General features: G+C 42.7%; 1 protein-coding gene and 1 long non-coding RNA gene across 12 annotated transcripts; one reads left to right on the forward strand and one right to left on the reverse strand.

Moving 5' to 3' along the window:
• Positions 1-9,141: 9,141 nt before the first annotated feature.
• On the reverse strand, positions 9,142-32,451 carry LOC112223185 (transcription elongation factor A (SII), 3). 11 transcript variants are annotated; one of them, XM_024386223.2, is made up of 22 exons: positions 32,124-32,451; positions 28,148-28,210; positions 27,775-27,880; positions 27,559-27,667; positions 26,969-27,445; positions 26,743-26,886; positions 23,523-23,609; positions 23,144-23,233; positions 22,924-22,947; positions 21,868-21,999; positions 21,600-21,668; positions 16,549-16,605; positions 16,068-16,223; positions 13,927-13,995; positions 12,388-12,450; positions 12,159-12,233; positions 11,884-12,044; positions 11,629-11,685; positions 11,273-11,427; positions 9,659-9,805; positions 9,340-9,411; positions 9,142-9,226 (listed from the first exon to the last, which is right to left on the reverse strand). In XM_024386223.2, the coding sequence occupies exons 1-22, from the start codon at positions 32,190-32,192 to the stop codon at positions 9,218-9,220; spliced, it is 2,391 nt and encodes a 796-aa protein (XP_024241991.1). In that variant the 5' UTR covers positions 32,193-32,451; the 3' UTR covers positions 9,142-9,217. The 11 variants fall into 11 exon arrangements, with proteins under 11 accessions (XP_024241991.1, XP_024241993.1, XP_024241992.1 ...); XM_024386225.2 differs by lacking the exon at positions 16,549-16,605 and having other exon boundaries at positions 32,124-32,449; XM_024386224.2 differs by lacking the exon at positions 22,924-22,947 and having other exon boundaries at positions 32,124-32,448.
• Positions 32,452-33,145: 694 nt separating this feature from the next.
• LOC121840570 lies at positions 33,146-35,788 on the forward strand. Its single transcript, XR_006079693.1, has 2 exons — positions 33,146-35,241; positions 35,435-35,788. It is a non-coding gene; the product is annotated as an uncharacterized LOC121840570 (long non-coding RNA).
• The last annotated feature ends 18,342 nt before the right edge of the window (positions 35,789-54,130 follow it).

Consider the following 54,130-nt stretch of genomic DNA (forward strand, 5'->3'; position numbering starts at 1 on the left):
AACGGAAGGTGAGGCTTCTACCCAACCAAGCTCTCCAGCTCGTGCCCCTAATCCTACCCCTGTCAGAGCCAATACTTACTCACGGGTGGGTCGGCTGTGCAAGCCACCGGACAGGCTTACTCTGTAAGCAAGGGACTGTTAACTTGCCCTCGGTTAATTAAAATCTATATTTGTTCTTAAATAATTAAATTTAAATTAAAAAAGGAAGATGTAATGCTTTTTCTATTGTTATGACCTGACTGTTAAGAATTTAATGTTATGCCTTTATGTTTGCGCTTTCTATTGAAAAGGATGATGTTACGGAGTCTAGTTGATAGGCAATCGACTAGCCGGACTGTTCCCCGGACTCCAGTTGTAGCCATTCGTACAAGGCACTAACAAGGCTATTGAACCTGACATTGGTGTCTGTCGTTATTCCTTTATCTAACATATCATACTGAAACACAGGGGTTCCGCTCGACAACATTCCGCTGAAAAGGCAGTGCGCGAAATTCAAAAATATTTGTTAGAAATATGTAACTTTCACACATTAACAAGTCCAATAAAGCAAATGAAAGATAAACATCTTGTTAATCTAGCCATCGTGTCCGATTTCAAAAATGCTTTACAGTGAAAGCACAACATATGATTATGTTAGGTCATAGCCAAGTCAAAAAAACACAGCCATTCTTCCAGCCAAAGATAGGAGTCACAAAAAGCAGAAATATAGATAAAATTAATCACTAACCTTTGATCTTTATTCGATGACACTCATAGGACATCATGTTACACAATACATGTATGTATGTTTTGTTCGATAATGTGCATATTTATATCCAGAAATCTCAGTTTACATTGGCGCGTTACGTGCAGTAATGTTTTCATTCCAAAACATCCAGTGATTTTGCAGAAATACTCATAATAAACATTGATAAAAGATACAACTGTTATTCACAGAATTAAAGATAGACTTCTCCTTAATGCAACCGCTGTGTCAGATTTCAAAAAGATTTTACGGAAAAATCATAATCTGAGAACGGTGCTCAGAACCCAAAACAGCCAGAGGAATATCCGCCGTTTTGGAGTCAACAAAGTTAGAAATAACACCATAAATATTCACTTACCTTTGATCTTCATCAGAAGGCACTCCCAGGAATCCCAGTTTGACAATAAATGACTGATTTGTTCCATAAAGTCCATTTATTTCCAAATAGCCACTTGTTGTTAGCGTGTTCAGCGCAGTAATCCATCTTCATGAGGCGCAGGCACTTCGTCCAGACAAAAACTCGAAAAGTTCCGTTACAGTCCTTTACAAACATGTCAAACGATGTATGGAATCAATCTTTAGGTTGTTTTTAACATAAAACATCAATAATGTTCCAACCGGAGAATTCTGAAGAAAAGTACTGTCTGAAGAAAAGTACTGGAACGAGAGGTAACTCAGTTGGGAGCGCACGTCATGAGACCAAGGCACTCTGACAGACCACTGACTCAGAGGTCTCATGAGCCCATCCTTTATAGTAGAATCCTCATTCAAGTTTCTAACAGTGGTGGGCCGTCAGGGCCAGCAAGGCCTTCTCTGCTGGCCTAAACATCATCAGAATATAATTTTTTAAAAATATATATTTTCCCACAAATATGTATTAAATTATTCCCCAGAGTAAGGACTTACACTCTTCATTTCATAGCGTTCCTCTTGGTTGCACTGCTTCCAGCCCCAGGTTGAGATTTGGAGGGCTGGTCTTTATGTTAGATCTTTTATCCAATCATATTCAGCCATCATGTGTTGCCACGGGTCTAAAATCTGCCCTCAGGCCTTCAGAATCAACAGTGCGGGCGCTTGTAGCTTAAAGTGAATGGAAATTAAAATTTAGTGTCAACCAATCAGCTTTAGAGTTGGCTAATGTACGCCTGCTGGCTGGCTCCAGTGTTACACAGGAGCCAGCTAGCAGGTGTAGTGCGTGCACGTCTTTTGATTGGATTACCAATATTGAGAGGCAGGTCCCAGAACTAGGAAACTGAAATTGATCAACGAATTAATTAGCGTACTACTAAGCTGTTTTTTCAACCCACAATGGCGGAAGGAGAAGATATCGATTTGGTCGAGGATATAATTATAACGCCATTCTCAAGACAGACTTTTCAAGAAAAGTTAGACATTGTCAGGAGAGGTAGACGCCGACGCTACAAAGCCTGTCACAGGCGGGAAAGGGGTTTGTTCGCAACTTTCAACTATGAATGACTCACAGGCTCCGAGAAGCACTGCAAACTGTACTGCTGGGAATGCCTATTATTTGCAAGTGATCGATTTGGTGTTTGGAGCCACACTGGCTTTGCAAACCTGAGTTGTCTAACCAAGGCAGCAACGAGACACCAAAGTACGGCTGGGCACTTACAAACAATGGTGCTTTTGAAAACTTTTGGGGACACCCGAGTGGATCTACAGCTCAACGAACAAGCGCGCAGGGCAACGAAGCTGCACAATGAAAAGGTATTGTACTCTTCCCCTGCAATTCTCTGAATAAAAATTTAAATTTCAAGGTAACGCAACGCCTGGTTATACTGCGTTTCTGTCTAAATGTATAGTGTCTAGAGCCATGGCATCATAATGATGGTGATAAGAGGTGGATTAATTCGGGTGGGACTGTGTAGGACTTCACTGAAGGCCCAGGCCCCAGAACCACGGCACGCTACTGGTTTCTAAAGACGGTTGACATCTAGTGGCAGCCGTAGGAAGTGCAACTTTATCCCATATCTCAATGTGTATTCATTCGGTAGGCCAAGCTTTGAAAAACTACAAACCTCAGATTTTTTTGCTAGCAGAATGGAAGGAATTGGGAGTTTATTCTCCCAAGCCAGCCCGCCCTTTGGCCCCTTTTTCACTGCCGCCTCTTCACGCAAATCTCAGGGATCTGGGCTTGTTCCCGGGAGAGCTGTCGGGCTCGTCAGACTCGTTAAAGGGAAAAAAGGGTTCTACCATTCCGTGGTGAGTAATCGCAGTCCTGATGTCCAGAAGTTATTTTCGGTCACAAGAGACGGTAGCTGCAACATTACGTACAAAATAAGTTTGAATAAAAAAGTTACAATGAAAAATAATTTAAACACAATTGGTTGGGGACACGTGAAACATCAGCCGCCTTCTCCGGCGCCATCTTTGATATTAACGTCTTTAACTTTTAATATTTAATAAGTCGCACAAAACTCACAAAAATTCACAAAATCTGCTGAAAGTTCTTGTACATACTTGCACAAACCGAGTGTGAGATTGTATTGATTCAGAGGGTGAATGGGCATGACAAAATATTTAAGTGCCGGTGTGTGTCAAGAACTGCAACGCTGCTGGGTCTTTCATGCTCAACAGTTTCCCATGTGTATCAAGAATGGTCGATGACGCTCTGGTCGATGATTGGATAACATGAAAACAGCCTAACCAGCTCTGCCTGCAACAATTTCATTACTCTTTTTTTGCAGACGTTTACTGACACCGGCCATGGGTACACGTCACGGAACGTTAGCTAACGAGCCAGCCAGCTAACATTAGCTAGTTAAACAATAATGAACAGTGCCAACAATGCCAGTGCTGACCATAGGAAAGAAAAATCCAAGATGAGATCTTCTTTATAACCTCTGTCCATCTCCTAAACAAAAAAGAGCACTAGTCAATACTAAAGTGAGATGTTGTGCATTTTCTAATACATCTCAATTTTCACTCCTGGGAAGTAGACATGGATCTCTCACAGTGATCACTGTATGAGTTCTCCGAACTCTCACACGTCTCTTTTCTCAGTCTTAGCTACTAGATAAATGAGTAGTACAAGATCTTAAATGAGTCTCAATTTAATACGTACAATTAGATGCTCTTTCTCATATGTCTTACATTTATCCCATACAGATCTCAGTGGTATTTACACATTATCTTGGACCTCTCACTATGAACTATATATGAGAGTAATTATTACAGGTCTGATCAATTCGTGCAAATGTAATCACAGAGATATCTCTACATTATCTCAGTGTTGCAGAAGTGTAAAATCATCACAATAGTGGAGCAGATATTATTTATTTCTATTAATTCATCATTCAATATACATTCATACTGTTCCAACACAAGTAATTTGTTGCGTATACCTAGCTTTTCTCAAGTGTGTTTGGGAAATTAGCTGCAAACACAATACCGGGCATGGATGTCAAGTCACGGAAAACAACTTTGCCCAAAACATGCTCAAGGGCAATTACAACTGTTGACAGGGGTTTCCAATAGGGGCACAACATGAAAGCAAGTACCATGTGTTATATCTTGCGGCAAAGAATAACCTGCACTTTCAAATTTGTAATAACGTGCCCCTTTGTCACCTGATTCCTCAGAGGCAAATAAGAATTCAATCTGTCCATAGTACATTAGAAGGCAAAAAAAACAGTAAAAGTGTTCCTTTTTCCAATAATGCTTTGATGTGAGACGAGTTCTCTTAACTTGTGCCCTGTGAAATGCCTTCAATGAATGTGGCGACCAACCTGTTTTTTTTCTATTGCAGAGAGGTGCCTTGCCTCCAGTTAAAGTTTTTTTTTTTTTACCTTGGCAAGTCAGTTAAGAACAAATTCTTATTTTCAATGACAGCCTAGGAACAGTGGGTTAACTACCTTGTTCAGGGGCAGAATGGCATATTTTACCTTGTCAGCTCGGGGATTCGATCTTGCAACCTTTTGGTTACTAGTCCAACACTCTAATCCCGAGGCTACCTGCCACCCATATTTAGCTATCATACTCTAATTCCACTGATTTCAAAACTTGATTCTCCAGAAAGTGGAGAACAACACTTATGCGGCTTCACTACACAATACATTATTTTTTTAAAAGCCGTGTTCGACAGGATTACCAACACAGACTGATGAGCTCAAATAGCCAGAAGATCTATATGGCAGACCAATCTGAACTCATCTCTCGGCATGTCCAGCCCACTCATTATCTCAGCCAATCATGGCTAGTGGTTGCTCACTTTTTCTGTGGCTTAACCAACAAGGCTCGTAATTTAACAATTTTATTCGTATTACAGATGGCATACTAGTTTGTTATTAAGGCACATGAAAGTTCACGTTTGAGAAAGCATTTCTGCCAAATAAAACACATTTTGATTTTTAAAAATGTGACTTGCCTGGTTTCCTGAATCAGGTCACATGCTCTCAATGCAATTTGATAGGAGTGACGCCATATCCAAAGTGGCTTCCCTTGACACTTTTTTGGTGAGCCAGGATCATTCGCTGTTGAGCACACTCAGTTTAGCTCAACGCTGATTGGCAATTATTTTATACTTTTTTTTTTTATCAAGGGAGGCCAAATGCTTGCTGACTTCCTTTGCTTTCAATGCTACATGTGGCAACAATGTCATACTCTTTTGGACCAGACTGCATCAGATAGATGGCGTACACATATAGAGACACAGGGGCACCGTTTCACTCGAATGCTTTCTCCGGTGAGATACAGTACATTCAGCCTCTTGTGAATTGAAGGAAAATTATGAAACACAGAGAGACGAAAGATAAAATAATAGTTTTTTTTCTTGGTAAATGTTTTGTGGAAACCTGGCTTCCCTTGGCACCCATGAATAGACACCACTGAGGCTATGTAAGAGGTTATAGACCTGCAGTCAGAGTCCAGATTTCAGTTTCCATTTAACATATCGGAACAGCAGGCTACAGTTCCCATGACGTGCCATAGGTCTATTTGAAGTCCCCATCTTGTGACTGTCAAATATGTATAGCGCCTCACAATCATCACACATAACACTGCTATCCGTCTTTTACCACTTCACCAAATATTTCCAAAACATTACTTTTCTGGCCCTCTTTATTTTCCACTCTCTGTACACACCCTGTATTACATGCCTGTATTTTGTTTGCCCACACTGGAGGGGTAAACTCGTCTGAGCTTACCCCTCTACCCCTCAGTGATGTCCAGTCCCTAATACACACTCATCGACTTGGTTAGTTCCCACACAGACACTGTTAAACACAACTGAGACTTTTGAAAATCATGAATTGATGTAATTTGGAAAAAATTTGAGCAACAATGATTTTAAATTGGGATTAAACCCTTAGACTTCATACTACCAATTCCATTTTCTGTATCTTCCTGTCCTCTATAGATTGTGAGAGAGCAATTTGAGAAATTGAGAGTGAAAACTTGACAAAGACATGTAACTATTGTTGGTGGACAATTTGATGCTTTCAAATATGTTTCTTAGCTCATGGTTCTATATTATTTTATTCATTTTGATTTTTGATTTGTGGCAATGATATTCTGCTTGACCTTAGTCACACTTGAAAGCTCTCAAGTTTGGCCTGTCCGCCTGCGGGACACATCCTCTGCTCTCTCCGCAAGCTCTCTGTCCATTCTTAGCCTGTAATTTTGGTAATTTGTGTGGTATTAAAGATTCTGCTAATATGTAAAATGTGTATAACATGCCATTTTTTTTGATAGATTCATGCAATGTTTTTACTATAAAGGAGATCTTTCCACCCCTACTCTTGTCCATGGTGGTTTGCGAACCCACAACCTTCTGGCCTGCAGCCCTGTGAGCTATCAAAATTTCTGCAATGCCAAGGTTAAACCACAAAGAAAAGTTTCTAAAACTGCATATCTAAAGCTCTGTTCTGTCCAAGAAGTGAGGCTAAATGGTAGACATGTTCTCTGCTATCCACTTTATACTTTATTATTTTTGTTATAGGGGAGGGTCACTTGTTTTTTTAAAGTGTTAAGTAAAATATATTTTGCTGAAGGGCTATCAATTTTAATTTCTGAGGTTCCTTTTTCTCCATGTAACCCTCATTATACAGTACCAGTCAATAGTTTGGACACACTTACTGATTCAAGGATTTTTTCTTTATTTTTTTACTATATTCTACATTGTAGAATAATAGTGAAGACATCAAAACTATGAAATAACACTTATGGAATCATGTAGTAACCAAAAAATTGTAAACAAATCAAAATATGTTAGATTCCTTAAAGTAGCCACTCTGCCTTGATGACCGCTTTGCACGCTCTTGGCATTCTCTCAACCAGCTTGACATGGAATGCTTTTCCAACAGTCTTGAAGGAGTTCCCACATATGCTGAGCACTTGTTGGCTGCTTTTCCTTCGCTCTGCGGTCCAACTAATCACAAACCATCTCAATTGAGTTGAGGTCGGGTGATTGTGGAGGCCAGGTCATCTGATGCAGCACTCAATCATTCCCCTTCTTGGTCAAATAGCCCTTACACAACCTGAAGGTGTGTTGGGTCATTGTCCTGTTGAAAAAATGATCGTTCCACTAAGCGCAAACCAGATGTGATGGGGCATCACTGCAGAATGCTGTGGTAGCCATACTGTTTAAGTGTGCCTTAATCTAAATAAATCTCAGACAGTGTCACCAGCAAAGCACCCCCACACCATCCCACCTCCATGCTTCACAGTGGGAAACACACATGCAGAGATCCGTTCACCTACTCTGCGTCTCGAACCAAAAATCGAAAGAATTGACTCATCAGACCAAAAGACAGATTTCCACCAGTCTAATGTCCATTGCTTGTGTTTCTTGGCCCAAGCAAGTCTCTTCTTCTCATTGGTGTCCTTTAGTAGTCGTTTCTTTGCCGCAATTCAACCACAAAGGCGAGATTAAGGCAGTCTCCTCTGAACAGTTGATGTTGATACGTGTCTGTTACTTGAACTCTGAAGCATTTTTTGGGCTGCAATCTGAGGTGCAGTTAACTCTAATGAACTTATCCTCTGCAGCAGAGGTAACTCTGGGGTCTTCCTTTCCTGTGGCGGTCCTCATGAGAGCCAGGTTCATCATAGCGCTTGATGGTTTTTGCGACTACACTTGAAGAAACTTTCAAAAGTTCTTGATTTCCGTATTGACTGACCTTCTTGTCACAACACAACTGACTGGCTCAAACACATTAAGACGGAAAGAAATTCAACAAATTAACAAGGCACGGCTGTTAATTAAAATGCATTCCAGGTGACTACCTCATGAAGCTGGTTGAGAGAATGCCAAGTGTGCAAAGCTGTCATCAAGGCAAAGGGTGGCTACTAAACGTTTAGATTTTTTTGGTTTACTGCATGATTCCATGTGTTATTTCATAGATTTGATGTCTTCATTTTCTACAATGTAGAAAATAGCAAAAGTAAAGAAAAACCCTTGAATGAGTAGGTGTGTACAAACTTTTGACTGGTACTGTAAATAACATTCACTCCCTAAATGATATGTCAAGTGGGTGCTGTTATTTTTCTTCCTTGCCATCTTGTGGCTACTCTTAGTGGTACAGTATATTGACATTCCATTTCACCTGTTTGATCAATTTGACAATTACATAATTTTTGATAAATTAGCATAATTTCAATACTGTTTACTCATTATGCTGCAAAGCAATATGTAGGCAAATATGTTATTACTATTCTATATATTATACTGTACTTATGAAAATAACCAACTCCACTTATTCATAAATATTTATAGACATTTTAGCTGCTCTTTTGAAATGTCAAATAGTTTTTTGGTCTTTAACTTATCTAGAAAAATGAATTATAGTCCAAACTGAAGCCCAAACGGTGACAATAAAGAAGTTGGGGCTTGAGATATTAACAATAAATATGTCTTAATTGAAATGGGTTGCATGATAAGCTTTCATACTGTATTTCTGATTTGTTCTGTGGTCTTTGCAGATTTAAATAGAATATACAAAAAAAATGTAAGATGCATTTTTGTTGTCTGAAATTCATAAAAGGCTGCTGAATCTCCTCAGCACCATTGAATTACCTGTGTTCAACCAGGACAGATTAAATGACACAGCCATCAATCTGGAGACTCTCAACCCCTGCCTCTTACACAAATGTTTTCAACTCCCATTAATTTATCATTATTATTTTTTAAATGTAAACTTTATTTAACCAGGCAAGTCAATTAAGAACAAATTCTTATTTACAACCCGGACGATGCTGGGCCAATTGTGCACCGCCCTAAGGGACTCCCAATCACAGCCGGATCTGATACAGCCTGGAATTGAACCAGTAACTGTAGTGACGCCTCTTGCAATGAGATTCAGTGCCTTAGACCGCTGCGCCACTCGGGAGTCCACCTTAAAAAGTCAATTATAAATCGTAAGTACCGGTATTCATTTTTGTAAAATTACTCATTGCTAAACATTATAACCCCTCATAGAAAAATGTGGTCTGCAACATCGTCATTGGAGCTGGGCCACATCAGCAGAACTGGAATAGAAAACAAATTAATATTAGTACATTTATAGATTATTTATGTCTGTGGACCATTGTTGTGCCTCAGAGACACCACTGTATGTGCACTGGTGAGGGAAATGTCTCACCTTCCAGCGGTTCCCGCACTCGTTACACAAAACAAAAGTAGTCATAGGCTCATCAGCGCTGCGGGTCTGCATCTACACACACCCCAAGAAATACAAAGTCAGCTTTCATAAAACAGCACAGGCTGTCTCCTTTGTATCTCACTGTGTAAAATGGAACTGGAACTGGTAGAGCGAACAAAATAAAACTGATATTGGGTCAGTATGTAGAGCATATGTATGTTTTCAGTGCAGTGAGCCGTGTGTATCTGTTTAAGTAAAATACAGTATATACTTGGTAATAAGCAGAATAGGATGTGTATGCAAAGTATGGTATGTTTACCTGGTTGTAGGTGCAGTTCTTTTTGCCGCACTTGCTGCACTGAAACAGGTCAGAAATGGTACCGCTGGTTTTGGACAGTTGGTGTTCCCTAATGGCCTCCTTAGTCAGATTGTTCCTCAGCTGCTTCAGCTCATCACTAGCCATCTCCTAGATAGATAGATACAGTTGAAGTCGGAAGTTTACATACACCTTAGTCAACTACATTTCAACTCAGTTTTTCACAATTCCTGACATTTAATCGAACTAAAAATTCCCTGTCTTTAGGTCAGTTAGGATCACCACTTTATTTTAAGAATGTGAAATGTCAATAATAGTAGAGAGAATGATTTATTTAATATTTTATTTCTTTCATCACATTCCCAGTGAGTCAGAAGTTTACATACACTGAATTAGTATTTGGTAGCATTGCCTTTAAATTGTTTAACTTGGGTCAAACGTTTCGGTTAGCCATCCACAAGCTTCCCACAATAAGTTGGGTGAATTTTGGCCCATTCCTCCTGACAGAGCTGGTGTAACTGAGTCAGGTTTGTAGGCCTCCTTGCTCGCACACACACTTTCAGTTCTGCCCCCAACTTTCTATGGGATAGAGGTTAAGGCTTTGTGATGGCCACTCCAATACCTTGACTTTGTTGTCCTTAAGCCATTTTGCCACAACTTTGGAAGTATGCTTGGGGTCATTGTCCATTTGGAAGACCCATTAACTTGACTGATGTCTTGAGATGTTGCTTCAATACGTCCACATAATTTACCTCCCTCATTTGTGAAGTGCACCAGTCCCTCCTGCAGCAAAGCACCCTCACAACATGCTGCCACACCCGTGCTTCATGGTTGGTATGGTGTTCTTCGGCTTGCAAGCCTCCCCCTTTTTCCTCCAAACATAACGATGGTCATTATGACCAAACAGTTCTTTGTTTCACCAGACCAGAGGACATTTCTCCAAGTATGATCTTTGTCCCCATGTGCAGTTGCAAACCGTAGTCTGTTTTTTTTAATGGTGATTTTGGAGCAGTGGGTTTTTCCTTGCTGAGCTGCTTTTCAGGTTATGTCAATAACATTTTACTGTGCATATAGATACTTTTGTACCTGTTTCCTGCAGCATTTTCACAAGGTCCTTTGCTGTTGTTCTGGGATTGATTTGCACTTTTCGCACCAAAGTAAGTTCATCTCTAGGAGAAAGAAAGCGTCTCCCTCCTGAGCGGTATGACTGCTGCGTGGTCCCATGGTGTTTATACTTGCGTCAACTTAATGTATGTCAATTTCTGACCCACTGGAATTGTGATACAGTGCATTATAAGTGAAATAATCTGTCTGTAAACAATTGTTGGAAAAATTACTTGTGTCATGCACAAAGTAGATTTGCCAAAACTATAGTTTATTAACAATACATTTGTGGAGTGGTTGAAAAACGAGTTATAATGACTCCACCCTAAGTGTATGTAAACTTTCGACTTCAAATGTCGATAGATAGACAATCTCTGAGGGAAATTTGTCTACTCTACTCAATATTTTGGTAGGTGCTTGACTTTCTTGACTCTCTCTCTTTGATACAACATCTTAGGAATATGTTAGAGGCAGTGGTGCGTCATGGGTTGATATGACAGAAGTTTACAGTACCTCAGCAGACATGATGGCGAAGCGTCTCAGCTCGATGCCTCCAGCCAGGACGTTCCTCCGCAGTCCAGGGTTTTTGGGGTCCTTCAGGTTGCTGATGCGGCTCCGCACCCTGTTTTTATACTTCATATCTGTGGATCCCATCTCCGTGTAAATATGTGCAGCGGAGGGTAGTTAAGGAAGCGTTCATCACAGTCTGACTGAAATATCTAACGGTGACAATAAAAGATCAAGCAAATATAACATTTGTTATATTCAAAGCCAAGAGAGCAAATGGCAGCTCTGCAAACACACTGCAACCTGAAACCAACCAAAATTGGTAAAATACTTCAGAAACACATGCAGATTTAAAAGGATATGATCTTCAATCTCTGCTGCCATGGAGTCACAGTTTGTCCCAAATTCTTTGAAGTTGTCTGAGGAGATAAAACTGAGGGTATTACTTTTCCTCCTTTTCATCTACAAAATCTGTGTGTAATGTAACCATTAGTAATTTCCATACTGTATGTGTGAATGAATGTGCATTGAATGAGTCACTTTATGTGTAGATTGATCTCTTATCTCTGAGTGTCTGTACTTGTACTCATTCAGTTAGTGGCTGGTATTTTCCCCACCATCTGTACGTAGAGCAGCAGCCAGCATCTCGATGCACTTGTCCCTGATGGTTTCTCCAGTGGCAAGGCAAGGGGACAGGGGAACCCCTGCTGAGCTGAAGGAGGGGGACATGGGACTGGTGGGGGTGGTGGGAATCTTTGGCATCTCTGGTTTCCCTCTCCTGGTCATCGTATACACAAGCCAGACAGCATATACATCAATCAAGAGTTTTAACATCTGATCCATATTGATTTCAGTAGTACAGTAGATAGTATTTTCCAGTTAAAATGGGTACCGTTCAATACTGTCCGTTGAGGACTTTCTCTGCAAAGGACCAGGGTGAGAGGACTTGGCGCTATGAAATTCTTTCCTGAAACAAACAGACAGAAAAAGACATGGAGTGAACTAATGTCCTTATCTTAATGTGCTCCATTATGCAAAGTAAATAAAAATGCCTTAATGAAGCAGTAAAATAAATAAGAAAGGGAAATTTGCTTTTCTATCTGCATAAGAAAGATACTTACGTCTCGCTAGAGAGCTTCTTAGCTGAGGGTGAGTTGCTAGTCTTGGAATCCACAGAGTCCCTCCTAAAGAGAGGTAGTAAAGTAGGAATGATTTGAAAGCGAGAAAAGGGGGTTACTACCCACTGATTGATTCAATGTAATTTCAACAAATAAAACAAATCCATGAGACAACTTTGTCAACAATGTGGAAAAAGTACACTTTATTCATCCAAATTTGAACAAAAAATGCAATATGGCTCGCTTGCAGTGGTGTAAAGTACTTGAAGGAAAACTCAACCCCAAAATGTGTCTTAGTATTTGTTTCAGTAGTCCATTGTTGATATAGTCACAAAATATTTTGCATGTAAACAATCAAGTTTTCAAGATATGAAACTTTCAAAATACAGAAATCTGGCCCATATGATACATTTTGCATGCTGCGTTCTGCAACATATGACACAAAATGCATCATACAGGCAAGATTGGTTTCAGAATAGAGCAAATCAAGTTACAGAACTTTCAAAATACAAATGCATTGAGCTTCGTATTTTTAAAGTTGCAAAACGCAGCATCATATGATGCAAAAAGTACCATATGGGCTAGATTTCTTAGTCCATTGTTGATGTAGACCCAAAATAGTTTGTATGTCAGCAATCAAGATTTCAAGATGCCAGATTGTTGTATATTTCAAGTTACGTATCTTGAAAACTTGATGGTAGAGACATGGACATTCAATTATCTGGCAACAGCTCTGGTGGACATTCCTGCAGTCAGCATGCCAACTGCACGCTCCCTCAACACAATGCCACAGATGTCTGAAGTTTCATGTGACAACTGCATATTTTAGAGTGGCCTTCTATTGTCCCCAGCACAAGGTGCACCTGTGTAATGATCATTACTTCTTGATATGCCACATGTCAAGAGGATGGATTATCTTGGCAAAGGAGAAATGCTCACTAAACAAATTTGCACACAAACTTTGAGGGAAATAAGCTTTGTGTGTGTATGGAACATATCTGGGATCTTTTATTTCACCTCATGAAACATGGGGCCAACACTTTACATGTTGCTTTTATATTTTTGTTAAGTATATTTTTGGCAACTTAATCCACTACATCCCTAAAGAAAATGAGCACTTTTAACATACATTTTCCCTGGTACCAAAAAGTACTTACTCAGGCAGGACAGAATGATGGTACAATTCACACACTTATAATGCGTCGTCATCCCTACTGCCTCTGATCTGGCGGATTCACCAATACTGCATTTTGTAAATTATGTGAGTGTTGGAGTGTGCCCCTGTCTGTCCATAAAATAAATCTACTAGCATTTACTTAAGTATGACAATTGAGTACTTTTCCCACCACTTTTCGCTTGTTATGTAGATTTCATATTGATGTCACGTTATATGGCTATTCAATCGAATATCAATTAAAACTAGATGCTGACGGATGTACTTCGCCCACTGGGTAGCTCATGGCAACGTATTAAGGCATTTAGCAGTAACGACAAGAGAATTGTCAGTCATAGTATTGAATCTGAATGAGAGCCAGTACCTACCTGTCTGATTTGGAATCAGTCGAATGACGTTTCACAGAATGGCTGGGCTTGGAGTCAGTGGAGTCCTTTCTACAACAGCGAGATAGAGAGAGAGAGAGGAAAACATGTCACCTTGTGACACTGCTGTCTGTTCATCTGAGTGAGTGTTAGATATTGAGAGTGACGAGGTAAAGCTTTAAATTATATCCTGTTTTTACTTTCATTTGACCATTTTACTACTACTACTCCCAACTGATCAGCAACAGCAGTGGCAACTCCCAGGTTCTGTTCTCTACTGTGAGCAAGCTCCTTAAACCTGTGAACAACTCAGCCTCCCCAGAACTCAGCCTCCCCAGAACGGTGCAATCAAAACCGGTTTCTTCCAAAGCCAAATTGAAAACATCTGACACCACCATGTCCTCTCCAGCCCCTGTAGTTGATCTACACAGTCCTACGATCCCTGAGTCAAGAATCTCCATGTTCACCACAGTCACTGCAGCTGATGTAACCAAGCAGGTTAAAACAATGAGGCTCACCACTTGCTCACTTGACCCTATCCCCACCTCATCTGTCAAGACCTAGTTACCTGCTCTGGAGCCTTTTTTCACAGAAAATCATTAACAAGTCCCTCACCACTGGATGTGTCCCTCCACAGCTCAAACTAGCCACAATCACAACAGTACTTAAAAAGCCTGGATCTGACTCTGACAACCTCCAGAACTACAGGCCTATCTCCAACCTGCCCTTCCTGAGTAAGCTCCGAGAGCTTGCTATGTCTAGCCAACTCCAACAACATCTTGCCACTCACAACCTACTCGAGCCCTTCCAGTCTGGTTTCAGACACAGAGACTGCCTTGGTAAGGGTCACCAATGACCTCCTCATGAATGCAGACTCTGGGGCTGCCAGCATCTTCATACTGCTGGACCTCATTACAGCATTTAACATGGTCAGCCATGCCATTCTGCTAGACCGCATGGAGAAGCTACTGGGCCTGTCAGACACTCTCCTGGACTTGTTCAGGTCCTAAGCTCACTGATCCGCCAGGGGGGTCCCTGAAGGCTCGGTCCTAGGGCAACTACTGTTTTGGATCTACATGCTGCCACTGGGAAACAGTGGACTGGGCTTTAACTTTTATGCTGATGACAGCTGTATATCTCCACAAACACTTCCAATGCCACTGCATTCCTCGTCAGTTGCCTGTAGGACATCAAAGTATGGATGCAGCAGTTTCCTGCAGTTAAACTGCAAAAAGACAGCGGTTGTCCTGATTGGCACTGGCATCAGACTAAATCGGCAGCTACAGCCTCAATATTGATGATGTCAAGATCCTCCCCTCCAGTGAGGTTCGCAATCTGGATGTGATTTTTGACAGAGGCCCACATCAATGTGTTTCCAAAGTTACATTTTTCCATCTATGGAACATTGCCAGGTTACGACCTATACTTTTACAGCCTCCAGCTGAGCAGTTCATCCACACCTTTTATCTTATCCCGTCTGGACTATTGTAATACCCTGTTTGTTGACAAATCTGACACGTGCCTAAGAAGGCTACAATATGTCCAGAACTGTGCTGCATGTGTCCTCACCCACAACTCCCCCATGAGCACATCACTCCAGTGCTGTTCAACCTCCTTTGGCTCCGCATATGCTCACGCATTGACTTTAGAATCTACACCTACCAAGCTATCCACAACTCTGGACCCAACTATCAGTCTGACATCACACTCCCTTCGCTCCTACATGTCCATATCCCTTCAGCAGACAAAAAAAACTATGGGTGACATGGTTTTCAGTGGTGCGGCTTCTCGGCTGTGGAACGCGCTTCCAGTCACTGTCAGGGCTGCAGCCTCTGGCCTTGCTTAAGGCACAGCTAAATAACTGAGCTGTTCAGAAAAGCTTTCAATGAACTCTGATAATTCTGTTCACCGGATCGGACGACACCTGTATATAGCATTGATTGTTTTCTGCTTTTAGTATAATAATTATTTTCAGTGCCTTGGGTGTGAGAAAAGAGTTTTACACATTAAAATATTTATTTCATTATTGTCCTTCAATGTTCACATCATACAGGTTTAAAAGTGAGGTCAACAAGTGTTTTTAGAGTGAAGTTCACTACATCCACCAATTATTGTGTACAGAATATGATCCTGCTTATGCAGACCTGTCTTTCTTGCCATCCAGACTTGGCCTTTTAGAACGTTTTGGATTGGAATCTGAGGAGTCCAGACTCTGCCTTTTAGAACGTTTTGGATTGGAATCTGACGAGTCCAGACTCTGCCTTTTAGCAGGTTTTGGTTTGGAATCTGACAAATCCTTTCTGAAACAGGAAACATTTGTATGTATGTAACATTTGCATGTATTGCAACCATAGCTGATTGGCAAAAAGCACACAGCATTCAGGGAGCAGGCATGCTTGATCAAACAGCCTCACCAGCACAAGATGACAAGGTGGCAAAGCACTGACAAATATGCACACATATATTATTTCCCTATGAAGACCTCTGCTCCAATGAAGGGGTTAACAAACAATTCTCTAATATCACCAAATACACAACCACAACTCATGTCAGTGGGATTCAACGTAAACAAGCACATAGGTGCATGCATAATTATACACTGCCTGTGGACTGTGGCTTGCTAACCTTTCTTTCTTGGCATCAACAGATGTTTTTTTGGGCACTTTGCTATCGGAGTCTTTTCTGTAAATGGAGGACGGTTAGCAGTGCTTTGCAACTGTTGTCATAATAATCTTAATCTAATTTAACAAAATGACATCATTATCATGATCTGCATTTACAGAATGTCATGATAAATACAGTGCCTTCGGAAAGTATTCAGACCCCTTGACTTTTCCCACGTTTTGTTACAGCCTTATTTTAAAATGGATTAAATAAAACTTCCTCAGCAATCTACACAGAATACCCCATCATGGCAAAGTGAAAACAGGTTTTAGAAATGTTTGCAAACTTAACAAAAATACCTTATTTATATAAGTATTCAGACCCTTTGCTATGAGACTCGAAATTGAGCTCAGGTGCATCCTGTTTCCATTGATCATCCTTGAGATGTTTCTACAACTTGATTGGAGTCCACCTGTGGTAAATGCAATTGATTGGACATGATTTGGAAAGGCACACACCTGTCTATAAGGTCCCACAGTTGACAGTGCATGTCAGAGCAAAAAACAAGCCATGAGGTCAAAGGAATTGTCCGTAGAGCTCCGAGACAGGATTGTGTCGAGGCACAGATCTGGGGAAGGGTACAAAAACATTTCTGCAGCATTGAAGATCTCCAAGAACACAGTGGCCTCAATCATTCTTAAATGGAAGAAGTTTGGAACCACCAAGACTCTTCCTAAAGCTGGCTGCCCGGCCAAACTGAGCAGTCGGAGGAGAAGGGCCTTGACCAGGGAGGTGACCAAATAACCCGATGGTCACTCTGACAGAGCTCACGTCTGGAGGAAACCTGCCACCATCCAGCGGCAGGGACTGACTAGTCAGGATTGAGGTAAAGATGAACGAAGCAAAGTACAGAGAGATCCTTGATGAAAACCTGCTCCAGAGCGCTCAGGACCTCAGACTGGGGTGAAGGTTCACCTTCCAACAGGACAAGCACAAAGCCAAGAGAACGCAGGAGTGGCTTCGGGACAAGTCTCTAAATGTCCTTGTGTGGCCCAGTCAGAGCCCAGACTTGAACCCGATCGAACGTCTCTGGAGAGACCTGAAAATAGCTGTGCAGCAACGCTCCCCATCCAACCTGACAGAGTTTGAGAGGATCAAATCAAATCAAATCAAATTTTATTTGTCACATACACATGGTTAGCAGATGTTAATGCGAGTGTAGCGAAATGCTTGTGCTTCTAGTTCCGACAATGCAGTAATAACGAGCAAGTAATCTAACTAACAATTCCAAAAAAAAAAAAACTACTGTCTTATACACAGTGTAAGGGGATAAAGAATATGTACATAAGGATATATGAATGAGTGATGGTACAGAGCAGCATAGGCAAGATACAGTAGATGATATCGAGTACAGTATATACATATGAGATAAGTATGTAAACCAAGTGGCATAGTTAAAGTGGCTAGTGATACATGTATTACATAAGGATGCAGTCGATGATATAGAGTACAGTATCAACGTATGCATATGAGATGAACAATGTAGGGTAAGTAACATTATATAAGGTAGCATTGTTTAAAGTGGCTAGTGATATATTTACATAATTTCCCATCAATTCCCATGATTAAAGTGGCTGGAGTAGAGTCAGTGTCATTGACAGTATGTTGGCAGTAGCCACTCAATGTTAGTGGTGGCTGTTTAACAGTCTGATGGCCTTGAGATAGAAGCTGTTTTTCAGTCTCTCGGTCCCAGCTTTGATGCACCTGTACTGACCTCGCCTTCTGGATGACAGCGGGGTGAACAGGCAGTGGCTCGGGTGGTTGATGTCCTTGATGATCTTTATGGCCTTCCTGTAGCATCGGGTGGTGTAGGTGTCCTGGAGGGCAGGTAGTTTGCCCCCGGTGATGCGTTGTGCAGACCTCACTACCCTCTGGAGAGCCTTACGGTTGAGGGCGGTGCAGTTGCCATACCAGGCGGTGATACAGCCCGCCAGGATGCTCTCGATTGTGCATCTGTAGAAGTTTGTGAGTGCTTTTGGTGACAAGCCGAATTTCTTCAGCCTCCTGAGGTTGAAGAGGCGCTGCTGCGCCTTCCTCACGATGCTGTCTGTGTGAGTGGACCAATTCAGTTTGTCTGTGATGTGTATGCCGAGGAACTTAAAACTTGCTACCCTCTCCACTACTGTTCCATCGATGTGGATGGGGGGTGTTCCCTCTGCTGTTTCCTGAAGTCCACAATCATCTCCTTAGTTTTGTTGACGTTGAGTGTGAGGTTATTTTCCTGACACCACACTCCGAGGGCCCTCACCTCCTCCCTGTAGGCCGTCTCGTCGTTGTTGGTAATCAAGCCTACCACTGTTGTGTCGTCCGCAAACTTGATGATTGAGTTGGAGGCGTGCATGGCCACGCAGTCGTGGGTGAACAGGGAGTACAGGAGGGGGCTCAGAACGCACCCTTGTGGGGCCCCAGTGTTGAGGATCAGCGGGGAGGAGATGTTGTTGCCTACCCTCACCACCTGGGGGCGGCCCGTCAGGAAGTCCAGTACCCAGTTGCACAGGGCGGGGTCGAGACCCAGGGTCTCGAGCTTGATGACGAGCTTGGAGGGTACTATGGTGTTGAATGCCGAGCTGTAGTCGATGAACAGCATTCTCACATAGGTATTCCTCTTGTCCAGATGGGTTAGGGCAGTGTGCAGTGTGGTTGAGATTGCATCGTCTGTGGACCTATTTGGGCGGTAAGCAAATTGGAGTGGGTCAAGGGTGTCAGGTAGGGTGGAGGTGATATGGTCCTTGACTAGTCTCTCAAAGCACTTCATGATGACGGATGTGAGTGCTACGGGCGGTAGTCGTTTAGCTCAGTTACCTTAGCTTTCTTGGGAACAGGAACAATGGTGGCCCTCTTGAAGCATGTGGGAACAGCAGACTGGTATAGGGATTGGTTGAATATGTCCGTAAACACACCGGCCAGCTGGTCTGCGCATGCTCTGAGGGCGCGGCTGGGGATGCCGTCTGGGCCTGCAGCCTTGCGAGGGTTAACACGTTTAAATGTCTTACTCACTTCGGCTGCAGTGAAGGAGAGACCGCATGATTCCGTTGCAGGCCGTGTCAGTGGCACTGTATTGTCCTCAAAGCGGGCAAAAAAGTTATTTAGTCTGCCTGGGAGCAAGACATCCTGGTCCGTGACTGGGCTGGGTTTCTTCCTGTAGTCCGTGATTGACTGTAGACCCTGCCACATACCTCTTGTGTCTGAGCCGTTGAATTGAGATTCTACTTTGTCTCTGTACTGGCGCTTAGCTTGTTTGATAGCCTTGCGGAGGGAATAGCTGCACTGTTTGTATTCAGTCATGTTACCAGACACCTTGCCCTGATTAAAAGCAGTGGTTCGTGCCTTCAGTTTCACACGAATGCTGCCATCAATCCACGGTTTCTGGTTAGGGAATGTTTTAATCGTTGCTATGGGAACGACATCTTCAACACACGTTCTAATGAACTCGCACACCGTATCAGCGTGTTGTTGTCTGACGCAATACGAAACATCTCCCAGTCCACGTGATGGAAGCAGTCTTGGAGTGTGGAGTCAGCTTGGTCGGACCAGCGTTGGACAGACCTCAGCGTGGGAGCTTCTTGTTTTAGTTTCTGTCTGTAGGCAGGGATCAACAAAATGGAGTCGTGGTCAGCTTTTCCGAAAGGGGGCGGGGCAGGGCCTTATATGCGTCGCGGAAGTTAGAGTAACAATGATCCAGGGTCTTTCCACCCCTGGTTGCGCAATCAATATGCTGATAAAATTTAGGGAGTCTTGTTTTCAGATTAGCCTTGTTAAAATCCCCAGCTACAATGAATGCAGCCTCCGGATAAATCGTTTCCAGTTTGCAGAGAGTTAAATAAAGTTCGTTCAGAGCCATCGATGTGTCTGCTTGGGGGATATATACGGCTGTGATTATAATCGAAGAGAATTCTCTTGGTAGATAATGCGGTCTACATTTGATTGTGAGGAATTCTAAATCAGGTGAACAGAAGGATTTGAGTTCCTGTATGTTTCCTTCATCACACCATGTCACGTTGGCCATAAGGCATACGCCCCCGCCCGTCTTCTTACCAGAGAGATGTTTGTTTCTGTCCGCGCGATGCGTGGAGAAACCCGCTGGCTGCACCGCTTCGGATTGCGTCTCTCCAGTGAGCCATGTTTCCGTGAAGCAGAGAACGTTACAGTCTCTGATGTCCCTCTGGAATGCTACCCTTGCTCGGATTTCATCAACCTTGTTGTCAAGAGACTGGACATTGGCAAGAAGAATGCTGGGGAGTGGTGCACGATGTGCCCGTCTCCGGAGTCTGACCAGAAGACCGCTTCGTTTCCCTCTTTTTCTGAGTCGTTTTTTTTTTTGGTCGCTGCATGTGATCCACTCGGTTACACTGGTTGTAAGGCAGAACTCAGGATCCGCATCGCGAAAAACATATTCTTGGTCGTACTGATGGTGAGTTGACGCTGATCTTATATTCAGTAGTTCTTCTCGGCTGTATGTAAAGAAACCTAAGATGACCTGGGGTACTAGTGTAAGAAATAACACGTAAAAAAACAAAAAACTGCATAGTTTCCTAGGAACGCGAAGCGAGGCGGCCATCTCTGTCGGCGCCGGAAGGATCTGCAGAGAAGACTGGGAGAAACTCCCCAAATACAGGTGTTCAAAGCTTGTAGCGTTATGCCCCAAAAAGACTTGAGGCTGTATTCACTGCCAAAGGTGCTTCAACAAAGTACTGAGTTAAGGGTCTGAATACTGATATATATATTTTTATTCTTAATAAATTAGCAAACATTTCTAAACTCGCTTTTGCTTCATCATTATGGGGTAGATTGATGAGATTTAAAAAAATATATATTTTAAAATAAGGCCGTAACCTAACAAAATGTGTAAAAAGTCAAGGGGTCTGGATACTTCCCGAAGGCACTATAACAGGAACTATTAACTGACTGTTGAATACTATATTTATCATGATATTAGAAACATGCTAAACAAGGCTAAACACAATTGAGCACACTCAACATGAATGAGGTAGTTTGATTTACAAATCCCACACCTATCCTTTTTCACATGGTCAGATGACGTCACCTTCAGAGAAACGGGTTTGTAATCTGACGACTCTTCTCTGGGTAGCAAACAGCAAAGAAAGTGATGTTTGAAACTTCACAAGGAAAAGCAACAAAAATGCATTGTATCGAAAATTAATAGAATCCATTAAGCATATCTGTCAATAGGAGCAGTTCAACAATGTCACAGAGAACAAACATTGCAGACACTCAAAAGTAACCACACAAAAAAAAACAACCATGCAACATCACAGCGACCTCTCCTTTTTGACTTCCACTGATGGGCGCTTCACGTGAGGGGGAGGATGGAGATGGAGAGGAAGAGGAGCAAATGGAGCATTGGGGTCCGGAGGCTCTTTTCTAACCACAGAAATCCGCGGAGGCTCTTTTCTAAATGTAAAATATTATTTTTCAATCATCACCCCTATTCATCATTACTATCAATACTACAGTAGCACACTCATGTTTCAAGTTTTATTAGTCGTATATGGGGATACACATGCAGCATCCAACGAAACGCTTACTTGTAAGCAGTAGTGTAAAGTACTTAAGTAAAAATACTTTAAAGTACTACTTAAGTAGTTTGTGGGTATCTGTACTTGACTATTTATATTTTTGACAACTGTTACTTTTACTTCACTACATTCCTAAAGAAAATGATATACTTTTTTCTCCATACATTTTCCTTGACACCCAAAAGTAATTACATTTTGAATGCTTAGCAGGACAGCAAAATGGTCCAATTCACACACTTATCAAGAGAACATCCCATGTCATCTCTATTGCCTCTGATCCGGCAGACTCAATAAATGCAATAGCTTCACGTCTGAGTGTTGGAGTGTGCCCCTTTGTATCTGTCATAATAATAATAATTTAAATTGGTGCTGTCTGGTTTGCTTAATACAAGAGCATTTAAAATAATGTATAATTCAACTTTTGATAACTGTTTTATTTATTTAACTAGGCAAGTCAGTTAAGAACAAATTCTTATTTATAATGATGGCCTACCGGGGAACAGTGGGTTAACTGCCTTGTTCAGGGGCAGAACGACAGATTTTTATCTTGTCAGCTCTGGGATTCGATCTAGCAACATTTCGGTTACTGGCCCAACGCTCTAACCACTAAGCTACCTGCCACCCCAAGTAAATATACATAAGTATATTTTTGCAATTACATTTACTTTTGATACTTAAGTATATTTAAAACCAAATACTTTAAGACTTTTACTCAAGTAGTATTTTACTGGGTGACTTTTACTTGAGTCATTTTCTATTAAAGTATCTTTACTTTTACAGAAGTATGACAATTACGTACTTTTTCATCACTGCTTGCAGGTTGCTTCTCGACAATGCAACAACAATAAGAAGTAAGAAAAGATAAGAATACGAACTAACAAAGTAGGATAAAATACACAATTTTAGCATAAGTATAATACAGGAAGCACAATTTATACTGTAGTTTATACACATTTATACACAATTCATATGTCTTATGAAATAAATCTAGATATGACAGAAGAGAAGCTGACTCTAACCTCTCCTTCTTGACCTCTGCTGCAGTGGGCATAGAAGGATGAGGATGAAGAGGAGGAAGCGGGGAATTAGGGTCAGGAGGAGCTTTTTTCCTAAATGAAAAACCAACAGACTGAATAATCTATTGCGATTCTGAAAACTTGAGTCATTTTCTGTGTATCGCTGACAGTTGTCACCAAAAAAGGAAGAACATGCACATAGTTGCAATGTTTTTGACTTTGCTGTATAATGTTTAACCTATGATAACAAAACAAACAGTAAAACAGGGATTTCAGGGCAGTTTTCACTGTGTCTGATAAAACAGAGGTAGGTGATGATCGAACACAAACTATGGACCATAGTACACAACTCAGTCTATTCACAAACAGCATGCCCTCTGACCTCTCTTTCTTCACCTTCACTGAGGGACGTCTGGATGGAGGGGTGGGACGAGGATGAGAAGGAGACAGAGTGTCTGAAGAATCTCTCCTGAATGGAAATCGAAATATTCCAAAAGAAATCTGAGAAAAAAAATTATTCTTTCCAAAACTAATACAACTACCACAAATCGAATGATTAAGGAATGCATGCATAATTTACCATGATCACACCGTGCACCATGCACAAATGGGTGCTGGGTAAATCACTCTTCAAGTCACTACCCACTGGGCACAAACTGATTTAGTTGTATTCTTTAACGTTGATTCTTGGTTGAAATTGAGAAATTATTCCAACATAACAATTATTCATTTGTAAACAAACTGGAAATAAAGCCAGACTAAGTCAGTGGCACAAAATACACATGTTGATGTTCAAATGTTGATATTTGGTTGAGTTGACAATGAAACGATTCAATATCACTTTTGCAATACAGTCAATAGCATATTAACTTGTCGACAAGTTAAGGCATTTTGTCTCCAACTAAATAAAAAAAATAAAGAGTTAAAGAATAGGATTAGGCCAGTGGCTCAGATGAAACTATCCAAGCATTATATATCCTTTAAATGTTATTTGATTGTGTTGACAACCAAACAATTCAATATGATTTTTGTAATACAGTAAATAGCCTAGTTAAGTTAAGGATATTTTACAAACTAAAGTAACAGTATTTATTCAACCGTTTTACTGCAGTGGGCAAAACAGGGTCACACAGTCTTTCAAATCTACTTTGAAACAAAGGTATACACCTCACACACATGGTTATGGGCTTAAAAAAAGAAGACACCTGTACCATGTCATTTATATACAGTTGAAGTTGGAAGTTTACATACACTTAGGTTGGAGTCATTAAAACTCATTTTTCAACCACTCCACAAATTTCTTGTTAACAAACTATAGTTTTGGCAAGTCGGTTAGGGCATCTACTTTGTGCATGACAAGTCATTTTTCCAACAATTATTTACAGACAGATTATTTCACTGTATCACAATTCCAGTGGGTCAGAAGTTTACATACACTAAGTTGACTGTGCCTCCAAACAGCTTGGAAAATTCCAGAAAATGATGTCAAGTCAGGTTCATCCTTGGGATTAATTTCCAAACGCCTGAAGGTACCAGGTTCATCTGTACAAACAATAGTAAGCAAGTATAAACACCATGGGACCACCCAGCCGTCACACCGTTCAGGAAGGATATGCATTCTGTCTCCTAGAAATAAACATACTTTGGTGAGATAAGTGCAATTCAATCCCAGAACAACAGCAAAGAACATTGTGAAGATGCTGGAAGAAACAGGTACGAAAGTATCTATATCCAGAATAAAACAAGTCCAATATCGACATAACCTGAAAGGCCGCTCAGCAAGAAGCCACTGCTTCAAAACCGCCATAAAAAAAGCCAGACTACGGTTTGCAACTGCCCATGGGGACAAAGATTGTACTTTTTGGAGAAATGTCCTCTGGTCTGATGAAACAAAGATAGAACTGTTTGGCCATAATGACCATCGTTATGTTTGGAGGAAAAAGGGGGATGCTTGCAAGCCGAAGAACACCATCCCAACCGTGAAGCACGTGGGTGGCAGCATCATGTTGTGGGGGTGCTTTGCTGCAGGAGGGACTGGGGCACTTCACAAAATAGATGGCATCATGAGGAAATAAAATTATGTGGATATATTGAAGCAACATCTCAAGACATCAGTCAGGAAGTTAAAGCTTGGTCGCAAATGGGTCTTCCAAATGGACAACGACCCCAACCTTACTTCCAAAGTTGTGGCAAAAGGGCTCACGGACAACAAAGTCAGGTATAGTGGCATGGCCATCACAAAGCCCTGACCTCAATCCCATAGAAAATTTGTGTGCAGAACTGAAAAAGCGTGTGCGAGCAAGGAGGCCGTCAGGAGGCTGTCAGGAGGAATGGGCCAAAATTCACCCAACATATTGTGGGAAGCTTGTGGAAGGCTACCCGAAAAGTTTGACCCAAGTTAAACAATTTAAAGGCAACACGACCAAATACTAATTGAGTGTATGTAAACTTCTGACCCACTGGGAATGTGATCAAATAAATAAAAGCTGAAATAAATCATTCTCTCTACTATTATTCTGACATTTCACATTCTTAAAATAAAGTGGTGATCCTAACTGACCCAAAACAGGGAATTTTTACTTGGATTAAATATCAAGAATTGTGAAAAACTGAGTTTAAATGTATTTGGCTAAGGTGTATGTAAACTTCCGACTTCAACTATAGATGTATATTTTTTTTTAGTTTGCATCCCAATATTACATCACAGAGGACTGAAATATAACAAACCCGTTTGACATAGAAACACCGGATATATAAATTATATTTGTTTATTATGAAATTATGAAAAATATTAATAACATTCCACCCATGTGGCCACTAGGTCATTTGACTGCAGGAAAGGGCTACGATGAGTAACACATCTATGGCCACATGTTGAGGTTAGCCTACTGTAACTATAAATGTCTTCTTATGTAATCATAGAAAGTGTGCATGTTCAAGAAAGCGTGCAAAGGTTGCAGTTCTGTGGAGGTCTTCCCAATTGCTATATTAATCTGTGCCGAATCTCTACAGCATTGAACACTTGCACTATGTACTTTCAGGTAATTTGGTGGTGCAATTAGATGAGGCACAGTGATAAAACATTAAGTTGTTGTATAAATACCTGATAGTATTTTCCCCTTTTGAACTTTGTTGTGCTTTTAAAATGGTTGAAAGCACACGGATAACACACTGATAAAACACAGATTTAAATGAGAACTAAACCAATAATCTAACATTGTTTTCCCATTGGAATTGAGATATGCTTTTCGATGGTTGCAAGCATAGTGATAACGCATTAGTAATTCAACACACTTCCGGCTGACTTTTTGAGTGGGTGAATAAAGGTTGAAATCTCATTGATCAACATCTCCACCAAATATTACCCACATTTCCATGTTGAAATTACATGGTGTGCCCAGTGGTATGCTGTATGAACAAGTCAGTTAAACAACAAGGTTAGTGTGCAATCCATCTCAAGGGCTTCCAATATAAACATCTCAAACTATACCCTTATATCTGTACAAACCACTCATTCAGTAGTGCACCAAAGCATCTGAAAGTAATACAGTGTTCTCAGAAAAGTTCCATGCGTTGACACCAGAGTGTCTTTCCATCCTGACCTCTCTCTCTCCTTCTTCACCTCTTTTTTCACCCCTTTATTCACCTCCCCAGACATACGTCTGACAGGGGGAGGAAGACGGGGTGGTCGGGGGGGGCGAGGAGGAGAGTAACAAGAGGGGTAAAGATCATCCAAGACGCTTCTCCTGAAAACACAACACATCCCTGAGGCCCAGCCCTTGTCCTCTCTAGACTATATGGAATCAAATTAACAGGGGCACCTCTCACCTCTCAAACCCTTGTCTGTGGTTTTCAACAGGTCTCTCTTGTGGGGGTTCGTACATTGGTATCTCCTTTCTGCGTTCATCTGTGTGTCTTTCCTTTCTCAGTTCATCTGTGTGGCTCTCGTTTTTGGGTTCTTCGAGGTTACTTTCTTTCTTGGGTTCTTGCACATGTCTTTCATTTTTTGTGTCATGTATAGGTACATGTCTTTCTTTTCTGGATTTTTCGAAGTGTCTCTCCTTTTTGGGTTCTTCTAAGTGTTCTACATGTCTTTCTTTTCTGGCATCTTCTGTATGTTTTCCGTTTTTGGATTGTTCTGCATGCCGTTTGTTTTTGAATGCCTCTGTATATCGCTCCTTTTTAAGGTCAACAGCTCTCTCGTCTTTTTTGTGTTCAACATTGTACTTCTCTTTTAGCCGTTTGTCAGAGTATTCTTTCTTTTCAGATTCAGGTTCTGAATCAGAAACATCCAGCCTCTTGTGACTAGAGCAAAAAAACAGACCACACCAGATACCGTATCTTCCCCTTTTCTATGTTTACATTTTTGCCTTCACACGCAGGCAATGGTTTGAGTGAGTGTGTGTGTATGCACCTACCTGGTGTCTTTCTCTAAGGGGGACCTGACTGGGGACCCTGTGGATTTGTTGGAGTCAACCCCATTCTTCATCTTATTGGGCCTCTCAGTACTCTGAGTACGTGCAGCATCTAGGGGGCAAAGAGGGTTGAAAATGATGTCTCTACATACTGTGTATACTGTAAAACACAACTCCAGACAGCTCCACTTTCTAAAAGACAGTCTCCAACAATCCTACCCAGCAGTCTCTTCCAGTCCTTGATGAGGATCTTGGCCAGGGAAACTACCTCGTCGTCTGTGCAGTGCTTCCTGATTCCATTCACAGACATGCCGATTCTCGTTTCCTATTCAGCGGAGAGAATGGTTTGTTGCATGTGATCCTTGAAATAATGAGTTTACACTTTTATAACGAGTTCACACTTATCATTTGGAGTAGGCATACCTATATAATTCATTCCCTGTTTGTGTGAAATTGCACTGACTGCACTGTATTCCCCATGCATTTGATAATATTTAATGTTGAATGTAGAAGTAGCCTAAAATATTAAACTTCTGTACACCTAAATAATACATAACAGGTGAGTGGGATATTCCTGTTGCAGGTCCTCTACCTGCAGAAGTTTCAGTGTCATGTTGAAGCTCTTCAGTTCATTCAGCAGGTCCAGGGCACCCTCCTATGTACACAAACATGGAAAATGATGGTATTGGAAGTTGTAGCCAACAGGGAGAGGAGCAGAATGATTTATTTTCATTACATATATAGTACCAGGGGTGCAACTTTCACTGGGGATGGGGGGTCATTACCCCCCTCATTCTGAAATTGCATTTTTGTTTACCCCCCAGTTTTATCATTGCATTGTGATACAAAAAGCGGCATCGGTGTGCTTTAGGACCATGCGGACGACTCAAAGTGGTCGGGTAGGCTGTTTGGTGGTTTTAACCAGCTGGATTTAGGACAGTGCGGAGACAACAGAGCATGCGAACAGAGGCAGCTGTTGTATGTGTGTGTTGTGCTTTTTTTCGTAGTTGTAAAAGCAAGCATAGCAGAAACTGGCTACTCTTTATTTGACTGATGTAGCTGGCAAGGTAACTGCTGTTTGACTTAACAGAATAAAAGTATTTATTCCCAGAGCTGAGCTAGCACTGTAACTGACATGTAATGTAATGTAATGTCAGCTAATGTTTCATCCCCTCTCGACTAAAGTTCTGTCTGAAGTGAATGAACTAACTTAGCTAGCTTGCTAGCTATCTAGCTAGCTAGTAGCTACCACAGCCAGTTCAGCCTAGCTACCTGTCAGGTAGCAATATCTGACAGCTGTTGTGCAGAAATGTTTTGTAGCTTTTGTTTTGTCTCGTTTCAACAGAAGTAAATTAACTTGGCTCGTTTTCGCCAGTTGATGTACCATTAGAGCCAGCCAAAAGTTGGCTAACGTTAATTAAGATAATTTTTCCCCCAACAGTCAGTATACAGCAGCAATGAAACGTTAATGATCTGTCAGTAACTCCCTACTTTTCACACTGACAATAATAAACAGCTCTAGAAGCTTCACTGTCATGGTGCACAGTTAGTACACAACACTATTCTCATCATGTCTTAGCAGTATCAGATGGTGACAGATGTCTTCCCTGGTTGTCTGACCCTGCTGGGACCAGTCTACGGAGCTCAGATTAATTTTGTAGTATATTATAACAATCAATGAATGGATACAAAGTTCCATCTTGAGTTCATGGGTAGTCTACACTCTGGGATCTGGGAATAATGATAATTTCAATTATTGAACCATTGATTCTATTCTTCGATAATATAATGTATGAATGTACACCAAGGTAATTGTTTGTCATGCCTCATCTGAGCAGTATCAAAATGGTGACAGGGGTCTCAGCAAAGTCAGGCAACCAGGGAAGACCAGTCTGTGATGGCACTGAAGTGAACTTTTGCAGATGCAAATTTTATTTTACAAAAAGGTACAAGAACAAATGTACCTACTTCAGACATCCCCCAAAATATATTTTACTAACAAATTCCAAGAATCCTTAAAAACACATTTCTGTAGCATTAGAAAAGATGTGATTAATACATGTTGATGATTTCATTCCTGTGCTGTTGTAGATTGACTGAACCGGAACCAGGTTGCAGGCACTGGTTACAGTTTGAAGCTTTTTCTTCAGTGGGCAGCTGTATTGTTGTCTATAACTTGTTTTCTTTGGTGCAAATGAATTAAACTAAAACATAAACATATTATCTCTGTGCAGCAAACACTTGACAAGCCAGAAGCTTCAAGTTGTAAAACACAGAAGGAAACATATTTCAATATGTTATGCTCTGTGAAGACTGGCTGAATTCTGGCATAGAGTGTGTTCTTTTATGTCTACAGATTCGACCTTCTCCCTGTTTTTGTTGGCTTGGAAATGTTGATAATTGAGACTTATCAGAAGAAACTGTGTAACCTAGCATTTATAGTGGCTAAGAAATGCATTGCCATTAAGTTATGTATCACTAGATTTGATTTTTTACAAGATTAAGGCTATACTGTGAACTATCATAAGGTCTGGATGCCTTATATGGAATACTGTATGACAAAAGGAGTCTGTATTGAAAACATGCCCACATCAGGGGAGATACCTATTTAGGCAATCCCTAGCTACTGGGCTGCTCAGTCCTGGCCCTGGGGGTCTGCCGTACTGTTTGTTTGGATGTGACAATGGCCTAGGCCTAACAAACCTGAAACCAATCATTAATTTTTCACTAAGATCTAAAGCTGAGTGGGGTGTGTTGGGTTGGGGCTCTGCAGAGCCGTGGACCCCTAGGGGCATTAGGGAGCGATCCAGCTATATTGTGTGCAAGTAAAAAGAGCTCTACATACTATTAGGCCATGATATGAATTATAGTGCCCTCCATAATTATTGGGACTGAACAATTTTTTTCTTCTTTTGGCTCTATACTCCAAAAGTTTGGATTTAAAATTAAACAATGACTACGAAGTTAAAGTGCAGACTGACAGCTTCCATTTTAGGTTATTTTCATCCATATGGGGGAACCGTTTATAAATTTACAGCACTTTTTGTACATATCCCCCCCCCCATTTTGGAGGAGCAAAAGTATTGGGACAAATCCCCTTATATGTGTATTAAAGTAGTAAAAAGTTTGGTCCCACATTCATAGCATGCTATGACAACATCAAGTTTGTGACTCCACACATTTGTTGGATGCATTTGCTGTTTATTTTGGTTGTGTTTCAGATTATTTTGTGCCCAATAGAAATTAATGGTAAATAATGTATTGTGCCATTTGAGTCACTTTTATTTAAATAAGAATATGTTTCTAAACACTTCTGCGTGAATGCTGCCATGATTATGGATAATCCTGAATGAATTGTGAATAATGATGCATGAGAAAGTTAGATGCACAAATAGCATACCTCCAAGACATGCCCCTGTTACTATTTTTTGGGGGGTATGATATTTGTGCATCTATAACTTTCTCACTCATCATTATTCCCTATTCAATTAGGATTATCCATAGTCATGGTACATCCACGTTCATGTAAAAGTGTTAAAAAATATATGATATTCTTAAAATAAAAGTGACCGCAAAAGGGATATATTAGATTGTGTAGAAATGCAGGAAATGAGCTCTAGATGCCCAAAACATTCTGAGGGAGGACCCAGACCCCCACCAGGTTATGTCCCCCTACTTCAAAACCAAAGTTGCACCCCTGTGATGGTGGGAGCATAGTATTCTTTCATTCATGCTGCAAGCAGGGTTTGTACTGTAGTTAGTAGGTCTACTGTAGCTGCTGCACATGTTTCTACAGTCTGTTTTTAAGGAGCATAGTATTATTGAATTCATGCTGCAGGCAGAATTTTGTACTGTAATTAGTAGGCCTATTGTAGCAGCTGCACATGTTTCTACAGTCTGTTTTTAAGTGAGCACACTTAAAATTACAATTGACGTGTAATCAATTGTATTAATCATAATTACAATCGATAACAAACTGTGATATAATAACTACGTAAAAATATTGTAATAGTAATGTAGCCTAATTGTCAAAATAGTTGTGTTTGTGTAGTCTACAGCAGGCGCTGTTAATAAGGAAATTCATTAAAATGTATCAGTGAACGACTTGCATTCTACAATCCGCAAAAACAGCACTTCACAATTGGCCCATACTAACAACAAACAGCCACTGTCACGACCTTGCGTTGTTTACGTTCGGTTCCATGCACGGAGTTGTTGTCGAATACCAGCATGCTTTAAGTCTCACACTTTTGCATTGGTAGTTTTATTCAGTGTGTGTGTGTATACCGCACGGTCTTGCTTAATAGGCTATATCTTGACAATTCTGTGCCAAACACCTGTTCAGCATTTGCTACTTGAACAACTGTTCCTCTCCGGACAGTGCACAACTTTTTAAAGCACAAACCTCGAAATGTAAAACTTTGTATTAATGTAGGTAACTATAAAATGGAATACGTCGTTGCAAATTCAAAATAAAGCATGCATCTACACATGATTTCATACATTTGACTGCACGAGGTAACAGAAAAACATGCGACATAAAGAAAGGTGTCAAAATAGATTCTCACCGTGTTATTTCTAGACACCATCTTGTCCAGCTTTTTTGCAATCCGAATTAACTCCTCTTCTCGCGTCATAGTTTATGCATGGATTAAACGTACAATAATATATAGTATGTAAAATGCTGTATAATAAAAAATACGAAATGTAAATGTTCATCCTACGTAGATAGAACTTTACGTTATGGCGCGATCCATGCCATTCGGCGAAGGGGCGTGTCCTCAAGTTACAGGCAGAAGGACAGTTGTCGGATCGTCTGACCAACAGGTCAAAATGCCCATGAGACACATGGCAACAGCTAAATATAGACGTTGCTATGGGTTTGACACTAATATCGTCTTCATATGAAAAATATTGAATAACTTCAAAACGTACTTTAATACAGTGGGCTATGCAAACTGTTTCAGAGGACTTTGGAGAGAACCCCAATGACAATGGACCTTGCGCAATAGAGCTCACCAGTTTGTAGTCCTAAACACCTGAAATTAGTTACTCTGGTTCGTTCAGCAATTCTTATAGGGGAAATGAATTGGGAAATAATGGGTATTTTGGGATAAACGTAAAAAATAAGGTCTGAGGTTAACACATCTTATATGTTTTGTTCTATGAGAGAAAGTACATAAAGCCTTCATAATTCATGAAGGTCATGATATTATGTGCTTGTTTTGATGACTTATATGCTTAAAAATTCACCGGAAGTGACGTTGGCTGATGATATTATCTCACAGAACAAAACGTATATGATCTCTTAAGTCTGTGTTAACAACATAGCTTTTTCTGGCGTTTATCCCCAAAAACATTCATGTTCCCATTACTAATTGCTCTCTATAGTTGCGTATCCAACCACACAGTAAAATACCCCACTCTGTGTGTCTACACTTTAGTTTGAAGATATAATAAATAATTGTTATATGATATACCTTAGTAGTAAACCATGTAGCCTAATGTTTGATTAATACAGTGAAATATGGCAATCATTTATATATGTATTAGATGACTGACAGGGGGCGCTGTTTTGAAGCCACCGCGCCTCCATCTTGGCACAATCTCCCCCAACCAGGGACGTCACTAGATATTCATGAATAGGGGGGCTAAGCCACTTTTAGGGGGGTCTGGAATACTCCCTGTCCGTTTATTGTTAGCTAGCGGTCTCAAGCCACAGAAGTAACTAACATTAACTGAAATACTACCTACAAGTAGACCTAACGGTGCATGTATACTAGATAGTGGTAAATTGCCGTGTGCCGCTTAGGCCGCCCATTGTGACAGCATATAGCAGCTTTTCGATTGTACGTCAAGAATTCAGAATAGCAAATTTGTATGAAGTTCTGGTTATTACATGGGTACACAGCTCAATAGTAATATCCTCTAAAACGCTCTGGTGACAAACAAACTTTGCTGCCCTGTTTCCAATTGTCCACATGGCTGGGAGAACCAATTCAAGTAAGTAAATACATTTCAAAAATGTATATATTTTTTAAACGACGTATTATTAGCTAACTAGCTACAGTGCAGGCTAACTCAAACGAGCTGCTAAATGAACTAGCTAGTTGGCTAGCTAGCTATCCAGCCAACGTCACATACTGTATAGATAGCTAGCCAAGTGAATTAAATATCAACAGCTACCTAACCTCATATTAGCTCGGTATCTTGATGTATTTATCACTGTAAAAAACTCACTCAAAATGCATTTGTTGGTAGCTAGCTAACAACCATGGAGGGTGAAGGGATAGCAGCCCCAACTGTCAAAGTGAGAGAGTAGGCTATTCTGGATAGGGCAGGTACTTTTGTGTAGTTCCTGTCCCTAGAAGTGAGGACAGAGATAATAGTAACATAATATTCAGTACGTTATAATTTGACTATAATGAAGTCTGTTTCTTGTGAGGTTTTCTGTCCTCAGATAAAGAGAGTTATGAAAGCCTGTCTACATAGCTTCAAGTGGTATTTATGTATTAATTTATTCATTCTTTGATATGATCCTGTTATTGTCACATGCTATACATGCACATGTGTGCCCATGCATCTTGATATCCATTGTTTTCATGAGTTGTTATAAAGGATATTATACTTTAGTAATCCACAATGACCCGGTGATGTAAAAGTCTAATAATTACATTGTCTTCCATATTACTACAGAGACCTTGTAACTGGAGATTCCTTCAAAACGATTGCCTACAGTTAACATATAGGGCACTGCAAGGTTGGGTGACCAGGGCCATCTGGGACTGCCTCATGGGGGAATTCAGGTGTGTGAAGGCTACCTGTGTCCTGCATAACTTAATGAGGATGGACTCGAGGACCAGGAGAGGATCTGCAGCTTGCCACCGTGTGCCAGAGTAGAAGTCTGCTGCTCTGCGGGATGTTAAAGATTGGGTCCAACAACGCAACAAGAGAGGCAATCCATGTGCGGGAGATCTTCACCTCCTAATTCTTTGAAGAGGGTGCTGTTCCCTGGCAACACCATAGACTATACTATGCACAACCAACGGCTCTTTTAAGAGGCATTCACATTGCAATGAGAGTATTCTTCCATTTACTTAGCTATGTCAATTGCAGTTATTGAATTCACAGTTTCTCTCCCTTTTGATTTCTACTTCTCAGGTGAGGGTGCTGTTTAGCTAAGGGTATGATGTCTGTACAAAAACAAAACAGGCTATTTTAAATCACCCATATTGATTTTTTTTTTTTTACAATTAGACACCCTATAACCCCCACACTCATGTATCAATCTGATTGATGGATGGTGTTGTGCAGTAAGCAGACTCGGGTGTATAACTGTTGCTTCTTCCACATTCAAAGAATAGGCAAGAGGGCCAACCATGGAGAATATTAAGACACTTCATTATTTCTATAACTACGCTAGATTGTTTGTCCTCGTGTGTCCGTTCATGTTTTCAGCATAAAGTACTCTGCAGCCACTTAGTGTGGTGTGGACACCAGGTGAGGCCACACCAGGATTCCTGTTGAAAACTGTCGCTTTTATCTACCTTATTTTCTCAATAAGTCACTCTCCTTCACTTCATCCCTTTCTCTTCTTCTCCCTAAATCCTCTAGGTTATATCAGCTGTGTCGGTGAACCCCTCCTGCATCTGAACTGGCTACATGGAGGGCTCAGCATGATCAGAGGTGAGTGCTCACTTGGTCAGATCAACAGGAAGTGTTGTTAAAGAGATGCTTTACATTGAAATATAGATAAAGTAGTCCCAGAGTTAATGATCCAAGGTCAGTTTTGCATTTCACCTCCTGATTGATGACTAACAACGTTAGAATAAAAACAAGGCTTAAACATGCTCTCTCTCCATCTGTCTCTCGTCTGCAGAGACAGATGGAGATGCCAATCCCCAGTCCTATCATCGCCATCTCACCCGCTTTTAAGAGGAGTATCTCTCGACAGCCCAAAGGTTATGTAATTGTGATGAACTGAGAATATTTAGGTAGCACTGTGATTCATTAATCATATGCTGCCTTCCCTGCTCTTATGTTTGACCTCTTTCCCTTTGTCTTTTACACCTCTCCCGCCACCTCTTTCTTCCTCTGTTTTTATAATGCACAACAGATGTGCATTGAAGTACAGATTGAACTTGTATTTATAATATTACAATTATAATATTTATAATGCATGTATTTATAACACTTGGATAATGAGCTTTTCAATAAAGCATTTTACATTCTCTACTGGTTGAAATTATGTCTAGTTTGATGAAATACTACACCTATCCTGTGTTTATCAGATCAATGCAGCTGAAGGGCATTAGTCTAAACCTGGTTCATCTCAATATCTATCTACATGATGCATAGGAAGTGTAGTGTACTGTTTTTCTGTATATATGAATTACAAATCAGCTTTTATCTATTTAAAACCTTACTAGTTTCAATGTGTAACCATTGATTTCCCAGGACCAAGATTGGTAAACCCTGTTGAAGTGTATAATTGTAATACATACATGCAGACACAGAGTCATTCAAAGACTGGTAGTTGATACTCCTGGTATTGGATATGACTGAAAAAGAATCTCAAAGACATTCATACCTGAACTGCACATTTATTTGCCAAGGTAGAGTACATGATCAGTGAATTTATTAAAATGTACAGGCTACAATGTGGGGATCTCATGTATGGTAATAACAACATGTACACTGATAGAGGCACACTGATAGAGAAAACAACTATATTACAGAAACACTACAGACAAGACAGAACTGTCTGATCTGAACAGCCATGAAGCAATAAACAGTGAAAAAACATCTCAACACAAAAAGGTGGAAAAAAGTCCAGGGCTGTGAATACTTGCTGAAGGCACTGTATAATGGCATGGCAAAAGATATGGAGGATAAGAGATTAGTTTAAAAAATGTATTTAAAAAAATGATATACAAAACACATAGCACAAAACTGCTCAGAGTGTTGGTCAATAGCAGTGGCAAAACATTGTTGCGCAACCTCTTATCCGCTATTTATCTTTGTACCCGTTTCATAATTATACACTCACAAACTCTGTCAGGAGACTTGGTAGTCTGTGGTCAGGCCAGGTTATCACACATGCACAAACGTGGTTTCCATATTTGATGCGTTTCATACCATTCCAATGAGCCTGTCCTCCTATAGCGCCTCGCACCACTCTCCACTGAGTAGGATTGTCAAGTCAGTAGTGTTGCTACTGCAAAACCTCTCAAATGACAACTGAACTGGAAAACGATCTGAATGCGACTCCTCTGAGGCAGGGGGGGGGGAACTAACAGAGTAGAAAGCTAATGACTTTTAAATGAGCAATGGTGTAGTTCCTCCATTTAATCCTCACAGGAATGATCTACAGAATACAAAACCAAATCAAACAGCCCATAATAGTACAAGCACAGCTTGTCATAAGTTGTAGGAGCGCTGAACATCTTTGATACAACTGACCTAGCTATAAGAAGTTTCAAATGAATAAATACAGAAATGGTTGACTACCACACACTGGTCCTCCACAACTATACACACGGTTAATTTCAGTATATTGAAGGAAAAGTAGGCATCAATGGACCTACCCCAATTCCTCTACGAGCTATAAAAAGGTATCTAGAATGTACTAATGGTGTTATGTGGAAGTAGATAACACCCCCTTGTGGCCAACAGCATTACCTTCAGTGTAATGTCATGTTACAGATTAGTAGTAGTCTATGATAAACGACCAGTCCAAGGGATATATGGTTTCATGCCACTAGTAGCACAGGCAAAGGTCACTTCAAGGCAAAATTACAACTTGCATTGCCTACAAGCGGTATCATCTTACACTTCTAGAAGTTCTGTGCTTCAAACATGATGTAAAACCCTTACATAATATCACATTAATCTGTACCTTACTTCTCTATGACAAAAACAACATGTGACATTACAGTAAATATACATGAGGAAAAAGAGGGAACCAGGCATCACATTTCAAAATGTGTTAATATGTATTAACTGGCCTCCAAAACACAGAAGAAACTCAGCAGGCAGTAGTGAATTTGTATCTGTGCTTAAATGAGAATAAATGTAAAGGGAACATTCAAAGGCCAATCAAAAATGCAAACTCACAATGAACTATTTTCCTAAAGCACATTCTTATTTAGCTTGGAAAGTCAAAGTCTAGTGCCAGTCGGTTCAAACAGAATACCATAACAAATTCGTTATCACATTTACACCTTCTCTCTGCCTCACTGACACTCTCTCTTAAACATAGTGAGAAATAAATATACAAAAGCAAGTCTGAGTTTAAATCCAACAATCAATCTGAACACTTTTTGAGCCTAAGAAGAAGAAGAAAAAGAGGTCCAACAGATTACGATGTCTGTAGTGTAGTGGGCTCTTGTCCCATCCAATCAAAATTAGTCACAGTCTCAACTGCAGTCAATGACTAAAAATACATAACAATATCCACGACATGGCCGATCCAAAAGCCAATTGAGCAGAATGGGGGGTTGGAAAGTAACTTCAAAGAGCACTTTACACTGGGAGACCCTGGGTGTTTTCACTACAGCTAAGACCAAGAGCATAGGAAGCTAGTTTGCCCAAAACCCTACTTATCCACTAACAAAAGCCCTCTCACACACCCCTATTCTGCCATAGGTGTATGAATTATTTGCATAAGAGGTAATACAACAGAGTACATAAAAGGCAAAGAGACTGCTTCCTTAGTTATTATGCTGGAACACCAGCCAAGCAATTAAGTGGATATGGCTTGAAGCTTTGTGAAACAAATGTTCTATGAATCAGTGTGTATAACAACTTTTATCAAATCTTTGTGCTTGTGTTACCAAGCCAGCAGGAGATCTTTCCTTTGAGGAATAAAACATTCTATGAAAATAAATGTTTGCCAGCTAATTCATCACCAACAATACAGGGGGAAAAACTGGCTTAAGTCTGGCTTAAGTTTAGAAGAAGACGCAGTAAGTGCCATGAAAAAGTGAATGGTTAATAAAAAAGCACTTGCAAAGGTTCATGGCAGTGTAACCACTAATGTGTTCCAGGGATCTGTGTGGAAGGGGAATGTTCTCTGAAGCAGTCCTACTGGAGCCACTGCATGCGCTCAGTGCAGTGGGATGAAGCCGATGTCAGGAGCGTCTCCCAGGATGATGGTATTGTGGGGGAAGGAGGGTGAGGGGCAGGCCAGGTGGAAGGCCGGCTTGTTGGAGTGCAGTGAGGGTCTCTTGCTGCTGCTCACAGGGGGACAGTCCATGGACGGGGCCTGGCGCCCTGAGCACTCTGTGCGGGGAGGCCCATTGGCAGACCCAAAGCAGCCCGTGGGAGGAAACCCAGAGCAGCCGGTGGGGGGATGCCCGTCAGAAGACCCTGAGCAGCTCAAAGGGGGAGCCCAAGCGAAGAAGGAGGGGGCTGGGGACTTGAACTCGAACTCGGGTATAGCTCTCAACGCCTGGCCAGGGGCAGTCTTGGGGGTGCTGGGGGGCCACAGGCCCTGGAGCTCAGAAGAGCGGATCACCCTCGCAAGAAGGTCCTTAGTCTTCGGTGTGCACTGTGTGAAGAAAGGAGGAATGCAGAGAAGTCAAGAAAAAGGGAAATGTGAGAAAAGGAAAAGACGAAGAGGAATGAGGAAGTGAGACGGACAGCAATGGTATGGCAGAACATGGTTAATGAAGGGAAATGCACAGGAGCTGAAACAAGCATTCGTTTGGAGCAGCACAGTGAGATTGACGTGAGCGCAATAGCTAGGTTAGGTGTGACAGCATGGCATTGTGGAGAAAGAGTGAGTACCATCCAGTTAGCATAGGACAGGGAGGAACAAAGACAAAAGAGAATTTGACACAAAGCTTGGGGAAGCTTCCCTTCCCTCTTCTGTTAGGGGAATGAGGATATGTAGGACAGGACAAGGTGTATGGTTGATAGGATAATTATGTTATCCAGGTACAATTAAATTTATATTACCCTGTCTGCAAACCAGAATTTGTCCTGGTCGAATGAAACAGACGGAGGCCCAGTCTACCACAGTTAAATGTTTATTCACGGGAACGTTCTGGAGTCAAGAATACAAACAATTCATTTTATACTGACTTCTCACGCCCACACATACACACAAACATACGCACACACTGTCTGTCTCACTTCCCAGCCGACAGAGATAGTGACTTTGTCCTTGAGACGTACTCCCCGTTCTCTCCCAAATCTCTAGTCAGGTCGGCACCAAGCTCAGACAGTCTGTGTTTAAAATACCATACAGGCATATTGTTTTACCCTAATTCTAACTAGGACTACACATTTATTGATGATTTCATACATTCTAATCAATTCCATACAATTATATGTTTCAGGGCGGAATATTCTAATCATTCAATTAACAGACAATTTTCACCTATCAATGGTTCCCCTTGGGTCACCGGGGTTGACAAGATGGGCTCGTTTATACCAGGGAAAGTATCCATTATTAGCACCAGCAAGGAAGGCAATACTGAGCCAGTATCCCAACACAGATATTTCTCACAAATTGTGATGTCATTTCACAGTTACTTATGATAGCAGCCACACATGGTGAACATGCAAACGGAACAGATGACAGCAAAAATATATGTGTGGTGATGGGTTGGAGCTTGAGCCCTACTCTTACCATCGACCCTCTACATGTGAAAGTTAACCGTTAGGCTGTGCAGGACAGAGCAAAACCTATAGTGAGGTGGAAGGGACACATCACAAAACTGGGAGTTACACACAGTGGAGCACAGAGATCTGTCAGTTTAGTCCTTGTATAAAAGGAGAATCACTCCAATATTAAAAAGCTACTATGGGAGAAAAGGCCTCAGGACTGCAGGATAAATTGATGGTAATATGGAGTTACTGAAACACATTTTTTTAAATAAAAATAAAGATTATTACTATGCCAAGATGAAGGAAACTTACACCAGAGGACAACCTTAAAAATACATATTTATTTAAGATAAGAACAATTCAAAAGTATGCCTCTACAATGCTCCATATTACAGGAAAAAAATAAAGCATTCAGTAGGGGTCTTTCTCTAACGTATTTCTATCTGAAAAGTCTGATTTTGTAAGCTAATGCATCTGATAATAAGCACTGAGGTCAGTTGACAGAGCAGTGCAGCTGTCGACAAAACTTAAGGATTTTACATTTTTTGGTCGTTGTCTTAAGTTGTTTCCGCGGGCTGCAAATAGCTAAACTAGCATCACACGGGCTGAATCAAATGTAAAAGACTGAAAATAAAGAGCTTGCAGAACGCTGAGTGCTCCATTGACATTTCACAGAGTCTTTGAAATGAACAGGAACTTTGCAATAAAATGAAAATACTACATCATGTCTCAATCGATATATATATACATAAAAATCCAATTAACTTCACAGATCTTCATTGTAAAGGGTTTCAACACTGTTCCCCATGCTTGTTCAATGAACCATAAACAATTAATGAACATGCACCTGTGGAACGGTGGTTAAGACATTAAATCAAATCAAATTTTATTTGTCACATACACATGGTTAGCAGATGTTAATGCGTGTGTAGCGAAATGCTTGTGCTTTTAGTTCCGACAATGCAGTAATAACCAACAAGTAATCTAACTAACAATTCCAAAACTACTGTCTTATACACAGTGTAAGGGGATAAAGAATATTGTGGAAGGACCACCAGAGGGCAGGCTGGGCTCATGGATAGTAGCCCAACAAGGCATGGGAGACAAGGTAACCAGAGGCAATTAAGCACAGCTGACGGTACTAATGACATACTCTCCTTCCCCTATAAGAGAGAGAATGGAACCAGCAGAGATAGGGGGGGGGAAACTATCTCTGGAAGATGGCCACCGAGAGAGAGGAGCTATCCAGGAAGAACCACTAAGATGGTGACAATCCCGTGACTTTTTGTTGTAGTTTAAAGATAATCCTATTGTGTTCCTGTTTCATCTGGAGAAGAAGATAGTGACGCCCAATTACTTGGTCCGCTCACATTGGTGGAGGATGCGGGCATTAGGTGGACGAGTGACACAAGGATAAGTGAGTAAATCAAGATTCTTCCAGTAGACCCGGAGGAACCATTCAAGAACGATGGATAACGCCCTACTACAACAATTGATCACGGCACAGCAGACAACCATAGAACTCCTGCAACAACAGCTGAGCCGACGAGAAGAACCTAGAGTTAAGCCAAGAGCGGCTGCTCACGCCATCTTACCTCGTCTCTCCAAGGAGGATGATATTGAGGCCTTCCTCATGACCTTCGAAAGGACGGCCACCTTGGAAGAGTGGCCGCCCACAGAATGGGCGAGCGCATTAGCCCCTCTTTTGACCGGGGTGGCTCAGGAAGCCTATTTTGACCTGGATTCCCGCGAAGCTGCGGACTATGGGCGACTAAAAACCGAGATCCTGTCCCGGTACCAGCTGACTGCCAGAGATAGGGCTGTAAAGTTCCATCAATGGACCTATACAGCTGATCAACCCGTCCGTGCCCAGATCTTCGCATTAATACGACTGACGAAACAGTGGCTAGAACCTGGAAAGGGAGTAGGACATGTGATAGAGACTCTCGTAGTGGACAAGATATTGAGAGAATTACCCAGTGACTTAAAAAGGGTTGTGGGGCAAGCCAACCCGTTGTCAGCCGACGACATAGCCCAGGCGGTGGAAACATATCGGTCTACAGGGGAGTTGTTAAAAAGTGACAAAGAGGAACGGAAGGAGTCTTCCAATCCCGTACCACGACTCACCCCGGCGCGCCCGCCACCGAAACGTCCAAGCCCCCCCCCGGAGGTGGGAGAAGTCAGCCACCACACAGCAGGGTCGGTGTTATAAATGTCAGTCTCCCAACCATTATGCCCCACAATGTCCTAGCAAGGATGAGCCCATGGTCACAGAGTCATCACTGCCTACCCCCACACATCCCGTTTTGAGGGGGCAGGATCAACACTGTTGGTTAGCAGAGATAGCCCCAGCCTCAGAGATTCCGGTGCGAGTCGAAGGACAAGATGTGGTAGCTATTCTCGACTCGGGAAGTATGGTTACGTTAGTAGAGGAGCGGATGGTGACCAACGCAACACTGCTACCAGACAAAGTAGCCGTATCCTGTATCCATGGAGACACCCACTATTACCCCACTGTGAATCTGCCTATTCTCACTCCAAAAGGAAGGTGTACAGTCAGGGCAGGGAAAGTGCCCCAGCTGAAGGTGCCATTATTGATCGGGAGAGACTGTCCCCTATATAAGGAGCTTCGGCAGATGACGTTATGCACGGGAAGAAGGGGGACAGGAAAGAAGAGAAAATCCAAGCCCGAGGTAGTAGTCCTACAAGGAGACGTAGCCGCGTCCTCGTCCTCTGCAGCAGAGGAAGAAATAGCGACCCAACGTTTACGACAGATATTCCAGGAAACCACTGAGGAAGACACATGTGAAGGGTTATACACAACGCAGGAAGGAAGGAGCAACCAGGCGCTAAGGGATATATTTGAAGCTCCATCCGAGGAGGGAACCTGGAAGGGATTCTCCTCGGTCACCCCTGATGGGGATGTGGAACATCCTCCACATCCCTCTACCGAGGTCGACCTGCCCCAGGAATTAAAGGGACAGTTCGGCACCTCGCAGCATAGAGACCCAGACCTAAGGGAGGCCATGAGGAAGGTGAAGGTGATCGACGGGAGGAACGTCGACGGATCAGGTGAGCCCCCTCTTCCTTACTATGCAATCAGGCGGGGTCTCTTATACTGGGTCGTACGACGAAGGGGGGAAAACCAGGAATTACTAATGGTGCCTAGGCCATACAGGGATACAGTTCTACAGTTAGCCCATTCCCACGTCCTAGGAGGACACCTGGCACGAGACAAGACTATTGACAGAATCATGCAGAGATTCTATTGGCCCCGGGTCACCCGGGATGTGGGACGTGTGATCAATGTCAACGTACAGCCCCACGGCCACACCTACGTAACCCTTTGATTCCTCTCCCCATCATAGAGACTCCCTTTGAACGCATAGCTATGGACCTCGTAGGACCCCTCCCAAAATCCGCCAGAGGACACGAGTACATCCTAGTGGTTATAGATTACGCTACCAAGTTCCCGGAGGCCATACCCCTGCGTAACATGTCGTCAAAGGGAATTGCCAAGGAGTTATTCCTGATGTTCTCTCGTGTGGGCCTCCCCAAGACTATCTTAACCGATCAAGGAACCCCGTTCATGTCCCGGTTGATGAAGGACTTGTGTCGGTTATATCAGGTTCAACAGATACGTACAAGCATATTCCACCCTCAAACAGACGGGTTGTGTGAACGCTTGAACAAAACGATTAAAAGCATGTTGAGAAGAGTGGTGTCCCGAGACGGGAAAAACTGGGACATGCTTCTCCCACACTTAATGTTTGCCCTGCGAGAAGTACCCCAGGCATCCACTGGATTCTCTCCGTTTGAATTGCTCTATGGCAGACCCTGTCGAGGAATCCTCGACTTAGCCAAGGAGACCTGGGAGACCCAACCATGCCCCTTTCGATCCACAATAGAACACGTTACCCTGATGAGAGACCGCCTGTCAGCAGTGTGGCCCATAGTCAAGGAGCATATGGAGAAGGCCCAAAGGACCCAAGGCCGGGCCTATGATAAGTCCGCGACCCCCGTGAGTTCACCGTGGGAGAGAAAGTGATGGTGCTTGTGCCCACGGCCGAACATCGCTTGCTGGCGCAGTGGAGGGGGCCCTACGAGGTAATGAAAAGGGTCTCACCGGTCAATTACCTCATCAAGCAACCTGACAGGAGGAAGAAGGTCCAACTCTATCACATAAACCTGCTGAAGACGTACCATGGACGAGAGGAGGAGGTGGCTTTGATGGCCCTGGAGGGCAAAGGAAAAGAGGAGGCTCTACCACAGGTGCGCCGTGGCCAAACTCTCCTACCGGAGCAGTCAAGACAGCTAGACAAGCTGATTATGAACTTCGGTCGAATATTCTCTCCATTCCCAGGACAAACAGATGTCCTGTTCCACCATATCCACACTGAACCCGGCAAGAAGGTGCATATCCGCCCTTACAGGATTCCTGAGGCTCGCCGAGTCATCGCTAAGAAAGAGGTGAGGGAGATGTTGAGGATGGGCGTGATCGAGCCCTCGACGAGTGAGTGGTCCAGTCCCATAGTCCTGGTCCCCAAATCCGATGGTAGTATGAGACTCTGCAACGACTTTAGGGGCGTGAATGCCATCTCTACATTCGATGCGTATCCCATGCCCCGCGTGGATGAACTCTTGGAGCGCTTAGGAAAGGCCAAGTTCATCACTACCCTGGATTTGACAAAGGGATATTGGCAAGTGCCGGTGGCTCCGGAGGATCGCCCAAAGACTGCCTTCGCCACCCCAGAGGGGCTTTTCCAGTATGTGAGGATGCCCTTCGGACTGCACGGTGCCGCTGCAACTTTCCAACACCTCATGGATGCCATTCTACGGCCCCATCAAGAGTATGCAGCGGCGTACATAGACGATGTGGTCATCCACAGCGAGGATTGGGATAGTCACCTCCTGCGATTACGGGCGGTGCTCGTGAGTTTGGAAGCCACAGGGTTGACAGGCAATCCAAATAAATGCTGCCTGGGCCTGTCCGAAGCGGAATACCTGGGGTACACCGTGGGGAATGGGAAAATACGCCCACAGGCAGAGAAGACCAGGGCAATTCGTGACTGGCCTCGACCCCGGACCAAGCGAGACGTTCGGGCCTTCTTAGGGATAACAGGATATTATCGCCGTTTTATCCCGGGATATGCAACCATTGCCAACCCCCTCACAAACCTCATCAGGAAAAACCTGCCAAACCAGGTAGAGTGGAAAGACGAGATGGAAGAGGCCTTTCAATTGCTAAAAGATGGCCTGTGTTCTGATCCCGTTCTACAGGCTCCGGACTTCTCACAAGAGTTCATTGTGCAGGTCGACGCCTCGGATACAGGGCTCGGGGCCGTACTAGCTCAGGGTAAAGGTGAAGCAGAAAAGCCGATTCTCTTCATTAGTAGGAAGCTCAGCGATCGGGAACAGAGGTATGCGACCGTAGAGAAAGAGGCCTTAGCCATCAAGTGGGCCCTCGATTATCTCCGGTACTACCTACTGGGTCGGAGGTTTGCATTAGTTACTGACCATGCGCCCCTCACGTGGATGGGTGGTAAGAGAAACAATAACAACAGAATAGCCAGATGGTTTTTGTCTTTACAACCGTTCTCTTTCCATGTCATCCACAGGGCCGGATCGAGGAACGGGAATGCAGACGCGCTGTCCCGACGCGACCAAGACGGTGCGTCTGGCGCCCGACCCTCCGGTTCGGTCCTGGGGGGGAAGGTATGTGGAAGGACCACCAGAGGGCAGGCTGGGCTCATGGATAGTAGCCCAACAAGGCATGGGAGACAAGGTAACCAGAGGCAATTAAGCACAGCTGACGGTACTAATGACATACTCTCCTTCCCCTATAAGAGAGAGAATGAAACCAGCAGAGATAGGGGGGGAAACTATCTCTGGAAGATGTCCACCGAGAGAGAGGAGCTATCCAGGAAGAACCACTAAGACGGTGACAGTCCCGTGACTTTTTGTTGTAGTTTAAAGATAATCCTATTGTGTTCCTGTTTCATCTGGAGAAGAAGATAGTGACGCCCAATTACTTGGTCCGCTCACAATATGTACATAAGGATATATGAATGAGTGATGGTACAGAGCAGCATAGGCAAGATACAGTAGCTGATATCGAGTACAGTATATACATATGAGATGAGTATGTAAACAAAGTGGCATAGTTAAAGTGGCAAGTGATACATGTATTACATAAGGATGCAGTCGATGATATAGAGTACAGTATATACGTATGCATATGAGATGAATAATGTAGGGTATGTAAACATTATATTAGGTAGCATTGTTTAAAGTGGCTAGTGATATATTTTACATCATTTCCCATCAATTCCCATTATTAAAGTGGCTGGAGTTGAGTCAGTGTGTTGGCAGCAGCCACTCAATGTTAGTGGTGGCTGTTTAACAGTCTGATGGCCTTGAGATAGAAGCTGTTTTTCAGTCTCTCGGTCCCAGCTTTGATGCACCTGTACTGACCTCGCCTTCTGGATGATAGCGGGGTGAACAGGCAGTGGCTCGGGTGGTTGTTGTCCTTGATGATCTTTATGGCCTTCCTGTAACATCGGGTGGTGTAGGTGTCCTGGAGGGCAGGTAGTTTGCCCCCGGTGATGCGTTGTGCAGACCTCACTACCCTCTGGAGAGCCTTACGGTTATGGGCGGAGCAGTTGCCGTACCAGGCGGTGATACAGCCCGCCAGGATGCTCTCGATTGTGCATCTGTAGAAGTTTGTGAGTGCTTTTGGTGACAAGCCGAATTTCTTCAGCCTCCTGAGGTTGAAGAGGCGCTGCTGCGCCTTCTTCACGATGCTGTCTGTGTGAGTGGACCAATTCAGTTTGTCTGTGATGTGTATGCCGAGGAACTTAAAACTTACTACCCTCTCCACTACTGTTCCATACTGTTCCATCGATGTGGATAGGGGGGTGTTCCCTCTGATGTTTCCTGAAGTCCACAATCATCTCCTTAGTTTTGTTGACGTTGAGTGTGAGGTTATTTTCCTGACACCACACTCCGAGGGCCCTCACCTCCTCCCTGTAGGCCGTCTCGTCGTTGTTGGTAATCAAGCCTACCACTGTTGTGTCGTCCGCAAACTTGATGATTGAGTTGGAGGCGTGCGTGGCCACGCAGTCGTGGGTGAACAGGGAGTACAGGAGAGGGCTCAGAACGCACCCTTGTGGGGCCCCAGTGTTGAGGATCAGCGGGGTGGAGATGTTGCCTACCCTCACCACCTGGGGGCGGCCCGTCAGGAAGTCCAGTACCCAGTTGCACAGGGCGGGGTCGAGACCCAGGGTCGAGCTTGGAGGGTACTATGGTGTTGAATGCCGAGCTGTAGTCGATGAACAGCATTCTCACATAGGTATTCCTCTTGTCCAAATGGGTTAGGGCAGTGTGCAGTGTGGTTGAGATTGCATCGTCTGTGGACCTATTTGGGCGGTAAGCAAATTGGAGTGGGTCTAGGGTGTCAGGTAGGGTGGAGGGGATATGGTCCTTGACTAGTCTCTCAAAGCACTTCATGATGACGGATGTGAGTGCTAACAGCTTACAGATGGTAGGCAATTAAGATCACAGTTATGAAAACGTAAGACACTAAAGAGGCCTTTCTACTGACTCTGAAAAATACCAAAAGAAAGATGCCCAGGGTCCCTGCTCATCTGCGTGAACATGCCTTAAGCATGCTGCAAGGAGGCAAGAGGACTGCAGATGTGGCAAGGCAATAAATTGCAATGTCAGTACTGTGAGACGCCTAAGACAGCACTACAGGGAGACAGGACAGACAGCTGATCGTCCTCGCAGTGGCAGACCACGTGTAACAACACCTGCACAGGATCGGTACATCCGAACATCACACCTGCGGGACAGGTACAGGATGGCAACAACAACTGCCCGAGATACACCAGGAACGAACAATCCTTCCATCAGTGCTCAGACTGTCCGCAATAGGCTGAGAGAGGCTGGACTGAGGGCTTGAAGGCCTGTTACAAGGCAAGTCCTCACTAGACATCACCGGCAACAATGTTGCCTATGGGCACAAACCCACCGTCGCTGGACCAGACAGGACTGGCAAAAGGTGCTCTGCTCTGATGAGTCGCGGTTTTGTCTCACCAGGGGTGAAGGTCAGATTCACGTTTATCGTCGAAGGAGTGAGCATTACACCGAGGGCTGTACTCTGGAGCGGGATCGATTTGGAGGTGGAGGGTCCGACATGGTCTGGGGTGGTGTCTCACAGCATCATCGGACTGAGCCTGTTGTCATTGCAGCCAATCTCAACGCTGTGCGTTACAGGGAAGACATCCTCCTCCCTCATGTGGTACCCTTCCTGCAGGCTCATCCTGACATGACCCTCCAGCACAACAATGCCACCAGCCATACTGCTCGTTCTGTGCGTGATTTCCTGCAAGACAGGAATGTCAGTGTTCTGCTATGGCCAGCGAAGAGCCCGGATCTCAATCCCATTGAGCGCATCTGGGACCTGTTGGATCGGAGGGAGATGGCTAGGGCCATTCCCTCCAGAAATGTACGGGAACTTGCAGGTGCCTTGGTGGAAGAGTGGGGTAACTTCTCACAGCAAGAACTGACAAATCTGGTGCAGTCCATGAGGAGGAGATGCACTGCAGTACTTAATGCAGCTGGTGGCCACACCAGATACAGACTGTTACTTTTGATTTTGACCCCCCTTTGTTCAGGGACACATTATTCCATTTCTTTTTTGTCACGTGTCTCTGGAACTTGTTCAGTTTGTCTTAATTGAATCTTGTTATGTTCATACAAATATTTACACATGTTAAGTTTGCTGAAAATAAACGCAGTTGACAGTGAGAGGACTATTCTTTTTTTGCTGAGTTTACATATATGGACGAGCGATGTCAGAGCATCGGGTGCTGTAGGTGTCCTGGAGGGCAGGTAGTTTACCCCCGGTAATGAGTTAGGAAGACCGCACCACTGGTAATCCTTCTGGCCCCGCGGCCTTGTGAATGTTGACCTGTTTAAAGGTCTTGCTCACGTGGCCTACGGAGAGCGTGATCACACAATCGTCCAGAACAGCTGGTGCTCTCATGCATGCTTCAGTGTTGCTTGTCTCGAAGCGAGCATGAAAAGCATTTGGCTCATCTGCTAGGCTCGCGTCACTGGGCAGCTCGCCATATCCAACAAATGTCAGAGCCGGTGTCGTAGAATTCAATCTTAGTCCAGTTTTGACACTATGCCTGTTTGATGGTTCGTCTGAGGGCATAGCAGGATTTCTTATAAGGGTCCGAATTAGTCTCCTGCTCCTTGAAAGCGGCAGCTCTAGCCTTTGATTTTTGATTTGATTTGATTTATCTTGTTGCGGATGTTGCCTGTAATCCATGGCTTCTGGTTGGGATATGTACGTACAGCCACTGTGGGGACGACATCCTCAATGCACTTATTGATGAAGCCGGTGACTGAGGTGGTATACTCCTTAATGCCATTGGATGAATCACGGAACACAATCCAGTCTGTGCTAGCAAAACAGTCCTGTGGCATAGCAATCGCGTCATCGGACCACTTCAGTACTGAGTGTATCACTGGTACTTCCTGTTTTAGTTTTTGCTTGTAAGCAGGAATTGGGAGGGTAGCGTTTTGGTCAGATTTGCCAAATGGAGGGTGAGGGAAAACTTTGAATGCGTATCTGTTTGTGGAGTGAAGGTGGTCTAGAGTTTTTATTTATTTATATATATATTTTTATTATGTTTTTCCCTTCACACCCTCTGGTTGCACATGTGACATGCTGGTAGAAAAACAGAAATATATTTTCGAAGGGCCTGTTTAACATTCTCCGTCTTCTACCATTCGCCCTCTCTTTATATATCAGAGTTGGTGGTTGGGATCATAACCTATAAAATGTACAATTTATTTCCTCGAATTGAAATTGTGCGATTGCAAGCTTTGCTAGCAAACAGTACGTCACTGTTGCCAAAAATACAGGACCTGTTCAGCAGGACCCAACGTTTGGAAAAAAGTTAATGTAGTTTAATGTCTTCTGTAGACGGAATCGTGTCAGGTCTGTGCAATAATCAAACACTTCAGAATTGAACAGTAACATGCAGATGAAGTATGATCATTGCCAGCTAATAAAGTTTGTAGCAATATTGTAGCAGTTTAGAGACCTGAGAATTCTTCACTACGGAACCAAATATTAATGTAAAGAAATTCTACTAACCCTGACTGCAAACTAACTTTGATAGTACACACGTAATAATATTGAAAAACTATATTAATTGTGTAGATAAGAACAATTGTAGTGTCATGGATCGAGGCACACCTTGTTGTCCTCCCTGGTCTCATTGCATATTGACAGGCTACATGTCTGTTTATGAACTGATGAGCATTTATTAACTATTTTTCAAAAACCTTTTGTAGATAAGATTGGTAGAGCATGGCAGTTCCAACGTCAGGGTTATGGTCAAGTACGAGAAAAAAAAAATGATTCACTGCAAGTCACTATAGATAAGTGTCTGCTAAATGACTTAAATGTAAGAATTACAGAGTGGCTGCGGTTCAGAATTATCTGGGACAGGTATTTTCTGGACTAAAGATGCTGAGATTTCTGCGCATGTGCAGGAACCGCTACCACTTCCCTTTGAGTCTTTTTAGCTACTGCTCAGTGCTTACACCCTCCATGACTCTGCTGCCACTTGTACATGAAAGACTGTTTGAACAAATTGTAATTCTTTGTCTGTTGTAACAGCAGTCTATTGCAAACATAAGCAAAGCAATATCTACAGTACCAGTCAAAAGTTTGGACACCTACTCATTCCAGGGTTTTTCTTTATTTTACTCTTTTCTACATTGTATAATAATACTGTATAGCCAAAAAAGTGTTCAACAAATCAAAATATATTTGAGGTTCTTCAAAGTAGTCACCCTTAGCCTTGACGGCTTTGCACTCTCTTGGCATTCTCTCATCCAGCTTCATGGAGTAATCACCTGGGATGCATTTCAATGAACAGGTGTACCTTAAGTTAATTTGTGGAATTTCTTTCCTTAATGCGTTTTGCGCCAATCAGTTGTTGTGACAAGGTAGGGGTGGTTTACAGATTGTCCTATTTGGTAAAAGACCAAGTCCAAATAAGTAAAGGGTAACAACAGTCCATTATTACTTTAAGACATGAAGGTCAGTCAATACGGATAATTTCAAGAACGTTGAAAGTTTCTTCGAGTGCAGTCCCAAAAACCATCAAGCACTATGATGAAACTAGCTCTGAGGACCGCCACAGGAAAGGAAGACCCAGAGTTACCTCTGCTCCAGAGGATAAGTTAACTGTACCTCAGATTGCATCCCAAATAAATGCTTCAGAGTTCAAGTAATAGACACATCTCAACATCCACTGTTGAGAGGAGACTGCATGAATCAGGCCTTCATGGTCGAATTGCTGTAAAAAAAAAAAAAAAAAACATTACTAAAGGACACCAATAAGAAGAGACTTTCTTGGGCCAAGAAACACGAGCAATGGACATTAGACAGGTGGAAAACTGTCCTTTTGGTCTGATGAGTCCAAATTTGAGATTTTTGGATCCAACCGTTGTGTCTTTGAGAGACGCAGAGTAGGTGAATGGATAATCTCTGCATGTGTAGTTCCCACGTGAAGAATGGAGGAGGAAGTGTGGGGGTGCCTTGCTAGTGACACTGTAATTTATTTAGAATTCAAGGCACACTTAACCAGCAAGGCTACCACAGCATTCTGCAGTGATACGCCATCCCATCTGGTTTGGGCTTAGTGGGACTATCATTTGTTTTCAACAGGACAATGACCCAACACACCTCCAGGCTGTGTACGGGCTATTTGACCAAGAAGGAGAGTGATGGAGTACTGCATCAGATGACCTGGCCTCCACAATCACCCGACCTCAACCAAATTGAGATGGTTTGGGATGAGTTGGACCGCAGAGTTGGTGGTTTGACTTCCGGCGCCGACAGAGATGGCCGCCTCGCTTCGCGTTCCTATGCAGTTTTTTGTTTTTTTATGTGATATTTCTTACATTAGTACCCCAGGTCATCTTAGGTTTCATTACATACAGTCGAGAAGAACTACTGAATATAAGATCAGCGTCAACTCACCATCAGTACGACCAAGAATATGATTTTCACGAAGCGGATCCTGTGTTCTGCCTTTCAACCAGGACAACGGACTGGATCCCAGCCGGCGACCCAAAAAAACGACTCCGTAAAAGAGGGAAACGAGGCGGTCTTCTGGTCAGACTCCGGAGACAGGCACATTGTGCACCACTCCCTAGCATTCTTCTCGCCAATGTCCAGTCTCTTGACAACAAGGTTGATGAAATCCGAGCAAGGGTAGCATTCCAGAGGGACATCAGAGACTGTAACGTTCTTTGCTTCACGGAAACATGGCTCACTGGAGAGACCCTATCGGAGGCGGTGCAGCCAGCGGGTTTCTCCACGCATCGCGCCGACAGAAACAAACATCTTTCTGGTAAGAAGAGGGGCGGGGGCGTATGCCTTATGGCTAACGAGACGTGGTGTGATCACAGAAATATACAGGAAGTCAAATCCTTCTGTTCACATGATTTAGAATTCCTCACAATCAAATGTCGACCGCATTATCTACCAAGAGAATTCTCTTCGATTATAATCACAGCCGTATATATTCCCCCCCAAGCAGACACATCGATGGCTCTGAACGAACTTTATTTGACTCTTTGCAAACTGGAATCTATACATCCTGAGGCTGCATTCATTGGATTTTAACAAGGCTAATCTGAAAACAAGACTCCCTAAATTGTATCAGCATATCGATTGCGCAACTAGGGCTGAAAAAACTTGGATCATTGTTACTCTAACTTCCGCGACGCATATAAGGCCCTGCCCCGCCCCGCCCTCCTTTCGGAAAAGCTGACCACGACTCCATTGTGCTGATCCCTGCCTACAGACAGAAACTAAAACAAGAAGCTCACACGCTGAGGTATGTCCAACGCTGGTCCGACCAAGCTGATTCCACACTCCAAGACTGCTTCCATCACGTGGACTGGGATATGATTCGTATTGCGTCAGATAACAACATTGACGAATACGCTGATTCGGTGTGCGAGTTCATTAGAACGTGCGTTGAAGATGTCGTTCCCATAGCAACGATTAAAACATTCCCTAACCAGAAACCGTGGATTGATGGCAGCATTCGCATGAAACTGAAAGCGCGAACCACTGCTTTTAATCAGGGCAAGGTGACTGGTAACATGACCGAATACAAACAGTGCAGCTATTCCCTCCGCAAAGCTATCAAACAAGCTAAGCGTCAGTATAGAGACAAAGTAGAATCTCAATTCAATTCTTGCTCAAGACGCAAGAGGTATGTGGCAGGGTCTACAGTCAATCACGGACTACAAGAAGAAAACCAGCCCAGTCACGGACCAGGATGTCTTGCTCCCAGGCAGACTAAATAACTTTTTTGCCCGCTTTGAGGACAATACAGTGCCACTGACACGGCCTGCAACGAAAACATGCGGACTCTCCTTCACTGCAGCCAAGGTGAGTAAAACATTTAAACATGTTAACCCTCGCAAGGCTGCAGGCCCAGACGGCATCCCCAGCCGCGCCCACAGAGCATGCGCAGACCAGCTGGCCGGTGTGTTCACGGTCATATTCAATCAATCCCTATACCAGTCTGCTGTTCCCACATGCTTCAAGAGGGCCACCATTGTTCCTGTTCCCAAGAAAGCTAAAGTAACCGAGCTAAACGACTACCGCCCCGTAGCACTCACTTCCGTCATCATGAAGTGCTTTGAGAGACTAGTCAAGGACCATATCACCTCCACCCTACCTGACACCCTAGACCCACTCCAATTTGCTTACCGCCCAAATAGGTCCACAGACGATGCAATCTCAACCACACTGCACACTGCCCTAACCCATCTGGACAAGAGGAATACCTATGTGAGAATGCTGTTCATCGACTACAGCTCGGCATTCAACACCATAGTACCCTCCAAG

The sequence above is a fragment of the Oncorhynchus tshawytscha genome, linkage group LG23 (genome assembly GCF_018296145.1).
Source record: "Oncorhynchus tshawytscha isolate Ot180627B linkage group LG23, Otsh_v2.0, whole genome shotgun sequence".
NCBI classification, from domain to species: Eukaryota; Metazoa; Chordata; class Actinopteri; order Salmoniformes; family Salmonidae; genus Oncorhynchus; species Oncorhynchus tshawytscha.

Bases quoted from the DNA above. Each gene is read 5' to 3' on its own strand.
- LOC112223185 (XM_024386223.2), bottom strand. From the start codon at position 32,192: ATGACGCGAGAAGAGGAGTTAATTCGGATTGCAAAAAAGCTGGACAAG. The intron at 27,446-27,558 runs GTAGGTGCATAC...TTTTTGCTCTAG, and splicing joins CCCTTAGAGAAAGACACCAG to TCACAAGAGGCTGGATGTTT. The intron at 26,887-26,968 runs GTGAGAGGTGCC...TTGTGTTTTCAG, and splicing joins CACAGACAAGGGTTTGAGAG to GAGAAGCGTCTTGGATGATC.